Source organism: Sabethes cyaneus, chromosome 2 (assembly GCF_943734655.1).
Source record: "Sabethes cyaneus chromosome 2, idSabCyanKW18_F2, whole genome shotgun sequence".
Taxonomy (NCBI): domain Eukaryota; kingdom Metazoa; phylum Arthropoda; class Insecta; order Diptera; family Culicidae; genus Sabethes; species Sabethes cyaneus.
In genome coordinates, this window is record NC_071354.1 from 72,820,235 (window position 1) to 72,892,323 (window position 72,089).

General features: G+C 40.3%; 2 protein-coding genes across 2 annotated transcripts; both read right to left on the reverse strand.

Moving 5' to 3' along the window:
• Positions 1-13,322: 13,322 nt before the first annotated feature.
• LOC128735562 (sodium-dependent nutrient amino acid transporter 1-like) lies at positions 13,323-17,150 on the reverse strand. The gene is made up of 5 exons (XM_053830045.1): positions 17,027-17,150; positions 14,777-15,428; positions 14,340-14,714; positions 13,631-14,274; positions 13,323-13,570 (listed from the first exon to the last, which is right to left on the reverse strand). The coding sequence occupies exons 1-5, from the start codon at positions 17,148-17,150 to the stop codon at positions 13,323-13,325; spliced, it is 2,043 nt and encodes a 680-aa protein (XP_053686020.1).
• Positions 17,151-31,433: 14,283 nt separating this feature from the next.
• On the reverse strand, positions 31,434-52,328 carry LOC128737116 (proton-associated sugar transporter A-like). The gene is made up of 7 exons (XM_053831680.1): positions 52,092-52,328; positions 41,673-42,124; positions 41,082-41,608; positions 40,890-41,020; positions 40,610-40,784; positions 40,415-40,510; positions 31,434-32,431 (listed from the first exon to the last, which is right to left on the reverse strand). The coding sequence occupies exons 1-7, from the start codon at positions 52,217-52,219 to the stop codon at positions 32,300-32,302; spliced, it is 1,641 nt and encodes a 546-aa protein (XP_053687655.1). The 5' UTR covers positions 52,220-52,328; the 3' UTR covers positions 31,434-32,299.
• Between the last annotated feature and the right edge of the window lie 19,761 nt (positions 52,329-72,089).

Genomic DNA, 72,089 nt, shown 5'->3' on the forward strand with positions numbered 1-72,089 from the left:
TGCAAATGTAATATATTGTGTGACATTTGTTTGCGCCATCTCCGAGAAAACGTTGGTAGACAATTGAATACTTAAACGCATATATGTAAATTCATACATGTACATATATATATAAATTCATACATACATACATACATACATACAATCAGACATTTGTCGATCTCATAGACCTAAGTTAAACAGTGAATGACATTCGGCCCTTTGGGCTTTGCTAAAAAGTCAGGTCTTCTACCGTGCGGCAATTTTTCTTCTGTTCTGAGTTCCTTTTATGATTTTTTGATGAGTTTCAACATAAAACCAAATTTTTTTGAGTTTTGGTTTTTGAGCCGAAAGGCCGATTTTGAAATTTTAAGGAATAAGGGACTTTTAACATTTTATGACCGCCATCTTGTCCAATATAAAAAAACATTTATATATTTGAAGACAGGATTTGCAGTCTTAATATAAAAAAAACAGATCGAAAATCGGTTGAAAATTGATCATAAAACGGCGATTTTACAAAATCATATATTAGTTTTTCGCATATGACAAAGGTAAAAAGTTAAACCCTTTTCAAAATATGTTCGTCAAATGTTTGCAAATGTACTCTAAAAACATATTTTAATCATACAAACTAGGAAAACATAGAAAATCCTAAAAAGAATTCGAAAATATTTTTGTCCGCCTGCTTGTATGGAAATCCCCCATAGTGAAGTGGCCAGCTGCAAGTGACGTGGGATGCTCCTGGTGCGTGCAGCATATTTCCGGCCAATTCTAGAACTTCAGCAGCCAGATATTTCATCACGGCAGCGAAACGAGTGCTCCAGCTCCAACACACTGCACTGCACACACACTGCAAAACTGCACGAGTCGAGCGTGACTTTCGTTTGCCCTGGCAAACGATGTTGGCAGTAGTTCAGCTAGCGTTTGAATAATGCTGTTCGCCGGCTTACCTCGTGTTATGTACCAGAGCAAGCGACAAGAATCGGCCACACCTATTTTTCATGGTCCTTCATTCTATCATGTACGTAAAATAAAATAGAGCGTTTCAATTTCAGTCTCAACAAAAGAGCAAAGTTACCAGTGAGCCGTGCGCCTTTTGCTGCCAAAGAAAAATTGCGCTACGTATCGAGTGAAAAGCCCTAAGTTCCAAGTTTTCTAGGTTTCATCAATTACTGAAAACCGTTCTTTGCAGAACGAACAAATTCTTCTATGAAGATGCAAAAGATGTTACTAAAACTATTGCATTTTATTAAATGGTTTTATGTATTTTGACGCTTGACCGAATACATTTACTTGGAGCTGGAATATTTGTTGGCTGCTTTGGTACCTTCCGAGACGACCAACTTCTTAACCACCAGCAACAAGCGACAAAAGCGCGAGAGGTGATCGGTTAAAATTATTTGATAAGAAGCGAACAATTAGATCAATCTAAATAAATAGAATTAAAATCAGTGAGTGAAAATTCCTTAAATCTTCATGAATCTTTCGTTTTTAGAAGAACGGTTTTTCGACATGATTTGTTGGAAATTTAAGCCTTCTTTTCCGTCTTCTTGGGCAGCAACAAAACAGTTTAGATGTTCGGAAAGACATTTCTCATAGGAGTGGCGACACGGGACAGCAATTTGTTCAACTCTTCGTTGTTGCGGATGGCCAGCTGCAAGTGACGATAATTCTGATCGTTTCGTTGTCGCGAGCAGCATATTTCCTGCCAATTCCAGAACTCCTGCTGCCAGATATTCCATCACGGCAGCGAAATGAGTGCTCCAGCTCCAACACCTCGCTTGGTGAATTTGCATGTCTTCGTTGCCTTATCCGTGGGAAGCAGCAACAGCTCAAGCTCAACAATTTTCGATCGGATTCTATAGGACGTAAATTAAATACAATCATAAGGAAGCTTAACCCATAGCTTATATCGTATATATTTCTGTCATCCGTGCTAGGGAAGCACTGACGAGGGAAGGCAAAAATATAAAAATAATTCAAATTTTCAAAATCAATCCAAAAACAAAAAATTTTCAAATTCAATTTCAAAAACAAAATCAATAGTTTTCTATATTTTCAGTATTTTCAATATTTTCAGTATTTTCAGTATTTTTCCCGTATGGCCAGTTCTGTTGCTTAGCAGCATCTTTACATTCATCCTGGCATTACTAAGACAGCGAGAAATGTCGTACGGTGACCGGACGAGAACCATAAATACGATGGTCATAATGTACGTTGACCATAATCTGTATATTCAACGTTTCCTAGATGATTTAGGGCGAGCCGGCCGCAGGCAACGGCGAATGCCGGTGACCCGCTGTCGGAAGACCCCCCCCCCCCGCTGAAATCACATCTGTCTAGATCTACTCTGCGTAGGGTCCGCAGGTCGCGTTTCACTTGACTGATCCATCTTGCTCGCTGCGCGCCCAGCCGTCTCGTTCCAGTCGGATCATTATTGAGAACTTTTTTAACCGGGCTGTAGTCTGACATTCTCACGACGTGCCCAGCCCATCGCAGGCGACCGATTTTTGCGGTGTGAGCGATGGGTGGTTCCCTAAGCAGCTGATGCAATTCATGGTTCGTTCGCATCCTCCACGTTCCGTCTTCCATCTGCACTCCGTCATAGATGGTGCGCAATACCTTCCTTTCGAAATCACTAAGGGCGCGTTGGTCCTCCACGAGCATAGTCCATGCCTCATGGCCGTAAAGGACTACCGGTCTAATCAGCGCCTTATAGATTGTTAACTTCGTACGGAAGCGAATTTTGTTCGATCGCAGCGTCCTACGGAGTCCAAAGTAGGCACGATTACCTGCCACAATGCGTCTTTGTATTTTTCTGCTGGTGTCGTTGTCTGCGGTAACCAGTGAGCACAGATACACGAACTCTTCTACCACCTCGATTTCATCACCGTCTAAATGAATCCGGGGAGGGAGGTCAGCATTCACTTCAGGAAGAGGTTCTTCCTTTCATGTATTTTGTTTTCGATACATTAATGACAAGTCCAATCCGTTTGGCTTCAGCTTTCATCAGCCATCCTCTCAAAGGTACGTGTAATGATGTCAATGAATGTCGTCAGCGAAACCAAGAAGCTGGACGGACTTCGTGAATATCGTGCCACTCGTGTCTATCCCCGCTCTTCTTATCACACCCTCCAAAGCGATGTTGAACAGCGAACATGAAAGCCCATCACCTTGCCGTAATCCTCTTCGAGATTCAAAGGGACTCGAGACTGCCCCTAATACTCGAACAACACACATTACTCGATCCATCGTCGCCTTGACCAATCGCGTTAGTTTCTCCGGAAATCCGTAGTAGTGCATAATCTGCCATAGCCGATCTCGATCGATCGTGTCATACGCCGATTTGAAGTCGATAAATAAATGATGCGTGGGCACGTTGTGTTCACGACATTTCTGTAGCACTTGCCGAAGCGTGAAAATCTGATCCGTGGTTGCACGGCCACCCATGAATCCCGCTTGATATTGCCCCACGAATTCTTTTGCAAATGGTGAAAATCGACGACATAAAAGTTGGGAGAATACCTTGTAGGCGGCGTTCAACAGTGTGATTGCGCGGTAATTACAACAATCCAACTTGTTGCCCTTTTTATAGATCGGACACACGATGCCTTCCGTCCACTCCTCCGGTAGTAGCTCCTCCTCCCAAATCGTGACAATGGCCTAGTGCAGCGCTCTAGCCAGTGCGTCACCGCCATTTTTTAGCAGCTCGTCGGGTAGCTGATTGGTGCCAGCCGCTTTATTGTTCTTCAGCCGACCGATCTCTTCTGCTACCTCCTGGAGGTCGGGGGCTGGTATTCTGTCGCCTTCTGCATGTGCTCCAAAGATCTATTACCATATCGCCACCTTCATGTTCAGCTACATCGCTGTTAAGGTGCTCGTCATAATACTGCTTCCACCTCTCGATCATCTCACGTTCGTTCGTGAGAAGATTACTGTCTGAGTCCCGACACATATCGGCCTGCGGCACATAGCCTTTGCATGAACGGTTTAACTTCTCGTAGAACTTCCGTTTATCGATAGCACGGTAGAGTTCTTCCATCGCCTCACGATCTCGTTCTTCCTGTTGGCGCTTTTTTCTCCAGAAGACCGAGTTTTGCCTGTTCCGTGCTTGTTTATATCGTTCAACATTCGCCCTCGTACGGTGTTGCAGCATTCTCGCACGTCCTGCATTCTTCTCCTGCACTAATTTCTCGCATTCGCCGTCGAACCAATCGTTTTTTCGGTTCGGATTCATTGTACCTAGTGCCACTAGAGCAATACTACCGATGGCGGTCTTAATGCCTTTCCAACCATTTTCAAGAGTTGCTGCGCCAAGTTGCTCTTCCGTTGGTAGCGCTGCTTCCAGCTGCCGCGCGTATTCCTGGGCAACTCCGGTGTCTCGTAGCTGCTCGATGTTGGGTCGCGGCGTACGACTTCGACGCGTGTTATACACCGTCGAGAGTTTTGAGCGCATGCAGATGGCAACTAGAAAAGGGTCCGAATCTATATTCACACTGCGGTAGGTGCGTACCTTTACCGTCGATTAGAATATGGTTAATTTGGTTTTCTATTCATTGGTCTGGTGATCTCCAAGTGGCCTTGTAGATCTCTTTGCGGGGAAAGAAAGTACTTCGGACTACCATACCGCGGGAAGCTGCAAAATTTACGCATCGTTGGCCGTCGTCGTTCGTTGCAGCATACAGGCTGTTTGACCCGATTACCGATCTGTATATAGCTTCCCGTCCTACCTGCGCGTTCATGTTATCGACGATTTTCACGTTCCGTCGCAGACAGCCATCATACACCTGCTCCAGCTGCGCGTAGAACGCCCTCTTCCCGTCATCGGGTCTCCCTTTCGTGAGGACAGTGCAGATTGATGATACTGTAATTGAAGAAACGGCCCTTAATCCTCAAGAAGAGAATTCTGGTAGCATAGGTTCATTATTTTCAATTTTTTAAAAGTTCAACATCAAGAATCCACACTTTTCTTTATTTGGGTCAATTCTGAGAAGATTTTTCAATCGATTGGTGTAAGAATATTGAAAATCGATCGGAAAACCGCTGAGCTATTAGCGCTCAAAACCTTTCATTTTTCGTGACGCTCGCATTTTTCGATTTTTTGAAATGACACCCTATCTCAAAACTTGCCGTAAGACGTAGTCCTACGTCAAAAAATTTTTTTTAAATAGGTTTTTTGAAATGTGCTTACGTTCAAAACGTGTTTAAGACTATAAAAAAAAATTGCCACCCAGATAATCGAGCCCGATCTGTATATTTGGTCATACATTCCTATTTAAGACCCATTTTTAATGCTGAGTGGTTACTGGGGTAGCAATATATGAACCGTTCGAATTATAGTGGTCTATTGATCATTCTGCAAATTTTACAGAAGACGCAATTGTCTAAAAAAAAACTCTATCAAAAATTCTATTCAATTATTTTTTCCAAACCAACTGTTCTAATGGGTAGGGTATGAATGGATTCAACATGAGAATACATGAAAATCCCAACTTTTGTTGAAATATGCGAATTATTCATATCAATGTACATAGCCCACTATGATTTCATATAGGGCACGGGAGGGTATTTTCGGCCCATTAAACGATTGCATCTATTTTTTCGTCCTATGGCTTAGTTCTAGTGGAAGAACAGGTGATTTTGACGTTCTTTGAATGAAAAATAGTAGATTACTTACAGTCTTGAGAAAACAGTTCTAACATATTACAATTGCATGTCGGCAAAGTATTATTATTGGCGAAAGAAAAGGCAAATAGGCTGAATTCAGAAATCTGCTGAAAATACCCTCCCGTTCCCTCTAATTTACCTGCAATTCCCAAAACGTTCCGCGGCGTAGAGGTGCATATCTATGGGATTTGTAAATGTCAATAAATGATACAAAACCCCCATAAAATGGATTTGGAATATCGTGTTCTGACGCCATATGGGTATCAGCTGAAAGCGTTTAACGGGCAGAAGTCGAATATTGTGTACAAATGGGTCATAGAATGGTCGTTCTGCCCCAAACCAAAAATTCAACATGAACAAAGAAGGCAGGAAACCTCTTTTTTGAAATTTCAATTGTTTACAGAGATACACTTTTTGCAAAAATCCCATTTTTGATAAAAATGGTCAAGAGTCCACTATAATTCGGAACGGTTCATATGATTAAAACGAGTCTATAATGCTAGAGTGTCAGGCCATCTGCACTATATCCATTTGTAATGCTGCTCAACAACCTATTTTGGCCTGCCTCTCGACTGATTTAGTGCACCCTACTATACCGTCACTGTTAACAAACAAAGAAAAGCAGAAAAGTAAGGTACGGGAGGGTATTTCCAGCACGCTACTAAATTCGGCATACACTACCTTTTTTTGCTGCGCTTTCCCAAATAAAAACTTTGCCGCTATATAACAATACTGAAACGAATGTAGCACTCATAAGCTTTAATGTGTTATAACTATTTTCATAAAAATGTAAGTAATTTGCTAAATTTTGTTCAATATACATCAAAACCACTGTTTTTCCACTGGCACGTAATCAGGCTGAAAAAACCAGCAGCAATCACTTACGCGTATCCGCTCTTGACGATGATTTGGAAAACACACAATTATGATCACGTTTACTTATTCTAGAAACTAAACAGCTGTGAATATGGTATCACAGAACAATTATACTTCTTTTTATCACGGAAGAACACAAAAAATTCCCTTCTCAGAAAAGAGCACCTTAAGCGTCCAATAAAAAATACGGGTCTAAAATTTTTCAACTACGAACCAACATAGCAAATTTGAACGAAATCGGAGCACTTTTACCGTTGCTCGTTTTCCTATCAATACTTTCTCAGATTTCAGTACAAGTTGTAGGGTAAAACAAGGCAAAACTTTCCGTTGCACGACATTTTCGTAAAAAGCTCGATCGTCGTTCGATCTTTTGACTTTTTCAACCTTCTCAACAGGCATGCCTTCTTGAAAATGTCTGGTTAAAGTATCGAATTGACATTTTGCCTGTAGTTCAAAAATTAAATAACGGGTAAAACGGACTTCTAGGTTATGTTGTATTAAAATAAAATTGTTCATATACCTTTTTCTTAACATTCTTCTTCTTTTCCTTACCATAGAATCTCAAATTAGAGAGAGTTTGCACATGATTCTTTCAAAACATTTATAGAATAGGGATAAATGGGGCAAAATAGGCTACTTCCCGTCATTTCCGTGCGTTGAGACCATCTCCAATCGTTTTTTTTTCGGGATTTTTTACATAGGAAAAGTCACTTTTTACCCCTTAAAAACAGCGGCAACAAAAAATTCCATTTTTTCGGTCGGATCTGCCCACTGTGTGTCGTTGGAGCCGGCAAACCCGTGCGGTCGCACAGAGCCTCGCGCTTCGTGGGGACCTCGCGCTTGGTGATGACTAGAGAAAAATGTTAAAAAATTGTACTGGACAATCTCTGACAGTAAACAAGATAATTGGCTGTTCAGAAATATTTGCATGATTTTCATTGCTTTTTTTTTCTTTTATTTTAACAGGGTATATAGGGTACTGTCGTTATCGTCGGGCCACTGTTGTAGTCGGGCCGTCACGATTTTACAGTTTTAGTAACTCATGATATCTATGCTACAACCATTGTAAAACTTCGTACTGTGATAGCTAACTTTTCACAATATTGTGAGTTTCAATCGTATATTCAAAAGACCCGTACTGAATTCAGTGACTAAATCTTACAAAAAAAGTTTTCCAGGCGCAATGAACTTTTCTTCAAGAAATCATTCATGAAATGCAATTATCGAGATAAATTTAGAAAATGTATGAAGTGTGTTGTGCTGCATACGAAGACTATAGAAAAATCCCTTCCAGTAAGGTCTTTGGGAAGGATAAGCTCAAATACTAGAAAAGCGCTATTTGTAAAGGTCGGGCCACTTGAGTAGTCATGGTTGGGTCACCATAATTTTAAACGCAGAAGCGCAATACTCGCAAGAGAATATCAGTCACGTGAAATGTAATGAAATAAAGCAAAATAAATACGATAAACACCTAGATATTTGTTATTTTTTTCATTGTAGTTGTACCATGCTGCATCAAAATCCGGACGGTACCAATATCCGGACACCTTAACTAATTTATCCTTATTAAGTAATAATATATGCAATTTATGAGGTGTAGCTATGTGGAAGATCGTTAAAACATAATCGGTGATTAAGTAGGCTGCGCGATATAACCTAAATAAATCCAAACGTAACGTTGTTGTCGAACAGTGTCTTAATTTCTGCGATTTTTTCTCAGATTACTAAACAGTTGTGTTTTTGCGATTTAAGGTTTTGGGAGCTCATTATTACAAAGAAACCAACTTTTTTGGATTAGTATCAACAAAGAAGGTTAGTTTTAATTAATTTAGACGGTGTCATTCATTAATTTGTTGAAATAAAGTGTATTTTTATAACTAATTACGCTGTCCGGATTTAATACCATGTTTTTAAATCCGGACATGTTTGACTATTGATGGTAACTACCTAACGTTTTTCTTAGTAAATGCGAAGGGACACGTTGAACCAGGCAGAAGGTGTGGTAAGAGAAGGAGTCTCGATCCATGGAACCGTCAAAATATACGGAAATCCAAAATACTTTAAGACATTTAATGTGGAAGCACTTAATCACATTCGCTTTCTGGTTAGGTAAGTGGGTCTGTGTAGCACTTGACTAAAATCGTACCGTTAATTACACCAAAGCGGCATTAAAAGTTAAATAAATGTATAGAGAGATGATTATTTAATACTACATTTTAGAGGTGATAAGCTGTATGCTTATAGGCATACATTTCCTAGACAAAATACGAGAAAGTTTTGCCTGTCCGGAAAACGATTCAAAAGTGTCCGGATATTAATTCACAGAGATGTGAGGTGTCCGGATTTATGAACAAGACAAGCCTGCTTATTTCTCTTATTTTAATGTATTTTATTGAGTTTTCATTGTAAAATTGATGCGTTATTGTAAATTTAAGCTTCATATGTGATTATAGTACAAAGCAATTACTAGAATGTTGCGAAATTATTGTTTACGAAGCATATTAAACATATGACCTGCTTAAGTGTCCGGATATTGATGCAGCATGGTACACTTCGGAAAAGGCGATTGTAGCAATATTGATTTTACAAGATTGCCAAAATTTCGCAAAAATGCAATTAAAAATAGGGTATTTGTGCTTATATGAGCCGTTTTTCACATTATTCATTCTTGTCATGTCTCTATATAGAGTTTCAATACGTATGTCTTAGATTTTCTGCGGTGGCCCAACCTGTACAACATGGCCCGACTATGACAACATTTTTTGCCTTTACATAAATGCCTATAACTTTTTTGTTTTTCAAGCAATCAGTTCAGTTCCGGAAATATACCTTATTTTTAGACCTTTGCAACGATGTATTTATATTTCCAAAATTCCTTTTGAAACAAAGGTTATGGGCGAGTTCAAAAACTTGGCCCAACCACGACGACACTCCCCTAGTATTTAGAAAGTTTTGGAATGGGTCGTTACATAAATGTACCAAACTATTCGACTCAGCTTGCACACAGATTACTCACGGAGGCTTCGATCATATGGGCACGTAACTCTTTTGGACCAATGAAATCCTCAGGTCCGGATGGTATTCTGTCAATTTTTTTTACAGAAAATAGACGACGTTATAATGTCCGAGGTTATCAACCTTTTTCGAACCAGTTTCGCTTTGAGACATTTCCCGGAGAATTGGCGGAAAGCAGAGGTTCATACCTAAGGGAGATAAAGTCGGGAATACCATACATAAGGCTTTCAGACCAATAAGTCTGACATCAACGATACTTAAGTTGATGGAGAAAATCAGAGATAACTACATCCGCAACGAGTTGCATGCAAATCGACATACATACCAAAACGGCAAATATACGGAAACCGCACTGTACTGTATAGTGACGTAAATTGAAAAATAACACAAATATTAGGAGCCAACTCTTTGTTCTTTCCTTGATATTGAAGGAGCTTTCGATTACACGTCCTTCGCTTCAATTATTACGGCTCTCTTTCAAAACGGAATCGACTACACCACAATGAGCTAGATTCAAGTGGTGCTTTCGAGCAGAGAAATCTCAAGATCATTGGGTGATACGTCGGTCACTCCGTAACAAGATATCGCAGCTTTATTATAAGACTATTGCTTAGGGGGCCCTGTAGCCGCAAGGTTACCGAGTCTGCCTTGACAAGCGAGTGGTCGTGGGCAGGGATGCCACATATAATTCTGTGTTTTTTGTTGGAAAAATCTGACAATCTGTACGGCGAGGAAAAATATCTGTGCAAAAATCTGTCCAATGCAAAACAATGAAAGTGAAAGAGATAGAGAGTCATTTTGCTGACTATTTCCGTCTCTTTGACTCTCATGTAAAAGCCCAAAAATCTGTTTAATCTGTGTAATTTGGCAAAAATCTGTATCCTATGCATACAGATGCTATACAGGCGATTTCTTTCAAATATCTGTTAAACACAGAATAATCTGTGCATGTGGCAACCCTGGTCGTGGGTTCGAATCTTAGTAGAATCAAGGACATTCGATGTTAAGTGACTTTAGCATGGGTTTATTCTCAGGCCCCTCCACATCCTTCCTACTGCATTCGGCATTTCCTAACAATGAAAGCCTCTTGCCTGGGCAAGTTATAAGAGTGGTTCTTGCTCGAGGTGCGAATGGAGCCTCTTGTTCAAGGGCAAATTATAGCTTGTTCCGCTTCCTGGTTCTAGGAACGAGATTGGTAATGCATAAGTAGTAATGAACACATACATACACACATAGACACCCTCACTCTGTGCTGAACTCTGCTTTACCGACCATGAAGCCTTTGGCCGGGGCTGGTTATAAGAATGATACTTGCTCGAGGTGCGAATGAAGCCTCTTGTCCAAGGACAAATTATAACTAGTCTCCGCACTTCCTGGCTCTAGATCCAGATTGGTTGAAAAGTAGTAAGAAGCGTAGAGGGGAAAAGGGGTGAAAACACACCGACACTTAGAGCACGGATAATTAGCAGTTCGCTCACTCTATAGCAATACTGCAATAACAACGAAGTGCGGGACAACACCTGGATAAGGTCACAGTAGATCAAAATGCTGGTCATAGTGACAATATCCACACACAAAAAAAGGCTTTTGCTAAGCCCATCGACGTAAAACCTATCATCAGCGAAAAGTTTGAGGCAGTACTATCAAGTTGTTTGTTAGGAACTCTAAACACCACCACCGGATTTGAAATCTTTCTGAGGTTGCAAAAACCAGAATATCCAAACCAAGTTTATTATTCTCATCAGTAAGACAAAATATCGAATGTATTCGAAGGCAATTCTTACAATTTCACAGTAGTGAGTGGATCAAGCAGTGGACAAGTTTCTGATACCTTGACAGCCATCTGGCATCAGACAGTGTTACCGATCACTTTTAAATTGATCGGCACAATGAAGTAGTTGGCTCAGTTTAGCGTTTTAGTTATAAGATAGTAATTATTTTGTTTTGTTTTGATTGGCTCTGAATTATTGTCTTTAGTTTGTTAATTTCTTTTGCTTATTTAAATTTGTTATTTTTGCTTAACCTAGATTTAAGTCCCTACTAACACACTAACATAAAAAAAAAACCCTATAATTAGGCAACGACAAATTGCGAATAAATGAATGTTGTATTGTGGCCGCTTACAAGTCCGTGGGATCCCTGCCGCATGATAATCTGGGATAACAAAAGAGGCCTTCTGAGCACACCCCGGAACGTGCAGACCAGACGTTGGGGCGTTGGACGTGCTTTACAAGGAGCCGTTATTTATTTCCCAGAGGGCAGCCAAAACTTGTAAACGGTCACAAATTTAATTAAAGACATGTACCGGAAAAACCGCAACGGCAAAAGACGGCAAAATAGTCCGCACTAAAATTTCTAACCAATAAATTAACCCATTGATCATGGCACTACCCTGGGAACTCTCAACCGGTTCGCCTATCAGCAAACGAAGGGAAATTCGATAGCGAACCCACTGTGTCCGGATAGAAAGAAGGGAGAAAAGAGATAGTCGACGAGAGGGAGATATAGGATGAAGGTAGGTCGAAGGTTGAAAGGCCCAAAAAAAGGAGAGACAGTCGAGCTCGAACCATACGGTGAACTACACCCAACGCCAGAGAGCTAAAAATTCAAAGCTGTGCAAAAGTAACTAGTCATCCGAAGCGTCGTCTTTCTTAAAGCCGAAGAACTGAATTCATATTGAGACGGCTAAGACAGTATGGCTGTCCGTGTACCAACGTATTGGATGTGACAGACAGCGGCCAGAAGCAGTCGGACGTTGTGATCCATACCTATTTCAACTACGGAATCAGACATCGTATAGCCGGTGTTACGTGGAACCACGTGTGACCCCGTTGCCATTCTGGACGGCAAACAGTTTAAGGCAACGCTAGTGTTCCTGAAGGGTGGAAAACGTAATACAAGGCTACCCATCCGGATTCCTGGAAGTCACCGGAAGCACAGTTCCTGTCAACCTTAACCTCGATGTAGTACGTCATCGCGCCAGCATCTCGAAAATCGACCGTGAAGCGGTCGAGGTATGTACACTCTCTCTTTCATCCGTTTTCCTGCATGTCGCCGATGGGCCCCAACGTGTCGTGACCGGTACCGCAACGTGATTTTCAACTCTAAACTCGGATTAATAAATAAGTAAAATGAAGTTCTAGATTTTAAGTTTAAAGAGCCGATCCCTTTTCCTCTGAACCCTCTTTCGTTGTTCCACTTTGTTTGATTAAGACGGTAAGTAGTCGAATGTGCTGAGTCCCCCGAACACGCTACGACCCTGAGAAGATAAAGCGAGCCAGCAGGGCAGTGTGAGCTTTCTCATACTTACAACAGCAGTGTCAAGTTTGACATTGATGCTCGGGAAAACAAAGCTAGAACTGCATTCTCACGTTCAGGAAACGTATAGAAATCCAACCAGATAAATCTACGCACAAAAATCCGTAGGTGGAGATGGGTTGGCCACATGCTAGGAATAGCAGGAAAGTAAATCTGTAACCTAAATATGGATTGGAATTTGGGCAGAATATCGCAGCAAAGGTAGATGTACTATGTTATCTAATCTTACAGTTTATTTATTAACGCATTAAGCTACAAATATGCCGCAAACCTCCCCTTGCATAAGTAATAATGCCACAGACTTACACAATTATGTAGATTAACATTTTCATTCGAAGACTAACTCCTTCACATGGCTTACAACGTACTAAAGTACTAAATATTAACCTATAAGTAATACTTCCTATTGCAATAATTGAATCTGTTTTAGAAAATGTTGATACCGTACAACAACAACAAATTATTCAATGGAAAACGTTGTCAATCAATTTCCGGAAAATATTTCGCTGCACCGGCAATGTCTGTCTATGTTTGAACAGATTTTCATGATATTTGGCATTCAGCTCAGGGTCCTCCGGACCCCAGTTATTTGTTGGCTTAAAGCAATTAAGTATGCGATCTTGCCAGTTGCCCTCCTTTCGTTGCAGAAATGCATACACTGCCCAAGCGGGAAGTTGCAAGACACCAGCCGCGAAAACACACCATCCAAGAGCTGTATTGATTTGAAAATTTTATCCTCAATAGCTTAATCGAAATCTAGTAGAATACTCACCGTACATTCCATCGGTATATATGTAACCCTGGAAAGCAAATGGCTTGTATGTTGCAATGTGGTAGATTAAAATAGCTACCAGCATGACAGGCGTGACGAACCCCCAGCAGAGACGCCAATATAGACCAGTTTTGATGCCTAGCATGAATTCGATATCTCGACAAATTCGGCCAACACCGTAAATCCATGCAAAAGTGAACACCTCGAACACTGCTAGCACTAGTGCAACAAAAGATGCGCCATAAAAATCAAGAAAATCTAGCAGATACTGGCTGCCAGGTGTGGTGTAGATGAGCCCAACGCCGAAACCAATGATCGCTATCCCAAACGCCACCAGCGATGGTTTCAATTGCGGAAATCTATCCCGAATCACGCTCATAATGGTCGTTGCCATACCGACATTGCTTCCAATTCCAAGGACGAACAACATTAGGAAGAAGGTGACGGCGAAAAATTGCGGCCAAATTTTGAACTTCGCAATCGCATCCGGGTAGGTAACAAATGCCAGACCAGCTCCTCCTCGAACTACGTTTCTGATATCCGGAGCTTGCATCACATGAGTCAAGTGTCCAATGACTCCGAAAACGATCAATCCCGATAGCATTGAGGTACATGTATCCAAGATGGTGACAATTGTAACGTCTCTAGAAGAAAATGAAAACATCATTGTTATTGTTTCGTCAAAGCCTAACGTTAATGATAGGCTCACCTGTAAACATTATTTGTGAACCGATTAAAAGACGAATACATAATCACGTTGCCGAAGCAGACTGTCAGTGAGAAGAACATTTGCGTAACAGCCGAGTACCACACCTTGGCCTCGAAGATACGGTCCCATTGAGGTTTTATCAAATACAGCATCCCTTGAGCAGCCCCTTCTAGAGTGCAAGCTCTGACGAGTAGTAGTAGCATTATGACGTACGGGAAAATAGCAAGAAAATACGACGCTTTTCCGGAACTCTTTATACCTTTGATCAGCGTCAAACAGATGCAAATCCACGGAACCAACAAACACAGCACCAGTCGCCAGTCCGGGTTCCCAATGCCATCATCGATCGAACCAGTTTCCTTTAAAACCTCCTTTCTAAAAAAAAGGCACTTCGCTAATTAAACATGATAAAATGTGAAATTGCAATTTTTGCTCACACAAAAAACAATTCCGCAGAGGACACTTTCACCAAGCTAGAATTACCCTCAAAATCCACAGATAATCTCGAGTTCACACAAGTTGCATTCCAGCTAGCTTGACACTCGCTCCAGGGCAGCGGATTTCCAAAGGAAGCAATCAGATAACGCACCGTCAATCCCATTAGTGAGGCATAGTAAGTCATTACGATGAAAGTCGAGTATGTTTGGCCGTAACCGATTCCACGCATCGCCGGGGACGCATCGTACACGTCGATACAGCCACGGCTAGAGAACTGACCAATTAACATTTCCAAATAATAGATCGGACGTCCAACCAGCAGTAGCACAATCAAATAGGGTATCACGAAAGCCCCACCTCCGTTTTCCAGCGCCGTGAATGGAAAGCGCCATACGTTGCCAAGACCGACCGAAAGTGCGATGCAGGAAAGCAGGAATTCAATATCCTTGCCCCACTTATCGCGCTGGGCAGGAATGCCTTTGATGTTTTTCGGTAAGTTTGAATCAATCGGAGTTGAGGACGCACAAACTCTCGTACTGCGTTCAGATGACACTTCCGAAAATGAAATGTCCGTGGTCGGGAAATAGTTCCTTGCTCGATAGAAATGGTTGTCCGCACTACCATCACGTTGTTCTTCATCTTGCACAAATGCTGGATTGGATATGGCCATTTTAGAATATTATTATTTCACCAATGCTGCGTTGTTGTGGTTCAGAATATTATGATAAACTACCATTTATTTGGCGGTAACTGAGCATTAATACGACTCACTACACATGCTGCAGACGAATTGTTTTATCCAAACAGCCATGTGGATGTAGACTATGTAGACGGCATGTACGGAAGTTCGGCTGGAGATATGATTCCAATAAGCAGACTCATCAATCAAGTGAGCCGTAATCTTTATATGGGCTGTTGTCTGATGATTCGCAGTAAAAGCCTACGGTGAGAGCATAGAATGAAGATAAAACCAGACATTGTAACGAGCAATAATGAGTCATGTTTACACTAAACAAGACGTGTTTATGATTTCACAATTGAACATAGATTAATCGGATTGATTAACTAGAAGCATGTTCATACTGGTTTTTCTCGGAATGGCGCAACAACTTCATATTATATTATATTAAGTGTCCAGACTGTTCTCTAATGTCTCATTTCTGATTCATAATATTTAGTTCCAGATTTACAAATTTAAGTTTTGCTTTGACGTAAGATGTCTTACTGGAAAACAAAAGAGAAGACAAAATAAAATAAGAATGGAGTCCATAGTTTGTCTTACAATCATTGCCAGTTCAGCTGAACAAAATCGTGAAACTACTGTTACACGGTTTGAATACTATGCTTTTGCCACTATTATTATATTTTAAAAGCTTCCATTTAAAAATTTCTTTTTGGTAGAGCTTATTTATGCAATGGAAGGGAACAAATAGCGCCGAAGTGAGATTTCGAATTGACATTCCTCGATTTGGCCTCTAGCAAAAGTGTTCGTGTTTGGTAATTCAAAATAACTCGCCTACCAAAATTATGGTAAAATGCTAACCACTTTTAACATTATAGGTGTTCTAAAGAACACGACAAGTTATTACTTTGTCACTAGCTATAGCTCGCGTGTGTCACTTTGCGTCTAATTGATAGCAAATTGGAAATACATAACCGAATTTTCCATAATTTCAAAGAAAAAAACACTTTTTTACTGTCATTATTTAGAATTACTGTAAGGAAGATAACCGGAATGTATGACCAAAACGCCAAGTTTCCATTCACTTTTAGTGAATAACTTCCCTGGTTCTTTTCCTAATTATGGTCCTGTCTCATAATTTCTTCTTTTTCCTTTTTCAACTTTCTTCTTTACTTATTTACTTACTTATCTTAACTTACTTATGGGGGCTACGCCCTTTAAGATTTCACCTGCACAACAATATTCCGCCAACAAACTCGGTTCATGGCTGTCCGTCTCCAATTTCTAGAACGCCCCACACTTTCCAGATCTTGCTCCATCTGATCGAGCACACTTCTGCGTCTGGTACCAACCGGATTCGAGGCGAATACCATTGTTTCAGAGTTGTTGTCCGGCATTCTCACAACATGTCCCGTCCATTGTATTCTTCCAGTTTTAGCAACTTTCTGGATACTGGATTCGCCGAATAGCTGCGCCGGCTCGTGGTTCATCCTACTCCTCCATACAGCGTTCTCACGTTCACACAAAAACGACCAGTGCTTTCAAGTTCCCGTAGAGCAGTTGTTACCAGACGTCATAAACGAACCGAGGTATGCAAATTCGTCCACCACTTCGAACTCTTCCCCGTCGACTACCACTCTATTGACTTTGCGAGCTCGATCTTGCTGGGCTCCTCCTGCTAGCCGGTACATGGTTTAAGACACATTCACCAATAATCCAACCTTAACTGCTTCATGTTTCGGTTTGGTATATTGCTCAGCAATCACCTAGAACTTCCGACAATGTCCACGTCATCAGCGAAACAGATAAATCGGCTGGATATATTGAAGATGTGCCCCACATCCCAAGTAACTCAATTTGGGTACTCTATACTGCAGTCATTCATTTATAACCAGGATTAGTCATTAAAGCAGTGGCCACAAGCCACAACAACTTTATAACAATTTTGTTAGTAGAAATGGTCGATGTGATCATACGCGGTCTTGAAATCTTTGAATAGGTGGTGCGTAGGGACTTGGTATTCACGAAACTTTTGGAGGATCTGTTGCAATACAAAGATTTGATCCATTGTAGACGGGCGGTCCAGAACACCGACTTGATAACTTCCCACGAATCTACTTGCTAGCAGCGATAGACGTTGAGAATAGTGATCGCTCAGTTCCCACATTCCGATTTGTCGCCTTTCTTGTATATTAAAGGCTGGCAAAAAAATTGGACGCATAGAACAATCTATAACTCAGGGCTGGAGTTTCGCAAAAAAAACCATAAATGACTGGATTGCAGTATTTTTATTCAACTTTAAGTTAAACAGTGTTCTCTGGTTCTGATAAAACCTCGAACTTTTTTCTTAACAGAACTCAACACAGTTGAAGATGCGACTGAATCAGCATGTTTCTTCCACTTTGAACGCATTTTTTCAGCACTGTTTACTGTTCCCCAGCTTCCCCGAGGTCGTTGTCTGACAATTGCACAAAATTTTTCAACGGGTCGAAACTTCTGACAATTTGGAGGGTTCATCCTTTTGGCACGAAATCGACATCATTAGCTACATAACACTCTAGCACCAGTTTAGAGCAGTGACAGTTAGCTAAATCAGACCAGTATATAACGTTACGCTTATGTTTTTAAATGAATGACAAAATTCGTTTCTTCAAGTTTTCTTCCATGTATAAACTTGATACCATTGTTGAGGAAGTGAGTAAAGGCTCATTCTTCAGTCCACAGCTACATATTCCTTGCCTGATCATGACTTTATTTGCGAATTTATCAGCGAACACGAACTCATACTTTCCTGGCAAATCGCTACGCCCATTTTTAATGTAAAATTTTTGACCGGGAAGCGGGAAGTTGCTTGAAATCCATTTTCACGTAGATTTCATCGTCCATTGAAATACATTTGTTGCTCGTACAAATACCTAGCACGCTTCTTGGCTACCAAATTCTGCTTCAAGTGCCCATTCGGCTGTTTACTGGCACTGCAAGACCTATACCCCTTTAGAACGCGGATATTCCGAGTGGTTTGATAGTTGGCATCAAACCTTCTACCCATATCCCGGATGGAGATGCCAGCATTGGACTTAACGCAGCTCAATATCTCCCCCTCAGCTTTCGATCCGTAGTTCCGGTTCTCTCAAAAGTTCTTTGCCGGCTTTACACACCTTACAACCTTTTAAAACATTACATATTGTTGATTTTGGCTTTTTTTATCACCCAGCTAGCACCAACTCGTATATCAATGTACGAAAACTATCGTAAACATCTCCTAACAAACTCAAAATCGTAACTAAAGCTGGATAAAGTGGGATCAAGTTGATTTTTTGTCGTATATAATGATAATGACTAACATACATACGGTTTTCAGCACAAAATCGTAGAGTAGTACGGAGCGACTCGCGCTTAATCGGATATTATCGTATATAAATACTTATATAGTCGTAACGCTCAAAATTATTCGTAATCACGTATATCGCCTCCAAAATAGTACGGATATGCCAATTTTGCGCATGAAATACGATTTATTTAGCATGTATATCTGTACGTAATGCTGATTTTTACCTTTTTTATACATATGAAAATGCTAGCTGGGCACTTTCGCCAACTTTGATCCAGACCACTCTGGATTTTCCAGGTGTTTGTGCAAGATTTTTTTTTCGCCATTCGAATTCCATTTTGTACTGTTTCGCAACGTAGTGGAATATTTTGACGAAACTTACACCAGTTCTGGCCTTTCTTTTTATATAAGAGGCTTATGTCTGTACCGAAAACCAGGTCTCTGACAGGACGTCATAAGAGGCTTATCGGTAACCAAAAACAGGTCCCTGACAGGACGTCTTGCTTTCGTAGCAATGGGTTGTATTCTCAGTCACCTCACTGGTCGACTGCTGAACTACTCGATTGCTCAACTGGTTGACTAGACTGCTCGACTGGGCTGGTCGATTAGATTGCTCGACTGTGCAACGCTTTTAATTTTACGGCTACTGAACAAAGCGTTACATGGGAATTCTCCCTATGCCCCTATGCCCTATGACTGACCAGAAAGGTTTTTAGATGCCTTTGCCTACAACGGTTTAAGCGCCACTTTCATATCCGAAAGACCGTTGCGGAAGATGGATAGGGATGCCCGACCGAGGACTCTTATCTCGGGGCGAGCATTTCAAATTTCAAAGACTTTCTACGAAGCTAATCGACAACTAAGTTTCAGACTCAACAATTTGACCCGTACTAAAACAAACGCGACGAACAATCTTACGTATTAGAAAATCTTCACTTCTGTACAAACTCTTATTCACGCAACATCATTTATTAGTAGCCCTCGAATATCGTACGCTCAAAGATAAATCTATTTAGCACAAGGTTTATAAATGTTTTCGCCTTTGCCGACAAACCATGGTTCGTTTTTTAGCTAGTATCTAGTAGATCACTTCTTATAGTCTACACATATCAATTGTTCCGTTTTAAACCCAACACGGGTTGTTTCACCACGGTGGGCGTCTCGACTGCTGGTGGGTGTCCCAACGATGTCCACATAGTCCGGTACGCGTTCCTTCCACGGCCCCACGGGAAGCTTTACGGCGAAGCGGCTGGTTTTTCTCGAGCGGGTGGGAAAGTTCAGCAGCGTATCGTAAGCTGCTTCACTGTTGAATCGTTTTATCCACCGAAAAATATTGCCGCCGTTTATGCTGGTCCAAATCCGATCCGAATTAGCAATTCCGGACTTGCAGCTCCAGATTAGCACCCACGTTTATGGGTTCCTATAAACGTGGAAGTTACAATGGCGGTCTAAAACCTACCAAATCGAAGGTAATTCTTACCTTCAGATTTTAACGATGTCGCACACTTTTAGCCTTTGCTAAATAAATAATAGTCGGGGTTTTTTCAACACTCGCGACTTTTATCTGCATATATTGCTGCATTTGAAATCATCTTCTAACTCTGGCTGTTTGCAAAATTTATGTAGTCTGATTCGAGTACTCATTTTTTGAAATTTTGTGACTTGGTCCGGTCTGCTTTAACACCGACCATATGATATCGCGACAAGCAATCGAGTTAAGCAGGCGAGTCGAGCAGTCGAATCAAGCAGTTGGGTCGAGCAGTTAAATCAAGCTGTTCAGTCAAGTCGAACAGTTGAGTCGAGCAGTTTAATCGAGTAGTCCAGTCGAGCAGTTAAGTCGAGCTGTCGAATCAAACAGTTAAGTCAAGCAGTTGAGTCGAGCAGTCGAGTCGAGTAGTCGAGATGAGTAGTCGAGTCGAGCAGTTAAATCGAGTGGTCGAGTCGAGCAGTCAAGTCGAGCAGTTGGATCGAGTAACCTAGTCGAACACTTGAGTCGAGCAGTCGAATCGAATCGATTGGACTACTCGATTCAACTGCTCGATTCGACTGTTCGAATGTACTACATGACTCAACTACTCGATTGGACTATTCGAATCGGCTGCTCGACTCAACTGCTACCCCGATTGCTCGATTCAACTGCTCGACTAGACTACTCGATTTGATTGCTCGACTCATCGGCAACTTGATTCAACAGCTCGTCTAGACTGCTCAACTTAGCCACTCAACCCGACTGCTCGACTCAACTGCTTGACTTAACTGTTTGATTCGACAGCTCGACTTAGCTGCTCGACTGGACTACTCGATTAAACTACTCGACTCAACTGTTCGACTTAACTGCTCGACTAAACCGCTGTACCCAACTGCTTGACTAAACTGTTCGATTCGAGTGCTCAACTCAACTGCTCGACTGAACTACTCGATTCAACTGCTCGACTGGACTACTCGATTGAACTGCTCGATTAATCTGCTCGACTCGACTGCTCGGTTCAACTGTTCAACTCGACTGCTCGGCTGGACTGCTTGACTGAACAGCTTGATTTAACTGCTCGTGTCAACTGCTTGACTTCTGTTTGAATCGACAGCTCGACTTAACTGCTCGATTCAACAGCTCGACTGGACTACTCGACTCGACTGCTCGACTGGGCTACTCGACTCGACTGCTAGGCTCGACTGCTCGACTCAGCTGCTCAACTGGACTACTCGACTTAACTGCTCGAATAAACTATTAGACTGGACTACTCGATCCAACTGCTCGACTCAAGCGCTCGACTAGAATACTCGATCCAACTGCTCGACTTGACTGCTCGACCGGGCTGCATGACTGAACCGCTTGATTTAACTTCTTGACCTAACTACTTGATTCGGTTGCTTGAATCGACTGCTCGACTCGCCTGCTTAACTCGATTGCTTGTCGCGATATCATATGGTCGGTGTTAAAGCAGACCGGACCAAATCGCAAAATTTAAAAAAATGAGTACTCGAATCAAACTACATAAAATTTACAAACAGCCAGAGTTAGAAGATGATTTCGAATGCACCAAACTTTGAATGCGTGTTTATCGAAGTCATAATTTTGCCACTCGGTTCTGTCTGACCTAATACCGACCATATGAATCGGTTTGCGGCAGACAATAGATGGTTCAGAGCCACTCACACTAGAGCCATATTGCCCGCATATAGAATCAGCTATCCACTGTGCTTTAATGTTTTTATTCAGTTAAATAAAATCCAATACGACCATAAAAACTATTTGTTTCAGTTTCCGGCTATGACTCTTTTATGTATAACATCTTAGAGTTATATTATGCAATATAAGAACTAAAAGAACTAATACAAAGATTAAACATCTTCGCAAACACTGGCCAATGGAATGTATCCGCAGTCCCTCGACTTCGAAAATACATTACTTTGTACTTGGGTCGAATATTAGAGCACGCAAGGGTCGAAAACTAAAACAAGGAGTCGAAAAGCCCAATGGGATATTGAATTGAAACGAGAAAATGAGTGAAAAATATACATAGTACACTTATTTCCTTTTAAATGCTAACTGAATATACATCCTTTTGTACTATTTTATCATATTTTCGAAAAAACAGCGCTATTTGGACGATATATTGCAATTTGTTAGCCATGCGTTGGTTTCATAGGTCGAATTATAGTGCTCTTACCCTACAGCCATCTGTAACCGCTGACATTTTGAGTTATACATTTCGCATGTTATACTTTCGCATGGTATGCACAACCATTCAGAAGCACGTTTCGGCTTGGAAAAATAGGGAAATCGTATCATGGTGGATCTATTTCCATTTCAAATTATCGCAAACATACCAAGCGATTTTATTGTAAACTTCCGGACTTCTCGATTACACCACGATTGAGTTAGGTTTCATACGTACCGAATCCGTACGTCGCTTTAGATATATCTATAGATTTTCTACCTTCAGAAAACTTTTTTCAGTTCAATCTTTCTTCTTTAGTTGTTCAAGTTGAGTGCGGAAGCACTTGCAATGAAACAACTTTTCCAAGCAAACTTTTAGTCTGTTGAACACCAACTGAATACTAAACCATCAAAACTTCAAGACATCGAGTAGCACAAGAAGTCCCTCGCAAATTGCTTCTTGTTGCTACCATTTTCTTGAGAAATTGATAACATTCTAAAATTTGACACTCAACTGCATTTGACATCAAACTAACTCGTCGCAGAGATCCAATGCTTCCGCAAAATCACGCTGTTAAATCTAAAACGATCATCATCTGTCGCTCGGCTTTTACCCACTGTGCGGCGAAGTGCATGCAACCAATGGAAAATCATTTCCACCCTTACTTTACTTATCAATAAGCTCAACTAAGGCTTGCTTCAGTCTGCATAGTTCGGAAGTTTGCCAGAAAGGAAGAAACTGAGTAAATCGATAAGCTTAAGTGCTGTGAAGCACGTACGAAAACTTTGTCTCTGGCTCAGCGCGTCCAAATTCAAATACGCCCTGGTTACCCATAGTTGGTGACCGGAGCGAAATGTTATACCTAAATGCATTCAAATATTGGAGATTGCTTCTTGCATTGCTATTGACAACTGTTATTCGTCATGGGAGACAAATATGCTTCCGGTCAGCTGATTTGTTGCAATGGAAACGCATGTTTGAAACCGGTGGTGTGCGTTAAAACCCTGGTAGCATGGAATGTAAGGGTCATGTTTCGTCTGGCAGTCCGTCAGATGCGGCGCTAGTTGTTAACCATGAGCTCGAAGCGAAACTCTATCTTCAGAGAGCAACAGTTCGTTGAGCTTTCGGTGTAACTTGATATCCAATTGTAAAAATAAACTGGTTCAACAAATCAAACTAATTATAATTAATACTTCTTGTAAAGTCGCGACTTTGGGAATTTTATATAGTCAGATCTGACTCAAATATAGTCAACTTTGTTTGAATGATGTAGTAAATAGCAATTTTAGCATTTTAGCAGATACATAACAAGCAATGAATAATATTTCTGCCAATTTTCTTTCTACAATCTTTTCATAGCTCTTATAATTTTTATTAACCTTTGCAGTTTTTTGTCGGTTGTATTATTTGAAATATTATAGATATAATGGATTCATCCTTGGTGTGAAACTGCTACAGACCTATCTGTCTATTGATTATTTCAACTTATAAACCTTAGAATCAAATGTTTAACTTGATCTGTGCAGTAATAAAAGTCATGCATAGCTCAAGCATGCATGCATATTAAAAAATGTTTGAAGTGAAATGTTGAAACATTCGGCAAACGTTCACTAAACTTCCTCTTCCGTAGAACGCTTGAATTGAGGTGTTTAATCCGTTGTCAACATCTCTGATATAACCACTTATTTCATTGTACTGGAATAGTTTCGCCTAACCAACTGCTAGATGCTGCTGGCTTACGTAAAGCTCATACGACTAACCGCAAATGCTCACACCACAAATATTCCTGCTATTCAAATGTGTTTCCAAGGATACTATCCGGAAGCATTCCTCTGCTGCGCGGCACTTCACGGAAAAATCACACTGGAAATCACAAGCGAACGAACCACCACCTAACTATCAGGAAACCACTGCTAGTGGTTAGAACTCACAGAATACTTGTTGTTAGTTTTTTTCTCTAACAATGCCCGAAGCCCACTTCGTTTGAGTGATGCCGCAATACTGAATGAACGGGTTCAGCCGCCACTTCCAGCACAATAATAGCGGGCTCCATGCCGTCAATAATAGCAAGAGGAGAGTGATCAGCATCGTAAAGGTTTAGTTTACTACTATGTAGGTATGCGACGAGATTAAAGAGGTGTGTAAAAATTATGTGCCGCAGTGATTCTACATGTTGCGAAGCTCAAATCCAGCTATCGGCATTGTACCTATAGGCAACACATCCCAACATGACAGTGTGGCGGTATATAGTGGGTGGCTTGAAAATCATGTCTCTAGTTGTTTGTTTGATTGATAGTGGTAATGAAAGGTAAAATAGTTGAAAATATGAATCACCAAAACCTATAGAATGCAATTTTTTTGATGCAGTATGCACATTGGGGGTATGCAAAACCTATCGGTTATCATAGAAGAAAAGGAAAATATCTTATTATTTGTATCTAAAACAACTGCATTTTGATGCAGTTTTCTCCATTTTTATTAATCTATTATATTGTTTTCTGTTCAACATACATTGAAGGAGCAATGAAAGGCAATGGACGTCCCCGAGTAGCGATATTTTTTCAAATGATCAAGTGATGTAAATCGGTGGTTGAATTCTACATTGTAAGAAAAGGACTCACTTTTTGACTTTTACGTGCTATTACCATATCACCTGGTGCTACATCGACAAATAGTAACCATATTGCAGCATGTAGAAAAAAAATTGATAACGTTATGAGTTCATTTGCAGCAGCCATGGCGAAAATAGTCAAGCAACTACGCCTAATGCTTTGTTCGTACTGCTAGCTACACCCCGGAGCGAATAAATTGGACATCGTGACTCGTGAGGCACTTCGTGTCCGCAGAATATAGCCGACCCGGCAATTACAACATCTTTCCCTCAAGAAGAAAGGCGAGAGCATCCAACCGGAAGTCCGTTAAGTGCAATAGATGCTGAAAAGAGAAGCCGAAAGCAAGGTTGCCTAATTGTTCTGCGCCTTCAAAACGAAAACCATTTTTGCTGGATAGTTGTCCGGAATTATAGCGACATTTCCTGGTCAATGAATCCGGCCAGCTTTAACCATTTTCTGCATTCTGAATTGGCTGTAGAGACGCACGAGTTCATTCTTCGCCTCCATAACTCCGAAAACCCCGAATGCTCGCAGGTTCTCTCCTAGCAGTGCCCTCGTTTCATGCCCGTAGAGTAAAACCTGTCTTATTAGCCTTTTTTACAATGTACGCTTTGTACGGAGGCTCAGATTGTTCGACCGCAAGTGTTTGTGGAGTCTGTAATAGGCCCGACTTCCGCTGATAATACGATAAACTAATTTATCGACTACCTAAAACTCATCCCAGTCGATTACCACGGTACTGCCTGAGTAGGCTCTGTCGCGATCGGTTCCGCCCGCCAGTATATATTTCGATTTTGATGCATTTATCTTCGACCCAAACTTCTCTGCCTCGCGTTTTAGTCTCATGTATCGATCTTCCACCTCCTCAACTGGTCTGCCGACAGCATCCACGTCGTTGGTAAAGCAGATAAATTGAATGGGTTTATTGAAAATCGTGCTCCGCATTTCGAACTTCCCACATCGTTTCCACCTTCAAGCGCAATGTTGAATAACAGGTAGGCAAGACCATCTCTTTGTCGAAGTCCCTGCGATATTCGAATGGGTCCAACAATCAGCCCAAAATACGCACGCAGCACTGGATCCCATCCATTGTAACCATGATAAGTCTAGTACGCCTCCCGGAAAACCATTTTCGTCCAGAGTTTTCATTGGCTCTTGTCGGTTTACACTATCATATGCGGCTTTGAAATCAATGAATACTAGGGACTAGGAATTCACACCACTTCTGGAGGATCTGCCGCAGCGTGAAGATTTGGTCCATTGTAGACTCCGACTCTCCATGAAGCCCGGCCTGATATCTTCCCAAGAATCTATTGGCAATTGGCGACAGTCGATGGAAGATGACTTGGAAAAGCACATTGTTGGCGGCACTTAGAATAGAGATCGCTCAGTAATTCTCACATATCAGCTTTTCGCCTTTTGTATGTAGGCCAAATAACCCCGGCTTTTTACTCCTCCGGTAATCGTTTCGTATTCCAAATCTTGACAATTATTTTATGCAAATAGCTGCCAACTTGTTCAGGTAACCAGCCAAACGGCGAAAAAACACCTTGCCAAAATGGACATTTTTATGTGAAAAAGTCAGTAGAGTGTGAATGGTAGACAACCATCCAGAAGAGGTGCCTGGAGCGGCACGCGAAAAAACATCTTTCCGACCAAGCGCGACGTCGCGTCGTTGACCTAAAGGACGACGAGACCTACTTGATGCTGGACGACAACAACTGGCAGAGAACCGGGTCTTTACATCCCATACCAAGGAGGTAAGCGTCAAATACATCTCTCACATCAAACGGCCGAAGAAGGTCTTCCTGTGGTTGACGATCAGCGTGAAGGTAATGTCAAAGTCGTTGTTTTGATGTAGCACTATGTCTCTCAGGAAGGTAGCTGGTACAGGGGGTAAAGATTTTGATCGCTAATAGCTCTGCAATTGACGGATTTCATGCCAACTCGACCAGAGGTTGGCATGACGCATGAGAATTTAATGAAACTTATGTGTCTAAAGAGTTCATGTAAATAAACATCTTTGCATACTTAATTTTTCGAAAATTGGTCTAGACTAACTTTTGGAAGGGCTTAATTTTTTTCTCTTTTCCATTATAAAAAATATAACTCGAAAACTATAAGACCTACACAAAAATGATCTATGGGCGACTTTTGGAAAATCTTCTGAATTTTCATAACAAAATACTGAAAAAAATAAAAATTAATTTCTACACTGAGAGAAAAGCATTTTAAAAACTAAAAATCGATTTTCCAAAAAAACCTTTTCAGAAATTGATGAAATTTTCTCGGAAGATAGATAATTATATGACCTACAATTCTTCCTTTGAGTGCTTTCCGGAAAAAAGTATTTTCGAAAATTATAGCACCTACAATAAAAATGATGTATGAGTGACTTTTAAAAAATTTGCTGAATTTTCATAAAAAAAATACTGAAAAAAATAAAAATCATTTCCACACTGAGAAAAAAAGCATTTTAAAAACTAAAATTCGATTTGCTAAAAATACCCATCTCCAAAATTGATGAAATTTGTTCTGACGATATATATTTACATAGTCTACACGTCTTTCATACATTGCAAAATGGATATATTTAAGGGAAAAAAGCTTTTCTAACAAATTGTGAAATGTGGTTTCATCAATTTTTCATTTTTAATCACTAAATAGTAAGAAGTATCAAAAAGTTTCAAGGTCAAATTTCCCCATACATTTTCTTCGTGATTACCTTTCTTCACAGGAAATTAAACGTCATAGAAAAGTGAGCGGTCAACCTTTCCTTTCGCCAGATTGCATCCATATACTGCCATATACCATAAGAATTTGTTCGGTTCTGTTATCTTGGACGGAAACATAGCTGAAGGGATATTTGTGCATGTGACGTGAGGCAGTAATTCTCATCATCACTGGAGGAGATGGAGCAGTTGAAGCTTCACTGGTCCGAAGAACGCCCATCCCTCAGCTGCGATCGGTAGATGATTTTTGATCGAACCTCAAACGATCCTCAAGGATCTACTATAATAAGGGGTGTCCCATATTGAATTGCATCACGGAAATAACGCTGTAGAAAATTACCCATTGGGTACTTTTTCGTGAAAATTTGGGTAGTAGTAGTTTAGAGTGTATTATTCACACAGTCTTTTTATCGCTGTCAGTTACCGTGACCGCCCCTAATTCTGCGCAGCTCCTAATTCTGCGCATTTTTCTTTATATAAGTATTTTTTAACATTGTGCATAACTATGATCATTGCGTTATTTTTTTTATAAATGTCTGTTGAATATTACGCCATTATTCACAAATGGGCCATAATATTTGAGAGCGAAATAATTTAACGTGAAACTGAAAGTATTTCATATGGCAGAAAACATCGTCGTTAGCACCGACGCTAAGATTGTCCTGCTAGAAAATTAACAAATTTATGCTCGAAATTCTCTGCAATGATCAAATTACCCAGCATAATTAGAAAGAATAATTAGTTTTAGTCATGTTTTAGACAAAAAGTGTGATTGCATGTATTGCTTTCCTTAGAAAAATGCGACGCAATAATGCGCAGATTTAGGCACAGATTTTTTATTCATGTTCCAAATTCTGCGCAGTAATGTATCCTACGAAGAAAGCGCGAAAGAATACGCAACCTCACCCAAATGGCTGAGGTATAGAGGCATGAAAATTCAAGTAGAATCTTTAACTTGTATTGATTGGATTCCTGTGCTGTGTCTCGGGGTCCGAACCCACAAGCGCCAATTCATGAAACCATGTCTTCGATTTTTTTAATGTCCAACCTCAAGGGGCTGTCAGAGAGTGGGGCACAATTTTTGGTATTAGTCTAAAGTGTAATGTTCAGTATGCAGAAAACCCGAATCAATTCGCCCTTCACGTTATCGAGAATAAAATATGTATTTAACATGAAGCAATCAAAATGATAACAATATTCCTTTACCACCCGAACAGCACAAGAAAGCAGGATCATGGATTTAATTATGGTAATGACTAATGCCGGATTTTTCGGTGTGCTTTCAGCGTATAAAGTCATAAACAGGATGGCAGGAATATTTATTTTCACTTTGTGGGTGCCCAGAATTAGGAGCAAACATGCGCTGGATTAAGAACATGGGCAAGAAAGTGCGCAGAATTAAGCACCGTGGATAATGTTACAAAACGAAAAATATACTCAATTGTTGGTCGACTTATAATTCCCATATTTTTTACCAGATATTATAGACCGTAGCACTAAACGTTGCTGCTATCCACGTTGTTAATTTAAATCTAGAATACTTATAAAAACGGAACAATCATAAAAATGTCGTAACTGCGCAGAATATGGTACGTTCACGGTATTCGAAAATTAGAAAAAATGGCGTCACCCGAATAAGCAATGTCGCGGATTGATATTGCGCAAGCACCTGAAAAATCTACAACTCACTGATCGGGGCATTGGAAAATAACTCGGAATCGTGCCACCTACGAAAGTTTACAATATGAGTGAAACTGGGATAGAAATATGTTAAACAGTGCAAAAAACAGAAATAAAAATGTACAGGTTTGAACACATACACCATATGGGAAGTTCATGAGAGTAAAAGAGGTCTTAAAACTACGTCATCGCGAACAACTGCCTGCATTCGAACTTTCTTTGAGATTGAACACTTTTACGACCTCGGTGAATCATCACATAAGTTTACACAAGAATTAGCTAGTACCTATTAAATTTTCATAAATATGCCTCACAATATTCTATAAGACAATTTCCACTAAATCATTTTCAAGAAAGTTGTAAAATGACCTTAACATAATAAAATGATCGCTTATCTAGTTTTTTGAAAATATACTACAGTTTCTTCAAAACGAATATCTTGCCCAAGCCATTTGATTGTTTATGTAGTACAAATAAAGAATCATAAACGGTCTTGCATCGTTTCTGCCTCCATGCGAACAAGTGTCTAGACATTTGATAGCACTAAACAGCTTGATTGTACTCATAAATAGTGTCAATCTAGAATCCAGGTAATCGCTCTCACCAAGATAGCACATTGTAGTCGTTTAAGGTATCTACTAAACAGTACCAAGTAGGTTTTATTGAACACTAGTTCAGAGGCTAATATAAAATATTAGAAATAGCATATGTTTTGGCCAAAACGTTACCGGTATATGTTATTGGCCACTTCCAGCAAAATCAAATGGAAGTGGGCACAAATACTGGTAATGGCCATAACATATGCGATACCCTATAGAACAGCTCAGTGCATGAGGCGGCTTGACTGGAAGAGGGAAAACGATTTGTGAGCGTCGAGAGGTCTGAGAAATTGGTGCGATTCAAAACAAAACGAAATGGAGAAAATTAGGGGAAACGCGTATAATGTGCCTCCCCCCCTAAAAATAAATGGATATATCTCTGTTACGCTTCCCCAAATTAACGTGACAACTTCGAGTATATGTTGGTATTTGAGCTGAAAACCAATTGAAATTGTTTATTTCATTCATTTCATAGGAATAAATAGGCTAAGAATTATTCAATAAAAGCACCAATATGTTGTGTTTGTCGTTTGCGCGGGGTAAAATACCCCACCTGGAGTATAACATGCCCAATGCGGTAATTTGAGTATTTCTACCAGTGACAGACCAACTCTATTTTGTAGAAAGTAAAACTATTTCCGTTGTTTTCAAAATATCGTATTTTTATATAAACTAAACCTTTACCTATGTTTACCTATGTTTATAGCCACATTTGCAAGGGGGCAAATTACACCACCACAAGTGGGGCATATTGGCCTGCTTATACTTATTTGAAAAAATATTAAATGCTAAAGCAAATCAAGCGTTTCATACCATCTTTTTGGCAGGGATGTTTTGAAGGTTTGAGGTTTTTTGAAGCTCACTACACGCAATCGAATCGCAACAACCGGTTATTTACAGATTTTGACATGAAAATCGCTTATGGAAACGACGCAAAAAGTTACTTCGGATTTATTTTTGTATTGTTTTTACAGCATGTGACACCTGTCATACTTGCTTAGTAGGCTGGTTCCATCAAATACTATGGTTTCTGGGTGGGTTTGCATTTTAACGTCGCTTGTTTAGGGAAAAACGAAGGGGTGGGTTGGCAAATTGGCCAAGGAGCCACGTTATACACAATTCCCCTATTTGATTAGCTAGTGATTCTTCAAATTGAGGTAGTTGAATCGGAAATAGCCCTCATTAAACAACATTGAATTACATTTACATTTATCGTTTAAAACACTTGTCGTTTTGTTGGCTTTCTTTCGTTCAGTTTTTTAGTGTACCGAAAAAGGAAGGGCTAGCTAGATAAAAATAATTTTGTTAGCAATAATTTATTTATTTATTTTAGGTCAGTCGAGTGGTGACCAATACCGATTACTCGCTTATAGTATACTAAATCATTCACCATAAAATAGTCGGTGGAACCGTTATTCCAACGTCTCAACTTAAGCAGGTCATTGATTGTTTTGATTGACGACCTCAAATACAATGTTTTTAGATATGATTGGTAGTTTTTTGTTGCAATAAATTTTAAACCATGAAAACAAGCTAATAGCCAACAATATTGATTAAGAGTCCGTATGCTGTACCTTTTCAAGTTATTTTTAGAATTGAAAATAATAGTTTGTCCACCTAATTCGAATACCATTGTGAATAAAATAAACATTTTCCATAACTTATGCCCTGTCAGTTTAGGCGTGGAGAATATTAACTAGAAAATAAAACTATTATTGACAGTGTTGCTTCAAACATTACAGCATTAAATGATTCGACGAAACGGAAAACAGTTTATTCACCAATCGAGTAAATGAACTGCTTCTTTCCTTATGCATATAATTTATTTTTTACATTGTATAAAGCCTCGATAAATAAGGACAAGTAAGGTAAGTAACTATAGTGTTTTAATTTGAAATAAAATAAATAATTCAGGTGCTAGCGGAAGCACCAGAAAATATCACATTTCAACAATTGTCTACCATTCCCGTGGAAAAGTTAACAGCTTTTCACGTTCACGACTTTCTCTGCTATCCCTGCTTTGCTATGTTCGTTTGATGTAAGACGGTATTTAAATTACAAATTAACAATATTGGATTGTCGTGCCGGACGGATTATAGGAGAGATGTGGTGGAAGAGGAAAAGTAGAACGTCCTAAGATCGATTGCACCGGTTTTGCCGTTACGGGCGATGGATGGTGTTACAGCGTTACTGCTCCTAAAGTGTGCTACTGGATACGGACTAGCGCCTAAAGGTCCATGTACAGCACCTGGCTTGCGGCTATCGCGGCGAGAAATGAGAATAAGCTTGCCGAATAGATTACCACCGTCGTTGTGCCGAGCGCGTCTATCACGCTGCCGATGGCAAGGGCTATGATTAGCTGGATAGTGGGAAGAAAATGAAAGAAATAGAAATAAATTAATTTTTTGTTTAGTTTGATTTGGGTACTTCAATGTTTGCGTATACAGACATATATTTTTTCAAACAAATAAAAGGTCACCTAGGTATATATTTGTCATGTATATTTTACTTAAACCTTGAAAAACCCTTCGGCTCAAAGTACAAGAAATAATTACAACATTATGATCTTTTTTCGTTGAAAGTTTTCTTTTCTTGCACAATAACAATAGATAACTATAATTTGAAATGATTAGTTTTTCTAGAAAATGTGCAGGGCATTTTTTATTTTTATTTATGTGTCAATGTCCCAACAAACATTTTTGTTGTATAACAGCTTATTGAGCGCCTGTAACCCGGTAATTAGCTATACAACGGTACAATAAGCTACTATTCAAGAAAAATGTTTGTTGGGGTCCGCCGGTCCGACAGAACAAAGGAATAAAATCTGAGATCTCCACTGCTGACGGTTACCCGCCATGGCTTTTACCTGTCGCCAGGACAGGTTCTCGTCAACAACCCGGATGTCGTTGGCTAAGCTGTGCCGCCATGAGCCTTAGGATCTGTCTCTTTTACGCTGTCCTTACGGATTCCAGTCGAGTGCTTCTATGCAGATCTCGTTCGCTCCTTTCCTCAAAGTGTGTCCGATCCACTTCCACCTACGTTCACGAATTTCTGTTGTTATTGGCCGTTGATGGTATCGACGATAGAGTTCCTCATTGGAAATCTAGTTGTCAGGCTACCAAGCACGAATAATATGTCGCATGCACCGGTTAATAAATACCTGCAGTTTTTGCGTTGTCTCCGCTGAGACGCATCACGTTTCGCAGGCTTACGGCAGTACGGATTTAACGTTTGAAGTAAAAATTCGGATTTTCGTATGTAGAGTGATATGGTTCGAGCTTGAAGTGTTTCGCAGACCTGCAAAGGCACCCCTGACCTTCCTCATCCGTGTGGCTATAGCGGTCTTGGTATCACCATCGGGCGTTGTCTGGCTACCAAGATATTGAAAGGCGTCTACCTGCTCAACTTGTTGTCCCGCTACTGTGAAGTTGGTGCGATTGTCAGTGTTCACTACCATGGAATTAGTTTTTGCTACACTTACTATGAGACTTGCTGCCTGGAAGCTTTCGGAAAGGTCATCTAACTTACTCTGCATATCGTTTCGATGTTGTACCAGCAAAACAATGTCGTCGGCTAGGCCGAGGTCATTTAGCTGCTCCATCGTTAGAGGGTTCCAAGGCAATCCTCGATTTGCTCTACCTTCAATTGCTACAACTACGATAAAACGATATAAAATAGAAACGGTGATAAGATGTAGCCCTGTCTCATGCCAGCAGTAACTTTTATAGGGTCGGATAAGACGCCGTGCAAAACCTTGCACGAGAACGTCTCGTACTGAGCCTCGAAGAGATGGACTAGCTTATCTGGAACTACTCTATGCTTAGCTGCGCTCCAGATGTTTTCGTGGTTGAGTCGGTCGAACGCCTTTTTGAAGTCAAAGAACACCAGCAGTAAGAGAGTTCTGGAATTCGTTGATCTACTCCAATATAATGCGGAGCGTTGTGATATGGTTTACACGTGATCGGCTAGCATGGAATCCAGCTTGCTGCCGCCGGAGAGTAGCGGCGATCTTCTCCCGGATTCGGTTGAGGATTACCTTACAGAGTACTTTGAGAGTAATACAGAGCAACGTGATGCCACGCCAGTTACCGCACTCAGTTAGGTCTCCTTTTTTAGGGACTTTGACCAATACGCCCTGCATCCAGTCCACCGGAAAAGTTGCGGTTTCCCAGATATTGCTGAAAAGCTGATGCATCATCTGGGCTGACAAAGATGGGTTAGCTTTGAGCATTTCGGCTGAAATACAGTCTATCCCTGGCGCTCTATTGGATTTCATACTCTTGATGACTGCCACAATTTTATCCAGTGATGGCGTCTCCGAGTTGACGCGATTAATTCGACGAACTGTAGGCGTCATACGCTGCTGGTTTTGTTGATCTCTGGTATTAGAAACTCGAAAAAGTTGTTCAAAATGTTCAGTCCATCGCTTAAGTTGTTCTATACGGTCAGTCAATAGCTGACCATCCCTTTTCTACGGCATCCATACATTCATCCTGGCACCACCAAAAGCGGCGAGAAATATCGTACAACAAACGGATATCACCATTGGAGGCTGCGGTTTCCCCTTGTTCGGCTAGGGAGTTACTCCAGGCTCTCTTGTCCCGCATACAAGCTCGTTTAACAGTCCTCTTCCGTTCGGCGTATCGTGGACGGGCAGCTGCCTTAGCCGATCTGGTCCGCGCTCGCTCAATGCCGGCTTTCGCCTCTACCCGCTCGTCGGTCTTCCTCCAAGTTTCAGCCGAAATCCACTCCCTCCGCCCGCTGCGCGCTTTCAAGGGTTTCATCACTGGTCGTGTTGAAGGCGTTCTTGATGCCGGTCCATTACTCTTCGACGGTTCCACCAGGTGGCAGCTCCGAGGCTCGAGATTCCAGTTGTTCGACAAGGCCCTTTTCACCTCAGGATTTTCTAATCGGCGGACGTCGTAGCGGCACCCAACTTCCTCCTCCCGTCGTTGGACACGTGCGACGCAAAGATGTATCTCAGCGATAATAAGATGATGGTCTGATGCAATATCAGCACTGCGTTTGTTGCGTACATCAAGAAGGCTCCGTCGCCATTTTCGGCTGATGTAGCGGTAGTCAATTTGGTTTTCTGTTCGGCCGTCGCGGGGAACCCACGTGCCTTCATGCACCGGTCTATGGGGAAAGAGCAATCCACCATGGTCATTGGTGTTATTATTGTTGTTATTACCATAGAATTCTGTCCCTGCTCCCTGTTTTCGCTCATCTTTTCTAGGCCATGGCGTTCCATGACGCGTTCAAGGTCCGCGTTGTTTGAGCCAATCTTCGCGTTTAAGAAGCCTAAGTAGATTTGGAAGCCCCTCTTCGGGATTTTCTCAACCACGCTGTTCAGCTGGCTATAGTTATTCAGTTATTCTCTTTCTCCTGCAGGTCAGTAGCATCTGGCAACGATTATTCTTTCATTTATCGGTTACCACTTCATCAGGGCCGTATGTGCCCCTGAGCTCAGTAAAGTCCAACTCCTCTTTTTCGAGTAGCAAGTTAACCTAGGAGTGCCCACGGAAGATAGTTATGTACCAGTACCTGATTTCCTAGAAGTCAAAACAGAAATTAGGTTGCTGAAGACCAACAAAGCCGCTCGTATTGACCGGCTATCGGCAGAGTTTCATAAATATGGCCGAGAAATGCTGGAAACGATTCTACACTGGGTTATTTCCAAGATTTGGGAAGAGGAGAAGCTACCGGAGGAATGGATGAAAGGAGTGGTTCGTCCTCAAAAAGGACGATCGGTTAGACTGCTGCAACTGCCGTGGCATAACGCTGGTAAACACCGGCTACAAAGTACTCTCCCCACGCATGACATCTTTATTGATTTCAAAGCAGCAAACGATACAGTCGACCGATGACTACCAGCTACGGCAGATAATACATGCTCACGGTTTACCGGATAAACTAATGCGACTGATCAGAGCTACATTGGATCGAGTGGAGTGATTCGTGCGCATCTCGGGGACACTCTCGATTCCCTTCGAGACGCGCCGAGGGTTGAGACAAAGTGACGGCTTATCCTGCATGCTGCTCAATATCACTCCTTAGGGGATGATCCGACGTGCGGACATTGAAACGAAGGCGCGATTTTGTTCTAGGCTTTGCAGATGACTTTGATAGCCAGGAACTTTGCGATGGCAGAGGCAATCTACGTTAGACTGAAAGCGGAGTCTAGGATTGGGCTAAAAATAGAAGCGTCGAAGGCCAAATACTTTAGAGCAAAAGGCTCAAAGAAACCAAACGGGCACCTCCAACAAACGGTAACCGTTGGTTACGGTGTTGAACTAGAATGGGTAGATGAATTCGTGTATTTGGAAGCGCTGGTGACCACAAACAATAATACTAGTGAGGAGATCCAACGGCTCATTCAAACCGGAAATCAGGCCTACTTTTCCCGTCGCAAAACGCTACGATCAAGAAGCATACACCGCCGTACGATGCAGACAATGTATACAATCGTTATCAGACCGGTAGTTGTTTATAGACTGTGACGCTGTCCACAGAGGACATATGCGCCCTTGCCGTGTTCGTCCGGAAGGTGCTTCGGACGATATATGGCGGAGTATAAACTGAAAGCGGAGAATGGTGGAGACGTATGAATCGTGAGCTACATACACTGCTTGGAGACATTCCCAAGGAGCAATTTGGGTTTTATTACACTTTTATGATGGCATTTAAGAGAAAAACTGGTCATGTAAACCGCCATAAGAGTAGAATTAAGCTCACATTGTTGCTTGGGTTCTCATCGTTTATCTGGCGAAAGTCAGTAGAGTCAACGTGCAAGATGACTCGACCAGGGGTGACATTGCGATTCTCGTTTCGAGTGATTTTGGTTCGAGACCAGGGCTTCGACCGATCCTTTTTTTCTACCGCAGTCACACCAACGCGCATTCAAGTTCACACCGTCCGTTTAGAGGTGGAATACGAACGCTATGCATAACACAACTGGCAGTTTGCTCAGTCAAACGCCGATAGCAAGCAGCAGTACGAACGCGTTCTAAAACTTTTTGACATTTTCGTTTCGATCAAGTTGCCTTTACCGTTTGGAGCAGTGAATGACTGCAAAACAGTCAAATGACTGGCAATCACCACGCTAACGAAAAGCAACCGCACAATCGTATGATTCAATACTACAAAAAAACAACCACTACATGTGCATGGAAGAAGTCGGTCGGACTCCGTCCAATACAAACGAATATTTTGCTTGCGTCGGACCGACGTCCGGGTGACAAACTATTACTGTGAGCAGCCGATTTGGAGACAAAATGAGAAACGAAAAAATACGTCACCGTATGGTTCCAGTCAGTTTGCAGTTTATATTCTCAAAGCGCAAAGCAAAACGGGAGATCGACTGTTTGCTTTTGCTGAGATGCCGCATGAATTGTAAGACGGCAGCAGCGCAAGCGGCAGATTGACTGAATTCAAAAAATAGTCAAGTGATCGTTCAAAAAGGGGAGTTTGAATGCGGAAAGTTCGCATTCACGGCAGTCACATTCAACTTGCGATCCCTTTTCAAGCCCTGTTCGAGACGCCCATTTGTTTAACGTGGTCGAAACGAACCAAAATCAATCGAAACGAGATGCGCAATGTCACCCCAGCTCAAAAGTTATTTACGACTTCTGAGACGACGGGAAAATTGGAGGCGAGTAGGATTGAGTTGAATGAAGACGACTGCAGCACGAGCCACTCTGGTTCTACTACGCACTATGGGCCAGAAATTAAAATTTCGGGACAAAAATATTTGCGGTTAAAAAGCATGTCTCAGCTCAATGTGGTCTTCGGCAGCTTTTTGAATAAAAAATTGATGCATATTTTGAAGGGGTCGTCCAACATTTAAGCGTTACTTAAACAACAATTTAGGTAATAACTTTTTGAGTAAACTTTTTTTTACTTTTTTTAACTTTTTTTTCTGAATATATCAAACTTCTACCTTTTACCCATTTTCAGCAATAGACCTTTGTTTATAAACGACCCCTCAAATCACATTTCTTCTTGTAACATGTTTATTTCAACAGACAGCTCAATGTGATGTTCTAAAAAATATTTTGCACATAAAAGAGGAATATTTTTGCTGAAGACTGTTTAGCTTTATATGCATTAATTAATAAGATATAACTGATTTTATGTTAAAAACCATCTGATGAAAAATCCGAATATCTTAGCCATCTGCAAGTATCTGCAATTAGTTTGCATACCAATTTGTAGGGAATTATTAAAGCTATCTGCCCAAATGTGTATTTCAGAGAATACCCGGGAATACCATACCTGGGAATACCTGGGAATAGTGCGGATTTTTTCATACATTTTATAACTTAATAAATATGCGTCCTAGCATCAAGCAGTCTTCACAGAAAATATATATTTCAACATACTAAATAACTTTGTAAAACATTTGTAAGCAATAAAATGATCGTGTGCAAAGTTATTGAGTGTAATTGATTTTTAAATGCTCTTTTTTAACACATCCTTATATTTCGTAACCGGTAAGAGATAGATAAGTACTTTATTCAGCAAAGTTGCTTATTTTAGTATTTTCTGCAACTTTTTGAGAAAAAAACTTTTTTTTAAATTATTTAAGAAAACAAAAGTTTGTATCACCCTAATAGGTCAATTCATGGTCACCCTAATAGTGCACGAAGATGCGCTATATTTTATTATTTTACTTCTCCGAAGACTCCACCCTTGAAAAAATAGACATTTTTCGTCAAACGGTTTTTAGCCAAAAAACAGTTATATCTTATTAATTAATGCAGAAAAAGCGAAACCGTCTTCAGCAAAAATATTCCTCTTTAATGTGCAAAATGTTGTCTAGAACATAACATTGTGCTATCTGTTGAAATAAACATGTTACAAGAAGAAATGTGATTTGAGGGGTTGTTTATAAACAAAGGTCTATTGCTGAAAATGGGTAAAAGGTAGAAGTTTGATATCTTCAGAAAAATTACTTCAAATTTATTTATCTTTAATATTTTGGAACCAAAAAGGTAAAAGAAAGTTTACTCAAAAAGTTATTACCTAAATTGTTGTTTAAGTAACGCTTAAATATTGGACAACCCCTTCAAAAGATGCATCATTTTTTCATTCAAAAAGTTGCCAAAGACTACATTGAGCTGAGACACGCCGTTTAACCGCAAATATATTTGTCCCGAAATTTCAATTTCTGGCCCATAGTGCTACGTCTCTCTACATCCGACAACGACGAGAATGACGGTCTATTTATCATATAACTACCTAATCAGAAGGTATTTCGTTTTGCTAAAAAAGTACAGACATGGTTATGATTGCGCTGCAAAAATTAAATCAAATGCAGCACTGTTTCTATCTCTCTTATTAGCGAATCAGGCTCTCGTCGACTGATATCAACATTGCCAGAAGGGTTACCCTAGGCGCCCCTAAACACGTTTACCGTTTACCATAAACAACCGGCGATAATGATTGTTGACGTTACAGATTATGTACCAACATTATCAACAACCTCACTATCTGGCAGATTGCTACAAGTGTTAACGTATCATTTTGCTCAACTTGTCAAATATTTTTTGTGATGTTTTAGTCATACGTAGTACGTTGAGCAGTAAATCACATTTTTTTCCTCTCAACGTTGGACGACGTTTTGCGTACGTTGCAGAAAAAATTTTAAAAAAATAAAAGAATGCAATATAGACGTCGGGAAAAGCGCGACAAAAAATTGATGGAAGATGAGGCAGTGACTTCTGAATCATTCTGAAGATTTGTCGGACAAAATTCCCGGTCCCTCCTTGAAGTGGCTTAGAGTATTAGCGTTTCCGAATGGTAACAAATTTTTTGTTATATGGCATAAGGGTATCGGGTTAATTTGGTTCAAGTCACTGTGACAGCTTGGATGGTTGTGTTTTGTAGGAGACTCTAACGACGATTGCTGTACACCGGCTACGGATCGCTGATGGAGTTTAGCTGGATAATTTTAAACCTGCTGTGCCCCAAATTAGATACCTACTACATGATTGGTAAAACCAATGAGCTTTTCGGAATTGAAAGGTGGCTACCCCAAAGAAACAGTATCTAAATGACACAAAAGCTCCACAGGAGTAGAGCAAGTGCATTGAATTTTGTTATTCATAGTTACAGAAGCTGCCAATACCAGCTACCTAATAGGTCGCAGGAGTTTTAACGCCATGTTTTCGAAAATGATCATTAAAAAAATCTAAACTGTGATGCCATGGATTGGCGCTCGGGAGTTTATTTGGAATTTAAATATCTCATACGACTTGTTGAAGAAAAATAGGTCCTGATTTAAAATAAATAATAAATGATTTGAAATAATGATTCGATTGGTAATTCATGTTTCACTAACCTGAGCCAGAAACAGCATACTGCTCATCACAGAAATGTCAGCTCCGAAGCCTCGTCGTTGACTAGATTCGACCAGTTTTCCATCCTTCATGGCAAACTAATGAAAGAAAAATAGAGAATATTTTTGCGTAAGGCTACAGCATAATTTCAACAGAATTCATATCAGAAAGCTGATTGAGCTGGCAGGAAAAATTACCGAATTGTTAGCATGATACTGGGAGATAGCCAGGAACGGAATTGAGTAGATGGTGGCGTACATGATGCCCACCGTAGGACAGCTTACGAATACCATCCATCGCTCGTTGAACAAGGCCATAAGCAGCATTCCGATGCTGTAAACCAGTAAACCACCGATGTAAACTGGACGAGCACTGTAATAAAAAATAATGAGATTTAGCACAAAAATTCGAATACTGTCAATGTTTTTCCAGTGGAGTTCAACGAATTATTTCTAGCATATGATATAGGCCGCTCACCTGAAATACTTGATTATTTTTTCGATAACAAGCGAGTAGAGAGCAGCAGAAAACGTGAACAGAGCCATTCCCCAGCAACCAAACCGGACCCCTTCTTCATACAGTGCAAGTTCAGGAGATCCTACGGGAGCCTGTAATAGAAGATTATTATTCAAGTTGCTGCATCATTCCAAGAAAAAATGTTAAACGCACAGCAACATCACCATGGAAAACGGCACTTGCGACAAAATCCGTAAAGTATAGACAGTAACTAAGATATCCGAGCTGAGAGAGCAATTGCGTCAGATAGAGAATCATTAACGACCGAGGCATATGCCATAGACCTTTGATGAAGTTGGCAAATGTCAGTGGCGGTTCGTCCTCTTCAACCGGAATGATTTCAGAGATATGCGGCTTTACTGGATCCGCTACCCGGTCAGAAATATTGTAAACCCTGGTCAGCTGCTTACGTTTCTCTGCCTCAAAACTAGTTTTGGTAATTGGCCGCAGCAATTCATCCTTTTCCAGCTGTGGTAACGAGACTTCTCGAAAACTGGTCAGTGTTGTAATAAGACCAGCTGCCACTACCAAAACGACGATAGCAAACACAGTCGCTTCATTGCTTCCCATCAGGGAACCAAAATTCGTTTGAAGCCAGTCGATTGCCCCCAGCATGTAACCTCCGGTGCCACCGATGCCACCTATCACCATTGCTGTGGTGAGAACCCGAGCGTGATCATCTGAAAACATGCAAAATAAAATCATCAACGACGCCAATTTTTCTATCACTATTTCACAACTTACCCAAGATGCAAACATCCATGAAATAGGTCCTCCCTACTCCACTGCTCGTTTCAATGTCGAAATCCGTCAGCATTAAACCGATAACCGTGACCAGCACACCCCACCGAAAGCCGGTCATCAGCTCAACCGGAACGTCTTCATCACCCATCAGCAGCCCGATTGCCTTACCGTGCGGAAGAATCAGAAGCCCAGTAATGCACGCCGTACCCAGGGCAAGCAGTACGGGTCTACGGCGGCCCCAGGAACACCGTACCCGATCGCTGAAGGAGGCTATCATCGGGGCGAAAAAGAATCCCATCACCGGCGCGAAGGCCCACGCCATTGTCATCACGGTATAGCTGAGACCGTTGCTCAGCAGCAGTGGCGTTACGAAGGCCGTTTCCGCCGCATAGCAAAACTCAACGCCCAGCTGATAGACGGACAGCCGTAGCAATTCCAAACGGGTTTTTTTCCTGAAATGGAAAACGAAAAAAAAATTGTGTCCTGAGTATATCTAAATTACACTGATCAACAAGGGTTACATTTTTTCGGCGTAAATTAAAAAATCAATTTTTTTGCGCATCGCCAAAATTCATTGTGATTCCAGAAATACGGATTACTATGAAATATAATTCCAAATAAACAAAATAAGTAAATCACAGATCTAATGAATGCGACCGTTATAAATCAAGCGCCTCCATCAATTTCCAAGAAAAAATTTTATGCGTTGTTAGGTTGTAGCTTGAAATTAATGAAAACTTTTTCACAATTAGTTTTATTCACGACAGATACGAATTTCACCTACTGCTTTCAGGTTTCATCAGTGTCTGTTTTCGAAGCTCGAAAACTTTTTAAAAATGGAAAACAGACACTGATGAAACTTACAAGTCGCAGGCTAATCACGTATCTGTCGTAAATAAAATTAATAGTGGAACTTGGTCGCGAGTTTTTTTTTCTTTAATTTCTATCTTCGAATTCCACTAAGACGCTCAAAAAACTTCAGTCAAGTTTTAATTTGTAGCACAGTTTAATCAACCCAATCAAATTCTTATGAAGAGGATTCAAGTTCATTGTCAACAAATTCCTAACAAGAATCATATAAAATAGCAAAAATATGAAACTGGATATTCTGCTAATTTGATGCTGACCAGTCCCAAGTAGCACACATTTGGCACTTTTAGTTGCAGCAACTCATTTATGACTAAAATTAGTCACATATCGGTTGCCGCAACTAGTTTGTAACAACTGTGTTACTAGGGGTGCTATATTTCAGGGTTTCCCAAGAGTGCCGGTTAAGTAGTCACCATTGCGTCGTACTTCGATGCCATCTGGGAGACTAGACATCGCGTATAATATCAAAACAAAAAAAGTTTATTTTTAATTCAAACCTCGTTTGAAAAGAGTATATATTATGCATACTTCTACTGCAAACAAACAGGTTTATTTCAAAAAATTTCTTGCCGTTAAATTTGCCGCTGCTGAACATCGCGTGATGTTGTTTGCTCCATGTAAACAAACCATGGGCTATACCAGGTAGAATCTAAATGAGGCTAGATTTCTAATAGAAAAATCATTGTTTTAGCAGCCCTAATGAACTATAATGTTGCCGAACTTAGAAGCAAAAAACACACCATGATTTCTACAACCCCCTCATGCTTGAAAACCTGTTACACGTACGAGAGGCTAAGCTTGTATATCTAGAACCAATTTATTATAATTTCAATCAAAACAAATCATAAAATTATACGGTCCCGAAATCGTAACATTACGCTAGGTTACAAAACGTGACCCAGAACCAGTTTTTCGATTGTGACTCGTTCTTATTTAACAGTAAATCATGTAAGTCCGTTAGAGTAACAAACATGTTGCGGACTTCTTTCAACAAATTATACAAAACAAGTTTATCCGGTTGCTTTAGGTTCATAGGATTGGGGGGGTGCACAAAAAGTTGTAAAATATGACGTGCTCTTAGAAGTGATTATCAAAATAACAGTATCGTGAACGCAGTTAATTCCGATCAGTTCCTACTTCCGATCATTCAGCTAAACTAATTGACTTTTAGAAGGTTGAAACCATAGTTAAAGAAAATCCTCATGATTAAAGCTTGCTCTTGAACAATGAATTTCAATTAAATCTTTAAAAAATCAGTTACATTGGTTTACTGATCGGAATTACCTGCGTTCACGGTACTGAGTATTTGGAGCTGTAGAGACGGGATCTGCAGCGAATTGTTTAAAGTTGACCGGTTCTTCGTAGCAAGGTTTCAACAGAAAACAACAAAGAATAACCAGTTATGGTCACTTAAGTGTTTCAATTGTTTTGCTCCACAGATTGTTCTAAAGTGATAGTGCGGTGCACTTTTCCTTCCTATATCCCGACCAGGAGACTGTAATAAAACATAGCTGGTTTTGTAACGCATTATGATATTAACCCCGCATTTATATTTAGGGTAAATGTGCGCCCCCCCTACACTGAGAATGTAATTTTGTATTCGTAGGTGATAAAAATAATTTCATGCCATATAAAAACATTCTTGTTTTTTCCATTTTTTTGTTAGGGGGGACTTAGACTACTTTGTCCATTTCCATTATTCTTACATTGATAATAAAAGTTGGTTTATAGTACGAAAACGAACGTTTGATTTACGAATTCTTTCGTTGTTTTCTACCACGAAGTAGATTCGTAAAATCAGTACTGAATGTTTCATACATATGAACAAAGTTATATTCGTGCGAATTATTGCATTTTACAAAATGATTCGTAGATTTTACGAATGTAGAAAAAGCTCACGATAAAAATAATACTAGATTTCACTATTTTCCGATAGGTGTCAGTATTCTACATTACCGACACCTATCGAAAAATAGCGAAATCTCTTTTATCTCAGAGAAAAGCCGATTTTATCGGGAATCGAACTGAGTTCGTTTGTCATACTTCTTTACGAGCAGCCGACGACGCCGCAAACCACAGAATCACAGCTACTGCATACCAAGCAGGTCATAATTGCACAAGTGTATTTTCGCATCATACAATCTTCGCAACCCGTTTTCGTCGATAACGCTGCCAGACAACAACCGTGCCTCAAATGGGTTTTGACGCAAGACAGCTACGAATGTGCTCTCGTAGAAAATACGAATCATTTGTAATTACAACATTTGCGGTTGACAATAAGCCTACGAATGTTTTTAAATGGTATGAAATTATTTTTATCACCTACGAATATAGTTCTACGAATGTTTTTTCAAAAAAAATACGAAATTATATTCTCAGTGTAGTACCGGATTGTGTAGTACCCTACTAGCACGGTTGTTACAAAGTTGTTGTGGTAACCGAAATATGACTAATTTCAATCGTAATCCGGTTGCCCATAACTAAATGGACCAAAAGTGTGCTACTTGGGTACAACTATCCCGCTCAACTCCATCAATGAGTATGAGCGGTCCGTAAACTGTGTACAGCAATCGGGGTCTGCCACAAAAGACGATCATTAAGACTATCGCAGTGACCTTTTAACCCAATGCCCTTCTGGCATACAAAAAAAAATGGATGACGAAACATACGTGATAGCCCAAGCAACAATATGAGTTTTATTGTACTCTTATGGCGGTCTTCAAGACTAATTTTGGTCTTAAATGCTATCACAAGAGTGTAATAAAACCCAAAATGTTACTTGGGAATCAACTATATCGACTTGCCCGGGTCACAGTATTATAGGGTGCGAGAAAGGCAAGTTGCAGACTAACCTGAAAAATCCATTCAAATCGAAAAATTTGGTAAAAAGGCTATGGTCTGCTACGCAGGCAAGCTATATGTGGCTATAATAAAATTTCGTAACAACTTCGATGAACAGTGTTTGCAAAACCAACTTTTAGCCATGATTCGTAGCCACAAGAATCCTGTTGTCTTCTACCCAGATTAAGCATCCTGTCATTATGCCAAATCAACGGTAGAATGGTATATCTCCAGAGATGATTATTTGTGTAAAATACAATTGACAGAATTGTCTTATTGAATATTTATCATGATTATATGAATCTAAGGTGAGCTGGATGAAACCCCTCTTGAGGACTGTTGGAATGCCGTGGAAACAGCCATTAACAGCGTAGCGGAGAATGTCCTAGGCCGTATGGCACCGAATCGACGTAACGAATGGTTTGACGAGGAACGCCAGCAGATATTGGCTGAGAAGAACGCAGCGCGAGTGCAAATGCTGCGTAGAGCCACCCGTCAGAATGTGGAGCGATACAAACAGAAGTGGAGGCAGCAAATCCGACTCTTCAAGGAGAAGAAGCGCCACCAAGAGGAGAAGGAGTGCGAAGAACTCGAACAGCTGTACCGCGCTCACGACATACGGAAATTCTATCAGAGACTCAACGGATCTGGCAAAGGCTTCGTACCGCGGGCCGAAATGTGCAGAGATAAAGATGGAGGTATCTTGACTGACGACCGTGCGGTGATTGAAAGGTGAAAGCAGCACTACGATGAACACCTGAATGGCGTGCAGGCGGAAGACCATGATAGCGGAGGAAATGATCACGTTGGTGTACCAAGCAACGAAGATGTGCCACCCCCATCGATAAGGGAAGTTAAAGAAGCCATCCAGCGGCTGAAGAACAACAAAGCAGCGGGAAAGGATGGCATTGGAGCGGAACTTATTAAAATGGGCCCGGACAAGTTGGCCGGCTGTCTGGATCAACTGATTGTTAAGATTTAGGATACGGAACAACCACCGGAGGAGTGGAAAGACGGGGTTATCTGCCTTATCTACAAGAAAGGTGATAAGCTGGATTGTGAGAACTACCGAGCAATCACTATCCTGAATGCCGCCTACAAAGTGCTGTCCCAAGTCATCTTTCATCGACTATCGCCAATAGCCAATAGATTTGTGGGAAGTTACCAGGCCGGCTTCATGGAGGGTCGGTCTACAACGGACCAAATCTTCACGCTGCGGCAGATCATCCAGGAGTGCAGCGAATTCCGAGTCCCCACGCACCACCTGTTCATCGATTTCAAAGCCGCATATGATAGTGTAAACCGACAAGAACTATGGAAAATTTTGGACGAAAACGGCTTTCCGGGTAAGCTCACTAGACTTATCATGGCTACGATGGATGGGATCCAGTGCTGTGTGAGAATCTCGGGTGGATTGTCGGACCCATTCGAATCTCACAGGGGACTTCGACAAGGAGATTGTCTTTCATGCCTGCTATTCAACATTACGCTTGAAGGTGTTATAAGACGAGCGGCGATCGAAATGAGGGGCACGATTTTCAATAAATCCAGTCAATCTATCTGCTTTGCTGACGACGTGGATGCTGTCAGCAGAACATTTGAGGCGGTGGAAGATCAGTACACCAGACTAAAACGCGAAGCAGAGAAGATTGGATTGAAGATAAATACGTCTAAAACGAAGATTATGCTGGCTGGCGGGACCGAACACTACAGGCTCACTGGCTCACTGGCAACAGGCTCACTGGCAACAGAGGACAACAATGTCAGCCGTGAGATTAAAAGACGTATTATCAGCGGAAGTCGGGCTTACTACGGACTCCACAAACTCTTAGCCACCGATTTCCCCTTGTACTGCTTGTCCATGGTCCAGAGTTGCTTCAGCTGCTACCTGCTGCTTTTCCAAAGTTCGTCACAAGAATGAGGTTCCGTACGACAGATTTCTGTTTATATTGTATCGCTAGAGCGTTCTTATTGGAATAATAATGTCTTCCAATTGACGAGCAGTTGCCATATTTCACTATATTTTTCACTGACAGTGTTGTCAGAACATATCAATGTGAATACGGTTATTATTATTTTTTACAGTGCGCATGTTTTTTTAGAAGGGCAATTTTATTATCTTCTACTTTGCTGAAGACACCATCTCGATTAAACCAACCATTTTTTCAATATAAAATATTTTATTCATTAGTACCATTTTTGGTTAGGCCCTTTTGATAAAGCAGTCGAGATCTTAAAAAAATCATTGATACGGTAAAATGACATTTTTTATGGAGAATATCTATGCAAAGTTTCAGCTAAATCAAAAATGACAAATCAAAATCGTTTTACGAAACTCCGTGGAATCGCTCATTATGGAAAGTTATGGAAAGTTGTAGAAAGAGTAGATAGTCTTTGGTTTCATAAAAACTTGTTTGGATGTTGCAGTATCGATAAACTTATTCGATTGAGAGATTTTTTTTTAATCCAGAACTTTTAGGATTAGCGAGATCTGGATTAAGAAGTTGTTGGATTAGTACGTTTTATCTTTAAAAAAATCAGAGGGGTTGTGCACAAGACACAAACGCATGGTTGACGTAGAACTACGTAAGTCTCTTTGTTGCATGATTTTTAACATCTTACTAACTCTTCTGAGATAATTTGGCGGCCCTGAAAAGGACCGTTTATTGATGATGATGTTAATTATTCTACTATCGACAAAACTGTCGATGATGCTTTGTAACTCGTACCCTTTGATGTTCCGGGCAAACGTGAGATCGACGCAAGATCATCCGAGGGTGGTAGCATGCGTGGAATCCGTGGCCAGCTCCAGTAGCACCGAAGTCCACAAACTCCAAGTGTTCTGGCTTTAAATTCTCAAACGCACCGTAAAATTATTCGCAATTAACCGTAATTAAGAAAAAATTTGAATATAAGAGCATGCTTTGGATCACGAAATCGAAGTCTGTGACAGTAAATTTACCGAAACATATCATACTGACAGACGCTGTAGCCCTTACCCTGAAATTTTAAAGTCCATAGCAACTAGAAAGGATTGCTTGCAAATAGTACATCATCACTCACATGCAGTCAGATTCTAATAATAGTATTGTCCGTTTTATTGGTAACAAAACGCGCTTGACAGCTTGAAATCGTTGCAACAAGAACCTGCTTGGCTGTATCTAAGCTATAAGTACGTCCGTCCTCTTGTTCATGGTCTGTCATTCCATTACTTCGTTGAACACTCCTTTTCCAATGGTATAAGGTAAATCGGTAGACGGAACGAGCGAGTTTGGTCTTTGGTGCTATTTTAATTTCAGTCGGCAACGGAGGCAAAGCTACAGTCCCCTTCAATTTGTACTTATGTCGATCAGTGAGCTGTCGCCCGTTTGCTGCCATAGAGGAATTACGCTACGCGGTACTCGTTTATTTAGGATTGAACTACTAAAGTGTTGAAACTGGAAGGAACGGCAAACAATTAATGAATGAGGTTTCCATTGCCAAAGGTGGTGTACTGCCGAACAGCCTAGCCGTTCTGATCTATTGCCAATGATAATCGAGAAGAAAGCTTCCTAATTTCCAACATATTAGCAGCAGTGACTTCGTGGCTGTACTTTTGGATTTGGCCGCAGGCAACGCAGATCATGTGACGACGAGAAAACCAGTATCTTCCGCAGTTAGTTGTCCGTATCGACGGAGAAATGAACCAAGGAGTTGCTAGAGCTGTTCTGCTAAACATTCAAGTTGTTGTATTGCCCAAGAAAAATAAGAAGCATGCCGATATTTCAAACAGTTTTATCCATTACCAGAAACCGTCCTTTTAAGGATGAAAACATGCTTATGTGAAGGTATAAAAGATTGTTGTTCGCCACTGATCACAATAAAGTTTATTGGGCCAGCAATAATTATTAAAGCAAACCATTGGGTTTAGCTTTAATGCGTTCTCCTGCGCATTTGTTGCGGTAAATTAGTGTATAATTTGGAGTTAACTTGGTTTTAATCACTTGTTCACGGCAGACAATTTTTCAATGTGGCGATTATTGAAATTGAAATAATTGCGGCACTGCTCGTGTTGCCGTTGGTGGTAAGGGTAAACGGGGTAACAACGCCCGCCGGGGTAAAACCGCCCACCATGGTTTTACAGGGCCTTGCTCAAATTGGTGTTAAATGTTGATGACAGTCATATTACTGAATGCGTACGCAATATTTTACAATACCTTGTACAGCAATATCGTATAAACTATCGGAGAAATAAATAAAAATAGATTTTTCGTTATAACCCAACAAACATTTTATTTGAACAGTAGATTATTTAACCGTTATACAGCCAATGTCCGGGATTCAAGCGCTTAATAAGCAATTATACAGCAGAAATGTTTGTTGGGAATCGTTTCGTTTTTTATAACTTTGTTCCCGCAGAACTTAGGGTTTATTTTATTCAAAACGTTAAAACTTTCAGTAAATCCAACCCACATCGCTTCTCTGATCCTGTCTTCATCCGACAGTACCTAAATTAGGTAACTGTTCATGCAGTTTTGTTGAAATAAATAGTGAAATGTGTAAATCGGTCATTTGGGGGTAAAACCGCCCACAACGAACGGCGCAAGACCGTCGTGTATAATGCTAGTGCGATAAGGAGATTTTTAAAATAATTGCATAGTTTGGACCAAAGGATCTCAGATTTACATAAAACAATATAAATGTGCTTAGTTTATAGCTGGTGGACTGTTTGGAAAAATCTAAATCGCCAATTTTTCCTGGGGGCGTTATGGACATTTTCTTGTTTTCTCGGATATAGCTTTTTTTAATAATTCCTCCCTCTTGGGACAAATAACATAGAATAAACATATTTTTTATGAAAATATAACAAATTATCTTAGCAATGGAAAAGTAATATGTATCTGCTTTATCAATCAGAACAATTTGAAATGTCAAAAAATGACCTACCGGATCAATTGCAGGAACTTTAATACCCATATTGTTATATTTTATCTTAGATCCTCTCTAGTCCTTAAAAATTGACTCCAGGATGCCTAACCCGATCCATCTTGTTGTCTAAGGAAACTACACGGTATCAATTTCAAGACTGTCGGTACCTATATTACTGATATTCTTCCAATACGAGTGGTTGCCGGACACTCTTTCGAACTTGCGAATCTCGGGGAACTATGTATTGTTTGATAGCAAACTGATTCAATTTGTTTAAATTAGATAAATTCATGAATCCAATGCCACCAGTTTCATTCAAATCGGTTGAATATTGTTAAAGTTATATGCTATGGCGGTTTTACCCCGTTAGTGGGCGTGTTTCACCCCGCATGGAAAAAATACTCTATTTTTTGGACGTGTTTCCAAATCGCAATAAAAAATAGAAAATCATTACAGATATTTATGATTTTATTTTTTATATGTAGGTAATAGATCAATTGTTCATTTAAAGCAGATAAATTAGAAATTGAGCTACAACTTTTTTTTATACAGGTGGTTTTGCTTAGGCGGGTGGTCTTGCCCCGCTTACCCTTACAGCAAAATAAGGAATTATCAAGGTAATTAGCAATCAACGAGAAAGGGTAGGATTACATTTAATTCTCTTGTAACTTTGTTATAGTAGAATTAAATGGAATTTTCCTTCAACTTTCTCGTTGGTTCCTGAATTGTACCAAGGCTTGTTCGAAAACAACCGGAAATTAGTCCAACCAATCACGAAGCGACAATTTCTAGTTAGACCGAGATTGACTGAATTATAAGCCAAAGCGTGAAAACGCGTTACTACTTTGATGACGTCATTTCCAACAACTAATCACGAAGCGAGAATTCTGGTTAAGCATAGCTTCATTATTTTCAACTTTTCAATAGTTCAGCCTCAAGAATCAATACTTTTCATTTGGGTCAACGCATAGAAGATTTTCCGATCGATTGGTGTAAGAATATTGAAAATCGATCGGGAAACCGCTAAGCTATTAGCGCTTGAAACCTGACCACATTCCGAGAAAGATTTTTTGGAATGATGCCGTGGTCCTACGTCAAAAAATGTGTGGCATTCAAAACAAATTTCATTTAAAAAATTAATACACCTTATACACGGCATTTATTCCTCAAAAATGCTCAGAAAGCGACATGTATTGTGTTACACAGCTCAGGCGAAAAGTTGAGTTGCATAGTTTTAGTTGGAGTTTTGGTTTTGGAGTTGGAGGATTATTTTCCTAAAAATAAAAAATGCCGATGAAAAGTTTTTGTAATGTTGAAACATGATCATTTTTACTCACTTTGCGCACTCTAGAGTTAAATTCAATTGCAATTGATTTTAATCTTAGGGTTTGTACAACAGCTCTTTTTCTCAATGTCATGAAAACCACTTTTCGACAGTATAAATCTATACAGGTTTTAAAGTCAAACCCCCTAGTCATACTATAATTCATGCGAATAACATTTTTAACCAAAAAAACTCTGGTACAACTATTCGCTGAGCCTCATAACAATTAATCTTCAATAATTCTGATCGAATTAATGTGTTCTTTACATTCGAATTAATGTGTTCAGTTGCAGAAATTATAGCAAACAATCTCGAGCTCACACTAGCCGATTAATAATTTACACTCAACAATACCACCATGGGAGCAATTCAGTCATTCAATATTGACAATAACACTCACGGGTCATGAACTATCCAATGGAACGTGACCTCGAATTCACCACCCTTCAATCACTCAACCACCGCAGTATTCCTACCTGAACAGATGCGAATAATCCTTGTCTTGTTGTTTGGCATGATCGAACCGCACTAGCAGCATACTCTCCATAATCGCAGCATCGCTGCGCTGGTGGAATCCATTTACCTCTGTCGTATCGCAATTCATTACAACGTTGCACAATGTACCGGTTTCGGTTCGAAAACAACCGCAAAATTTCTTCAGCACAATATCAGCCAGGAGACTTTTTAGATCAGCTGCGTACCACTAAGTCTATACCACCGGTATACGTATGTTAGGATTCTTGGCGCACAGCGGGTTTGAACTAACGATCAGTTAGTTCTAATCGCGCACTAACGACGCGTGAATCACTAATAAACTTTCCATCGTAATTAACATAATAAAGTGATAAGTGGAGTGCCTGTTTCCGACAGTGTTTCAATTTTTAGCGCGACCAATTTGATGCCCATGTAAACACACTCCACCTCCCGGACTGTTTTTCATAATCCAACCGAATACACAAACGGATCAATTGATCGCTTAAAACCAACTAAAAACATCCGCTAACGGAATAGCACATTTTATACGAAACCTTGTCTCAGTTCAGCAGTACACCAGCTCGGCAGATAACGAGTTAATATCTCAAATCATAAGTCATTCTGCGACTAGGTGTTGTGGGTGAGGACCCCCCCAATAAAGATTATCTTGCTGCGAATTCGGCACTTTGCAATGGTAAATTACGGCTAGACAGCTGCAATCGACGTTGCACTAGTTGGAATTACAACCGATGTCGATTCAACTGATAGATTTTCCAAATGACAACAACTGATCGGATGGATCATTCTTGTACCTACGATGCAGTGACCCACGATTCTCGTTATCTGCACCACTCGTTGAGTGAGTGAGTGAGTGAGTAAGTCTGTGTGAGTGTGTATGGACCATGACCTCCAGCACCACTACGCTGGCTGTAGGACTTCGCCGAGCGCAATCTGATTCACAGCGGAGCCTGTCGTAGAGCGATCGTTCGTCCGTCCCGTCCGAGTCACTATACATAGCGTCGTCGTCGGTAGCCCGCGGTTGATAACGACAATCTCGCCGCGCGCGCTCATTGAGAACTTATGAGTATCTGCCGATTGCAGGTCTCACTATAATAGGTGATCTATTTATAGTAGCGGGTTCGATTGAACCCTTAAATGGCCGACTGTTGGGAATTTTCGCTTCCAGTGTATAACATTTCATATTTATTTCTTATTGTTTCATAGTAAAATGTGAACTTGATCAAGATGATCAATGACATGTTTAGAGAATTGGATGAGAAAAAAATTAAATGTGAATATTGCATATTAACCACAATGAGATATACATATCATGTTCGAGGAGCTGACAAAACACTTGAACTATATCAATTACAATCAATGATACGGCATTTTCCGGACACGGTAATTGAACATTTTAAAACTAAATACGCGTACTTGCTTTTCAATATCACTAAAGGGTGGAACGCTCAAAGATTGCTCGAATTAAATTTGGCGTATTTTTCATTCGTACTCCTGAAAACCTCATTTTTTGACGTGTGTGCTTACGGAATTCCCGATTTTTATTCAGTTGTCAAAATGGCGTCAACAAAAGATGAATCACAATTTTGTTCGCGCATGACCAAAATCGAAATTACTCCTCCGGTGACTTACTAAAATCGTCAAATAGACTACGACTCACGTATTCGGGATATGTCTGACGACTCCCGTAACCCGGAAGAAACTGAAACCGAGAAACCAAACCGACCGGAAGTAGAGTGGTCAGCGTTTTCAAACCTGATGTCGGAAACATATTGAGAATATCACACATAACAGAGCGAACAGTCAAGATGCGAGCCGAACTGTCAATATACAAGGTTACGGTGATACCCAATCGAGATGATAAGCAATTTTGATGGCGTCATAATGGACGACGACAGGTAGGTTATGACGGGGTTCAAACAGCTTCCACTTGAATATTACTACCGAGACGGATTGTGAACTTATAATTTGACAAAGATACGTTTTCACTTAACAGACTTTATTTGATCTACTGCTCTTCAACGTTATATAAATAATAATGCCCGGAAGTGTGCATTTGAAAACAGTTATTTCGACTGAATACTATACTGCCTCAACTCGCATAACAGTCTCATTTATATAGGAAACTCCATAGAAAATTGGACTATTATGCGAGTAGCGGCAGTATAGTCGTTTGCATATAGTTTATACGAAATTAGAGATAACGAAGATAAGACTATAGAAATCCCTTACCATTGCTGTACAAATGCTATTGATAAGGGTGGAATTGATCGAACAGTGATCTAGACAATCGAATGAAATTGAAAGGGTATTCATGGTTGTCGTTGAGTAGCTTCAGTGCTGTTTTAATCAGACCTTGCTTTCTGTCACATGATCCTGCATCACTTTTGACGTACGTTTGGAGGAATCGAAAGCAGCAGGGCGGAATACCCCAACGCGTGTACTACTTCGACATTATAATCGAGTTCCCGTCTGATTCGGTAAGACTGTTCTCATCCTTCTTTCAAATTTTGCAAAGTAACAACTTACCAACCTCTTTTAAAGCGTATTTGAGCAGTCTGCCGCTATACGAAAACTGTGTCATAATACTCGCAATTCCTTTAACCATTATTTTGACGTAAGACTACGTCTTTCAAGAAGTTAGCTAGTATTCCAAAATATTCCAAAAAAATCTAAAAATGCGAGCGTCGTAAAAAAAATTAAAGATTTTGAGCGCTACTAACTTACTACTAGGTTTCCAGATCAATTTTCAAAATTATTGTGTGGATCGATCAGAAAATCTTCTACGATTCCAAAGTACGAGCTATTGTAAAATTTAAAAAAAATGAAGCATTGTTCAAATGGGAATTCTCGCTTCGTGATTGGTTGGAAAAGACTCCACCATATTTTTAACGTGTTTTTGTAAGAAAAAAGTGACTAAATCTCCCCGTCCCAACAGGGCGAAGATTCTTTACGACGATTAAACCTAGACCAATTTGATATCTTTGCTTGGGAAGTATGCCAGAAAGAGTGACAAAGTCTCCTCGTCCCAACAAAATTTCTTACGAACGCGGTTAAACCTAGTCCAGTGATTAGTGATGTCCGTTAATCGTTCGATTAATTCAACTAATCCCATGTGTTATTCACATGGAATATTAGAATAATTTTTAATCGAATACTGCCAGCACGAGTAATTGAATTGATCGAATAGTTCAATGAGTACGAATAATCCCCGAATAGGGTAACCAACCTATTTTGGACCCCATCAGCAGCTGTACATAATTTGGACACTACCATTTGATTTTGCTGTAAGTGTCCAAATTATGTATAGCTGGTGAGGTCCAAAATACGTTGGTTACCCTAATGCTCATTAATCGTCCATGATCGTTCGATTAGTCAAATTAATCAAAGAAATATTCGAATATTTTTAATCGAACAACACTGGCATGAATAGTTGAATTAATCGATCAGTGCAGACAACGCTCACCGATTAATCGGTAATCGAATAATCGAAAATTTTGGACATCACTACCAGTGATGTCGTGATGTCTGTGTAAAGGAAGTGTGCCAGAAAAAAATGACAAAAGCTGCTTGGACAAAGACAGATTGCGAATTCTTTACGGCGAGGCGATTAAGCTTAGACAAATTTGACATCTGTGTTGGAAAAGTGCGCTACGGTTGTTGTGCTCGGTTATAATCTATTTATATAATCTTCTATTTATATAAGAGGCTTATGTCTATACCGAAAACCAGGCCTCTGATAGGAGATCATAAGAGGTTTATCGGTAACTAAAAACAGGTCCCTGACAGGACGTCATGCTTTCCAAGCAATGGGTTGTATTCTCAGCCACTTCTCTGGTCGACTACTGAACTGCTTGATTGCTCAACTGGTTGACTAGACTGCTCGACTGGGCTTGTCGATTAGACTGCTCGATTTGATTGCTCGACTGGACTGCTTAATTGAACTGCTCGACTGGACTGCTCGACTCAACTGCTTGACTCGACTGCTCGAATGAACTGCTTGACTCAACTACTCAATTGGATTATCCGAATCGGCCGCTCGACTCAACTGCTCAACCCGATTGGTCGATTCAACTGCTCGACTAGACTACTCAATTCGATTGCTCGACTCAACTGACAGCTTGATTCAACAGCTCAACTCGACTGCTCGACTTAGTCACTCAACCCGACTGCTCGACTCAACTGCTTGACTTAACTGTTTGATTCGACAGTTCGACTTAACTGCTCGATTCAACTGTTCGACTGAACCGCTCGACTCAACTGTTCGACTTAACTGCTCGACTGAACCGCTTGGACCTGACTGCTCGACTCAACTGCGCGACTAGACTACTCGACTTAACTGCTTGATTAAACTGCTCGACTGGAGTGATCGATTAAACTGCTCGACTCGACTGATAGGTTCAACTGCCTAACTCGACTGCTCGACCGGACTGCTTAATCGAACAGCTTGATTTAACTGCTCGACTAGACTGTTCGATTTTACTGCTCGACTCGCCTGCTCAACTCGATTGGTTGTCGCGATATCATATGGTCGGTGTTAAAGCAGACCGAACCAAGTCGCCAAATTTTAAAAAATGAGTTAATGATGGCAAACGATCAAGAATTTTCTAAGCAACATTCTACTCTAATCAGATTATATTAATGTTGCAAACAGCCGGAAGTTTTTATTCAGTCAAATAAAATCCTATACGACCATAAAAACTATTTGTTTCAGTTTCAGGCTTTTATGTGCAACATCTTCCTGTACTCTAACAGCCGCACATAGGAGTATGTAGAACAAAAACGTGGCCAAAATTATTTCAATGGATTTTAAGTCAGTTGATGCATCAAATAGCTCAAAAAAGTTATAATTTATTAGTTTTAGATGATAAAACTAGCAAATAACAGCTTGTTTTCACCTAGCAGTGACTTATGTGCTTTTTAGCATACATTTTCAGTATAGTATTCCCATTTATCGTTAAGCAAATACGAGAATCAAGAGAAACATGACTTAAAAACAAAACTACATCATTGTTGTATTTGTTCAGCAGTACAATTCAAAAAATGTAGATCGTAAGTCCTAATTTTACGATTTAGAAACCGCAACAAATTTGAATCACTCTAACTTTCATCTGAACTCGCGTTTGATGCATCGTTGCATCCCTCAAGTTACAGGTTTGGCTGACCTGGAACGAGTAGTTTAAGCGCTTCGGCTGTAAAAGACTAGGTAGTTTTTATTGAAAATTTTTGATTATATTGAATATTGTTGAGAACCATCGCATCCTTACTTGCTGATCAGTTCCGAGTCAAATCAGAATTTAGATTTCCATCATCAGGCAAGGACAAAAAACTTCATCTAGATATTTACATAAGCGTGAAGCTGCTATTAGGGCTGCAACTTTACCTTAGCATGGGTATCTGTTACTGAAAATTCTACTTCTGGTGAATAGCAGTTTCGTTTAGCGTTCTTCAAACCCGAATAATAAGGGTAATGTTTGTGTTTGAAGCATATATGGATTTATACTGCTTTTTCGAAACGACGAATATAGTTTAACTATATTTAACTTAAACTTAATATTATATTTAACTTAAAGCGTGTCCTGGCGAATGCTTTTGAACAGCATTTAACTGTACAGCTGTCAGCGCGTTTTTTAATTCTGAAGCTTTTGAGGAATTTTAAGTGATATCTTTAATGATGCTGGAAACCGTCGTGTTTCCCACAGATCTTTGACTTATTTGTGTTGCATAACTTAAGATCATAACTGGGACATTTTCTCACAGCTCCAGGCTTCGCTTGTTGCTCTCAGTAGATTCTGCAAACTTCTTACTAGGATAACCTGCATTTGATATCTCAGACCAAGTAGATGACTTGATTGTAGAACTCATCCAAGTTTTGTTTGCCTCTTTGAACCGATTCTTATGGTTATAAGAAGTCATCCATTTGCGTTTGAACTGTGTTTTAAAACCTCTCAATTGTTGTTTCAGTACATGACAGTGATTCGGAGGGCATTTAAGAGTTTCTTTACGTTTTTTTCTGTGAACAAAAGCGTCAAAAATCGTCACAACTTCAAATTCAAAAATAAATTGAGAGCGTGAGGATGCGTGAGATTTTCTTTCGCAGCATTATTCTGGAACTCCATACCTTTCTAATGAAGGTAAAATTTTAGCTTAGAGATGCTTAGAACATAAACAAAAATGCTTTTTTGTAAAAAATGCCTTAAAAAAAGAAAGCAAAAAATTGCTACTTCTAAGCCTGGTTTACGGGTTTCACCTAAATATGTATAAATAAACTTATGCTCAAATTTACTCTACATGCCCCTGTCTTGATTATCCATATTAAATTTTTACGTTGCAATTTCTAAAAAATATCAAAAACACAGCCGGAAATCAACCTTGCTGGTCGGACCACTTGCAAAAAAATCATGTTGCGATTTATAGCAAGGTTTTGACAGCTGTACAGTCTTATAAACAATCGAGATATTTTCAAAATGGCCTACATATGATGCTATAAGTATCTAACAATACAACAATGATAAATAGCGCGTGATTCATTCATATTTTGATTTTTGAATTTTGGCCAGGTTTTTGGATGATATACTCCTACGTGAGCCGGCTGCGAAGTCTGTCGATAAAGAAGGGTAATGTCTAAAGACGGTATAAACCCATGGCTTTGCTTTGCATGTGCAACATCTTAGAGCGATATTATCCAATACATATAAGAACTTAAAGAACTAATACAAAGATTAAACATCTTCGCAAATACTGGCCAATGGAATGTATGCGCAGTTTTCGTAGTTCTGAACAGACATTTATATTTTCCGGATCGTAAGATTCGGCTCAACTAGTATAATATAACAGCTAGTTGCGCATGTTTGCGTTTCATTGGAAATGTAGTGAAAAGATGTGCTGCTGATAAAATGGGATCGAATTGGTAAAATCCTTCAACGTGGGGAATGACTGTTAACAGATTTTCATTGAATCAGTATTGCTTAGCTTTAGGTATTCTAAGGGTTAGTTTAGCGTTTTCTTACTGCAAGCTGTTGATGTTCGACGTTTTCTCCTTCTATGTACGCCCGGAACACGCGACTTTACAGATTTCAGCACGTCCCAACAGGTATCGACTTTGGTGTTTTTCTACAAGATTGATCTATGTTCTCATAAAGCTTGCACGTGTCATTAGCTCAGAACAGTTATTCTAGCTCTTTACAATTCCTACCCTTCTTTTGACGCTTTTTCCTCCACAGGATCGTGGTCAACTCATTCCGCACTCGTCGGTACTTGGCCAAATGCTTTCTCGTAGCAGTGCAGTGCTTAGGTGATCTTTCCAAGCCGCCTCTTCATCGTATACTGTCATTCCCCAGCAAACAAGCCCGTTCGTACCTTCGAAGCTTCTTCACCTGCGGTAACACTGACGCCCCAGCGTATCCTGCTTCATCTTTCTTCGAGGGTCGAAACAACTAGCTCCACAGAGGCACGTAGAGTCCCATCCAGAAGGAGCATAGTTCTCGGCAGCTTGATGGATGTCTTAACGGGTGGCAACTAAAATCTTGGAATTTTTTTCTCAAGCTGTCAGAAAAAGACAAAGATACATGAAGAAGATCTGACTTACCGAAATTAAAGATACATTATCCATTGTTGAAAAACATTAGTGTACATTTGAAAACGGTCCGTAATCGGCTGTTCGGCGAAGCTTTCGTTTGACGTCGAAACAAGAGCTTTGTACGGCCGTCATGCCAACTTTGCGAATGCATCTCTTGATTCTACCAATCAACTGTTTGCAATTCGGGGCTGTTCAGTTCTTTTTGTACACCATGCAACGCAAAATCCCGAAGAAATTTTCGATTGGGCGCACTGAGACAGATCTTTCGGGTCGTTAGGATATAGTATAGTTGTACCGTATACTTTTTGCCGAGATTTCTGTTGCAGTCCGTAGAAGTGTAGAACGCGCTCCCGAAATGCTTCTTGTTTCGACGCCAACTGGGCAAAACTGGGCAAGCATAAACAAAACAAAAAATATTAACAAAAAGAGGAGAGAGAGAGAGCGAGAGAGAGAGAAAGAGAGCTAACACATACATACTCTCATTTCTCTCTGAGCTCGTTTGTTGTTGAGCATAAGGGCCGCTAAAAAATTCCAAAATTTTAGTTACCACCCGTTACCACCCAGAGTTGTCAAACAGGAACAGCTCTGACTCGGGTGACGGTGAACACCCGCTGGAAGGATTTTAGTGCCTGGGCAACTTTCTCCTAGTTTCCAGATGCTATTTGGAGTTGTTGTTTTTATCGAAGATACGATGGAACTCCATCCTGTTATCACAGTGATAGTTTCGTCGGGGTTGACTGTTCATTATTTCAACCCCTGCGACCAACTTGAGCACCATGGGGCAGTAATGAGATCACAACTTCGAGACTCCAGTTATGACTGCATTTATCTGGAAGATGTCCAGAATTGACTGCACCCCAGATCTGGAGATACTTGTCGGACAATCCGGCACCAAAATGTTCTAGTGACCAACCTCAAGATATCTCACCAGTATCCCGTTCTGGTTTCTCCTTCGGTTATATCACCACTTTCCACTTTCGTCCGACGCCGAATCAGTTTCGCCAAGTCACCCATCCGTACGTTGCTATGAGTCCATTGATGTGCCGATCGAGACGCCTATGGTCTGGATGGAAGTTGCGCCTTACATCACATTAACGGCTACGCTCTCCTGCACTGATTCTGAGGATTCCACTGTCGATCAACCATGACGAATCTCCTATCATTTACTACTTATATTACGGTTACTATGGTGCAGACCCTACAAGCAAACCGAAAAACATACTAGTACACGAAGCAAATAATGTAAATTGGGGCCGAAACAATCGGCATAGACCAAGGCAACGAAAAAGGACTAACGATTGGAAGCTTAGTATATGGAACTGCAAGTCTCTCAGTTTTCTGAGAAGTACCCGCATCTTTTTCGGATATACCGGTATACCGGAAGGAGTCTATGGTACGTTCGTTTAGAGATGAATACACCATTTACCAGAGCTGCGGCAATACACTTGAGCTAGGCACAGCTTTTATCGTGTTGGGCGACAAGCAATAGGGTGTGATTAGGCGGTAGCCAATCGACAGTCATATGTGCAAGAACGCTTTTTACGCGGATGATAAGGGCGCTTTTTACGCGCAGCTTGTATGCCTTGAGGTTGCTCTACCAGGTGAGGGAGAGCCAAATGAAGCCCCTCTCGAGGACTGCTGCAATAGCGTTAAAGCAACCATCAACGTCGCCGCGGAAGGTGCCAATGGATTCGCCGAGAGGAGTTGACGTAACGACTGGGTCGATAAGGAATGCCAGAGGATGTTATATGAGAAAAATGTATCACGGGCGTCGATGTTGCAGCAGAGGACCCGTCAAAACGTGGAACGATATAGACAGAAACGAAAATACCAAACCCACTTTTTCCAAGATAGGAAGCATCACTAGGAAGTAATGGAGTGCAAGGACATGGAACAGCTGCATCGCTCTCAGGAAACGCGTAAATTCTACAAGAAACTGAAAGTATCCTGTAAAGGCTCTGTGCCGCAAACCGAAACATGTCGAGATAAAGACGGAGGGATCTCGTCGGATGAACGGGAGGTGATCGAAAGGTGGAAGCAGCACTACAATGAGCACCTAAATGGCGCGGAAACGCAATATCAAGACGGCACAGAGAATGACTACATCAGTACGGCGGATGATGGTGATGTACCGACCCCCACAAGAGATGAAGTGACAGAAGCTGAAGTGATTGGTTTTATGGACGGGCGATCGACAACGGACCAAATTTTTATACTGCGACAGAAACGACTTTCTCTGGAAGCTGACTGATTGAGGCCACGATGGATCACGTTCGCTGCAGTGTGAGGATTTCGGGTGCTTTATCAAGCCCGTTAAAAACACGCGGGGAACTTCGACAAGGTGATGATATTTGCTGACCCTAAAGTCTGGTAAGCTTCATCCCCGTACCAAATGTATCATGATAAAACGCTAATAAGACCGGTAGACCTCTACGTAGGGTAAGGGATCTAGTTTTCGACCCTGTGCTATTTTTCGCACCACTGCTGAAACATTCATCAAATAGATTCCTAAGAAAAAGGTAGAGAAAAGCTATTAGTTGGGATATTATCAAGGTTGTTATTTTGCTAGAAATATTGCAATAACCCACCAAAATTTGCGTCTGTACGTCCTAATAATAAAGTTTTTTAAATTGAGACTGGAGTTCGAGTGTTTTCTTTTCGTCTAGTGAAAACAGATACGGAATCAAAATTTCCATAAATTGTGTATATTAGGAACTGAATTCATGCAATATGTTATTATGTAGGAGATATAGTAGGCATAGCTTAGAGTAGAAGTTTATATAAGGATGACAAATATTGTAAAATATATTATTAGCATTCGAGTAGCTCACGAATAAACATAGTTTTAATCAATTAGCTACAATTATAAAAAGAAAAGGCAATATTTCTGTCAAATTTTGTTTTGTTGCAGTGCGTATTTGTGTTTTATGATGTAATAAGAGACGTTTAAAAAAGTACGAAAATTGGAACGTGAAACTGTTTGTTTTAGATTTCGACCGGTCGAAATAGCTTGCTGTATGCTTTCAAATCCGCTTGTTTCATTGTTCGACCCATAGTTCAAAAGCCTTGAAAGTGGAAAGCAGCCAGACCCGAAAGTAATTGTATGATTTCAGGCGTTTTCCGGGATTGCATTTCAAACATTTTCCATCTATTCATTCAAAGGAGAAGGATAATCGAAATAGTCTCCAAAAAAGTTTTACGGTTTAGTTTTTAAAAAAATAATATCAATGTTATATTACAGAAATGTTGCAGTTATTTTTTGCATTAAATTCATCAATTTAAACGACCCTCGACTTTGAAAATACATTATTTTGTACTTGGGTCGAATATTAGAACACGCAAAGGTCGAAAACTAAAACAAAGGGTCGAAAATTAGCTCAATGGGATATTGAATTGAAACGAGAAAATGAGTGAAATATATACATCGTACACTTGTTTCCTTTTAAATGTTAATTGAGTATACATCCTTTTCTACTATTCTATCATATTTTCGAAAAAACAGCGCTATTTGGACGATATATTGCAATTTGTTAGCCATGCATTGGTTTGATAGGTCGAATTATAGTGCCCTTACCCTACACAAAACGTGGACAGTGCTTGACGGGGACTTTTAAACACTGGCCGTTTTTGAATGTCGTGTACTAAGAACCCTCTTTAGCGGTGTATGTGAGAACGGTGTATGGAGGAGAAGGATGAACCACGAGCTGACGCAGCTCTTCGGCAAACCCAGTATCCAGAAAATTACTGAAGCAGGAAGGGTACAATGGGCGAGACATGTTGTGAAAATTCCGGACAACAATCCCACAAAAATGGGTTTCATCTCGTATCTGGTTGGTAATAGACGCAGAGGTGCGCAACGTGCGCGATGGTAAGACCATGTGGAGCATGACCTGGAAAGTGTGGGACAGTCGAGAAAATGGAGACGGACTGCCATGGACCGCTTTAGTTGGCGGAACATGCAGGTCAAATCCTGCGGGACAATGATCCAGGATAAGTAAGTAAGTAAGCTACGGATACTATACCGACCTCTCTTTGCTTACTTTAGTGGCAACGGTCCGTTACCAATCCTGCACCGAACGAATTATGGTCCTCCAGTATCCTGGGCTGCCGTTCTCCAAACCACACGAACACCAGCTGAACGTGCATCGTCTTCGACAGCACACACCCACCGGGTGCGGAGTCTGCCTCGGAGTCTATGGCTTCTTCCTGGTTCTCTGCTGAAAATAGTTTTGGCTACTATTTCATCGGGCATTCTAGTCACGTGTCCAGCCCACCGCAACCTGCCACATTGCACTACCTTCACTATATCAGCATATTTGTATACTTGATACAGCTCGTGATTCATGCGTCTGCGCATTGCTCCATTTTTCATTTTGTCACCAAGTATAGATCGTAGAATTTTACGCTCAAAAACCCCAAGCACTCGTCGATCAACTTCCTTTAGCGTCCATGATTCGTGTCCGTAAATGGCCACCGGAAGGATTAGTGTGCTGTAGAGCGCCAGTTTTGTGCGAATTTGCAAATTACGGGACTACAGCTGGCTACGTTGTCCGTAGCAAGCCCGATTCGCGGCTGCAACTCGTCGATTCACTTCGCGGCTTACCTCGTTGTCACAATACGAGTGTACCAAGGTATATAAATTCCTCTACTATTTCATATCGTTCCCCATCTAACTCCATCTCGGCACCAACACACTTGAGCTCCGTTCCCTACCAGTAACCATGTACTTTGGCGTGTATATGTAGTTTTGGCGGTGTTAATGGTAAGTCCCAATCTCGCCGCTTCCCTTTTAAAAGACCTGAAGGCCTCTTCCACTGCTTTACGGTTAATTCCGATGATATCGACGTCATCCGCAAAACCAAGAAGCATGTGAAATTTCGTAATGATAGTTCCATTCCTTTCCACGTTTGCCCTTCGTAATGCACCTTCCAAGCAGGGATGCCACACATGATTCTGTGTTTTTGACGTAGGACTACGTCTTTGTTTACTATACTGGGACTGGGTAGCACTTTGTGAAAACGGAAATAGAAGTGTAACGTTTGAATGAAAGATTTCAAATGCCAACAACTACTAAACTACTTAACGAAACTGAACAATTTATATGTCGTTGGATAGATAAAATGACCAGCAATTTTATGGGGGGTTAAACACCAATTTTAAGGAGGGCTTAAGAGGCAAATTTCCTCAAAACTCGAGAACTAATCAAGCAAATGGAACCAAATTTGGCATGTAGGGGTTATTGGAGGCATGCTTTTATTTTATGATGGTTTGAGGATAAGGACTCTCATACAAATAAAACAGAAATTTTCGCATGTGAGACATATTTTCTGCTATGAAACAAGCGGTAAGCTGTGAAAGTAAACTAGTAAAATCTTCTCGGAGTAAAAGACAGTGAATCGATGCTGCTAACTTACGTGCCTGTTGCCATTCATGTCAAAAGAGAAGGACATTCGAATGGCACGTCATTTTTACGATGAACGTGCTTTGGCTTTAATGTTATTTGTAATCAATGGGCCTTTTAAAGGCTACAAGCGAGTTAAAGTAAGATTATTGAAACATGTCAAACTACGCATAATCCTATTCAATAAAATAATCTGTGGGCTGGTCATTCATTACTATTTCATCCTTTATGATGCACAAAAGTGATTTTTTTTTTAAATCTATATGTCTTATTGGTTGCGAGCCCCGTACTTATGAACCCCCGTCCACGTATTTTCAAAGCGACCATAGCATTCAATAAAGAATTGAATTTGAATATTTCGCTCTTGTCTTTTAAAAATTCAATTAAACAATTGCACTAACAGATGCTTATAAATATAAATATGCCAGAAATGCAGTTTACATTAGTCCTTGATCTAATGATCTGATATAGTCCTACGTCAACCTTTCGTACAACCTTTAGGGCTGTATACCTTGTAGTTTTTATTGGAAAAACCTGGCCGTCTGTACAGCGAGGAAAAATATCTGTGCAAAAATCTTTCCAATGCGAAACAATGAGAATGAAAGAGACGGAGAGTCATTTTGCTGACTATTTCTGTCTCTTTCACTCAATGTCAATGTCTCTAGTAAAGCGAAGAAAGCGGTTCTTGATGCTACATTCTGTGTCCGGAACCAGATATCGTGGACCCCCGTTCGTTTGACCGTTTTTAATCTGAACACTTTTACTTAACTAAACAAGTTCATCTTCTTGTTAAGCAATTTAATTAATGAACTTCAGAACTCCACAACTCTTCTTCAAAACTCTTCACATTCTAAAATGGCTGGCTCAGAGTTAAGTTGAAAGATCATGGGAACGATATGCTACGGTGTCGGTCATTGGTGGTGTGCATAAGCCTTTCGAATCATGCTCGGGCACTGGCTTTTGCGTTCACCTGTTCGCGCAGTGGCGGCGTCGCCGCATTAAACTGGATCCGTCCGGATTATTGTTACTATCTTAGCAATGTATCATTGTCGGAGTGGCAGATTAGGCAGGCACTCGAAGGCTGTTTATCGTGCTGGCATGTTATATTTATGTAGGGGAGTTTGACCAAAGATTCACTGGCTTCACTTGGCTTGGTGTTTGGTGTCTTTCGATTGGTTCGCAGGAAATCCTGACAAAACGAGAGGCTTGGCTAGATAATGATGACTTGGCAGTACGGGTGCCACTTTTTGTCAGTGCTCGTTCTGGTCGGTAATTTACCTGTTTGTTTATTACAGCTGAGCGCGAATGCAATCCGAACCGGTTATATCATACGGCTTTGGAACCTTATGCATTTTTTTGTTTGTTAAAGAAATATTTTTATTCTAGGCGTTCTCCGCCAGCTACTAATTCAATTTGCAAGACTACAAGACCGATATCCTGGTGTAACGATTCAAGGAATGATGCTGAGCTGAGAACCTGAGAACCTAAGATAATGGAAGTTATATACATACTGCTTTGTATATCTATTGAGCGCCTGCTGCAATTTATGATTCTTTTTATGACTCTTAATTTGTTACGCAGCCGGTAAAACCAATTTCATTTTTAATTATTTATACCCATAAGATTAGATTGAATAAATATAATATGTACAATCTTTCATCCTACGTTGCCTGTCTGTTACAGTTCATTGGGTAAAGTGTTATAAATTCAAGAGCCAGAAAACAAAATGTGCCAACCAGGGATGGTTCGATCACTTCGAGCAAAGTTTGATAAAGTCACCGGATGGTTTTTCAGTCGAGATTTCGGAACAATATTTTATTACGGTAACTACATCAACTATACACTTCCGAAAATAATTAGGCGTTACATTTTTAAATATCCAAGTAACAAAGGGGTTCCGTAGCCGCAAGGTTACCGAACTTACTTTGTCAAACGAGTGGTCGTGGGTTCGAATCAGGCCATTCGATGTCAGATGACTTTAGCAAAGGAAAGTCATGGACGTAAACCGTCATTAGACATTACCTTTCTTTATCGACAGACAGACGCAGCCGGCTGTTAGAGTACAGGAAAATTACGGGGCCAGTGTAAGGATCCTACTGACTCTACCTAGCAAGCACCGCCAAGCCGAGACTCGAACATACGACGACTTGCTTGTTAGACTAGTATCGTAGCTCGAAGCTAACTGGACGGTTCGACTTTAGCATGAGTTCATTCTCAGGCCCCTCATTTACCCTTCCTCCATGCTGAATTCTATATGGCCGCGATGAAGCTACTTGACAGTGCAAACGTCACTCTTATAGTTAACGGGTGACAACTAAAAATTTAGAATCCTTGTTGTTGAAAGCACGAGAAGGAGAACGAAGTCCTTCTGCGTTCGTAGTTTTGACTGGTCTTCCGATACTTTGCTTGCAAGTAGTTATTGGGGATCTTAGGATATGGTTAATAGTTGAAGCCACATTTTCGCTTTTAAAATATTGTACCGTACCTATACTTTTTGTCGAGATCTTTGTGCAATTCGTAGAAGTGCACAACGCGCTCGCGGAATGCTTCTTGTTTTGACGCCATCTTAAACAAAACTTGGCAAGCATAAACTAAATAAAAAATACTAACAGAAAGAGGAGAAACAGAGAGCTAACACATACACACTCTAATTTCGCCCTGAGCTCGTTTGTTGTTGTGCATAAGGGCCTAGAAAAAATTACAACATTTTCGTTGTCACCCGTTAACTAATAACCCTGGCAGCGAGGAAACGTGTGGGTAAAGTAGAGCAAGCTTTCGAGTAAGGGTAAACCGCAATACACACAAGCATGAATAAAAAAATTTATATAAGCTTATCACTCACCCGATAGCGATTATAGAAAAAGAAATGCAGTGCAAGTTATACACCAAACATACCGGCGATATAAAAATATATCAACGATACTGTGCAAAGCCTAAATTACTGCCACAAAGAATCGTCCAAGTCTGGATTGTTTAACCAACTGAATACGACTGGCTGTACCCAACAGCCAGGTCTTCGAACGCGGTCGAAATTTAGACAACACCAATGATTGCCGACACGATGACGCATCAAACTGTTCATACCGTTCATCGCAACGGCAGCACAGTGTATCGCTGCCGTAATGATATATTGTGGGTATTGGAATGCTGGGATAAGCGATTCTCTGTATCAGGGGCAATCAACCCCCACAGCTACTGGTCGCAGTGATGAGCCCACACAAGAGAAAAAACAACGGCTGCTAAATTGCAAGAGTAATGACTGTTTACTGGATGGTTTGGAGTGATCAACGCAGCTTTGAGTAAACACTAAAAATGATAATTGAACAAATGATGTTTAAGCAACTTTACCAACTTTAGGTTATTCAAATCACAACACAAATACTGTAAGATATAAAATCTTCGCTTTTCGCCTGGCACCAAAAGTTATGTCAGTTACCGACATTATCGACTTTTTAAGGTACACACATATTCTCACTCTCTGTGCTGTAGACACAGTTGGGACAGACCATACAGTTAGTGCTTATGGATCAGAAGAGAGATCAGTCTATTAGAGATCAATATTTTATTTCATTTTAATAACCGTAATAACTTTCTGGACTGAACCGACGTCCATCACGTTCTTCACGAACACCTTTTCCGCGTAACGCACAAATTTTATGCTTTACTAGCCTAAGAGTGCCTAATCTTGTAACGGAAATTCTGATTGTACTATATTAGGCATACGGATGTTAGGCATAATGGACGTTAGGCATAAATACATTAAGCATAACGGACGATAGGCATAAAGGACGATAGGCATAATGGAGGATAGGCGCAATGGACAATAACCATAATTGACGATAGGCATAATGGTTGATAGGCATAATAGACCTTAGACAACCCGATCAGACAAACATAACAAAATTATAACAAATCATGATATTCTGTTATGACGGTATTTCTAACATAATTTGATATAATTTTGGTCTCGTTAGTAGTTAAAATAACAAAAATTCTATCAGAACTTCTTAGCAGCAGTAGCAGAAATGTAACAAAATTTGTTATGTTTTGAACAAAATTATATCAAAATTTGTTATGATATTTGTAACAGGTTTTGTTATAATTTTGTTAAAATATAACAAAAACTTCTTTGCCGTTATCTGCTATATCGACATTTTATTCCTGCTAAATTGCCAAAAATAGTACAACTATTTATCAGGAACATTCACAAATAGCACAGAAAAAAACTTTCATACATTTGAAAAATCGTTCCGGCCGCGGCCGGGATTGAACTCACGACACATCGCACAGAATGCAACAGTCTTAACCTCTGTGCTAGAACTACTCTTGAATGAAGGTAGATTAAATGCTTATATGATTTGGCCGATAGCTCATTCGGGGTTGTCAGTTTTTGCTTCGAGCTGTCTATAAATAGAAAATAAGCGTTCAATCCAAAGCCAATCAAGAAGGCGAAGAAATTGAATCATGATATGTTGCGCCACTTTAACCGTTATGTGTGCGACAAAAAAAACACCTTTAGCAGGGCGAGAAGGGTACCCGGGTACCCAAAATTGATATTGTTATAACATCAACAATTTTAAACCGATTTTGATGAAATAGGTGTCATTTGATTCGTTAATTTATCTAGTTTTGAATTATCTGACCATTTGGTCATTAAAAGACATACGGGTTCCGAAAATCCGGAATTCCGACAGAGTGTCCGCTGTGAGGTAGAGAACTGATTATATTGCAGGAAAATCGGTCATGCGGATATAAAAACTCTAAAAATTCATACAATGAACTATTTCATATAATCAGATGAATCAGGTTGGCCATTCCGGAGTAGGTTTCTGTGGGGTCATGGGTGGCCAGTCTAGGATTGGAGATAAAACCTAGCAGTATGGGTATCAAAGTTCTTGGAATTAATTCGGTGATATTTTTTACATTTCGATGTATTTTGATTGGTTATTTCGAAAATGGTTTCTACGGGGTCACAGATGATACCGCAGGATTTGAGATAATGCTTAGCATTATCAGAACAGTTCAAAACGTAGAACCATCCGTTATACATTTGGAACCAGTTCCGAAATTATTAATCAGTAGCAGTACTAAACTGGCCATATCAGTTCAAAACATTTAAAAGATCCGCTAAACCAATTCTAATATTGGATTAGGCACCCAACTGGTCATCTGTAACCCTACAGGAACCCAATTCTGGAATGGCCAATGCGATTTAAAGTCACCAATTTATATTAGATTAAAAAAAGGATCCAAAACGTCAAGTTCAAAGCTAATGGCTTTGCTGAAAGCTGATATTCTTCCAAAACAAGCGGCTTCCCACGTTTTACCGGACGTTGCTCCGGAATTACCGATTCCCGGAAACTACATGTCATATGATGGCCAAATGCTTAAACTAATCAAAACTAGATAAATGTACGAATCAAATGCCACTGGTTTCATCCAAATCGGTTCAAGATAGCCAAAGTTATGAACATAGCAAATCATGGGTACCCGGGTACCCTTGTCGCCCTCCTACGTAATAAAAAAATTCAAGTGCCTCCCATTGCTAATCCCCTTTATGGATATGCACCAAAAAACCCTTAATTAATTAAGATCAACGAGTTTTACGGTGTCGAGTTTTACGGTGTTCAATGACGTATGTTTTAAATTGAATGAGTTATAACTATTTTAAAACTGAAAAGGTACCCGGGTACCCTGTTGCACACATAACGGTTAAGAATGTTGCACGAATTGTCATTAAATATGGTCGGTGTTAGATCAGACTGGACCAAGTCGCAAATTCAAAAAATGAGTTAATGATAGCTGGCGATCAACAATTTTCTTAGCTGCATTTTACTTTAATCAAACTATCATAAATATTGCAAACAGCCATAGTTATCAGATGATTTCGAACGATTGATAGGTATTAAACATACAGAGCAACAAACTTTGAACACGTTTTTCTAGAAGAGTTTTGTCACTTGGTTCGGTTTGACTTAACGACGACCATATATGATCGGTATTAAGTCAGACCGAACCAACTGAGTGATTTCGAGAAAAACACGTTCAAAGTTTTCTGCTGCTGTGTAGTTTAAAGCTATCAATCATTCGAAATCATTTAATATCTTGCAACATTGATGTAATCTGATTAGAGTAAAACATAGCTTAGGAAATTATCAATCGTTTGCTGTCATTAACTTATTTTTTAAAATTTTGCGGCTTGGTCCGGTCTGATTTAACACCTACCATATAAGAAAATAATGCCAGGCTTCATTCTTGGTTTTTTGCTCAGTAGATGCTCAATTGACTACAGCGCCTCAACTAAACAGAATTCGAAAAAGTAATGTAAAGGGCGTTTGTAGAGCTTATTATTATCTACACTATTGTTGAAGAAAGTATAGTTGTATCGTTTTTTTTTTTATTTACGGCGCTATGCGATTGCTACCCCGATTGCTACAAATGAGTACTCTTTTTGCTACCAACGGGCCAGCAGCCACATAGCGCCATAAATACATACGATAGAACTATACTTTCTTCAACAATAATGTAGATAATAATTAGCTCCACAATCGCCCTTTACACTACTTTTTCGAATTCGGTTTAGTTGAGGCGTTGTAGTCAAATGACAACCCATCGACATCTCTATATCGAACTGCAGTAAACGTCAGCGACAGCATGTCCGGGGCTCAAAATTTGACAGCGGGCCCAAATCAGACTGCTGGCAGTTGAGTGAAACGCAGTGCTGACATGCTATCTCATTTTCGCACACACGAGATGTTGGCAGCGAAAACATGGTTGCCTGCCGATGGGGTGTCAAATGAGCATCTACTGAGCAAAAAACCGAGAATAAAGCCTGAATAATGCAATGACTCCTATGTTTCAGTTTTCGAGTCTGTAAACTTTTCTGTTCATTTTAGCAAGATTCAGCCACAGAAAAGATTAAAAACAACCATGAAATTAATTATTTAAATGATGTGAACGGTTGAAAGCCTAATTAAAAAGTAAATAAATAAATAAATAAAT

Excerpts from the sequence above, each read along its gene's own strand:
- LOC128735562 (XM_053830045.1), bottom strand. The coding sequence starts at position 17,150 with ATGTACCGGCTAGCAGGAGGAGCCCAGCAAGATCGAGCTCGCAAAGTC. Across the intron at positions 15,429-17,026 it reads CGGTTCGTTTATGACGTCTG|CATTTGTGCAAGATGAAGAA; the intron begins GTAACAACTGCT and ends TATCCAATCCAG. Across the intron at positions 14,275-14,339 it reads TTCACAAATAATGTTTACAG|AGACGTTACAATTGTCACCA; the intron begins GTGAGCCTATCA and ends ATTTTCTTCTAG.
- LOC128737116 (XM_053831680.1), bottom strand. The coding sequence starts at position 52,219 with ATGAATTGCGATACGACAGAGGTAAATGGATTCCACCAGCGCAGCGAT. Across the intron at positions 40,511-40,609 it reads AGTATCATGCTAACAATTCG|TTTGCCATGAAGGATGGAAA; the intron begins GTAATTTTTCCT and ends TTCTTTCATTAG. Across the intron at positions 32,432-40,414 it reads GTATGCTGTTTCTGGCTCAG|CTAATCATAGCCCTTGCCAT; the intron begins GTTAGTGAAACA and ends CCCACTATCCAG.